The 67,747-nt window shown below is 60.3% G+C and overlaps 3 protein-coding genes across 10 annotated transcripts; 2 read left to right on the top strand and 1 right to left on the bottom strand.

The window, feature by feature from the left end:
- The first annotated feature begins 11,225 nt into the window (after positions 1–11,225).
- On the top strand, positions 11,226–21,553 carry ARFGAP1 (ADP ribosylation factor GTPase activating protein 1). Of its 8 annotated transcripts, none has more exons than XM_055544480.1 (13): positions 11,226–11,384; positions 14,107–14,170; positions 14,372–14,481; positions 14,593–14,764; positions 15,225–15,325; positions 15,714–15,800; positions 16,104–16,200; positions 16,903–16,959; positions 17,437–17,469; positions 18,835–18,891; positions 19,372–19,431; positions 19,969–20,039; positions 20,940–21,553. In XM_055544480.1, exons 2-13 carry the CDS (start codon positions 14,111–14,113, stop codon positions 21,280–21,282), a joined length of 1,248 nt encoding a protein of 415 aa, XP_055400455.1. In that variant the 5' UTR covers positions 11,226–11,384; positions 14,107–14,110; the 3' UTR covers positions 21,283–21,553. The 8 variants fall into 8 exon arrangements, with proteins under 8 accessions (XP_055400455.1, XP_055400454.1, XP_055400458.1 ...); XM_055544479.1 differs by having other exon boundaries at positions 19,963–20,039; XM_055544483.1 differs by lacking the exon at positions 19,372–19,431.
- Positions 21,554–25,340: 3,787 nt separating this feature from the next.
- COL20A1 (collagen type XX alpha 1 chain) lies at positions 25,341–47,804 on the top strand. The gene is made up of 37 exons (XM_055543317.1): positions 25,341–25,396; positions 25,616–25,707; positions 27,690–27,800; positions 29,069–29,212; positions 29,366–29,509; positions 30,858–31,016; positions 31,340–31,459; positions 32,042–32,206; positions 32,905–33,057; positions 33,265–33,419; positions 33,695–33,824; positions 34,620–34,765; positions 34,875–34,998; positions 35,154–35,293; positions 35,746–35,875; positions 36,100–36,242; positions 36,345–36,477; positions 36,813–36,955; positions 37,143–37,272; positions 38,224–38,262; positions 38,911–39,049; positions 39,800–39,942; positions 40,041–40,150; positions 40,568–40,726; positions 40,819–40,896; positions 41,396–41,482; positions 42,089–42,142; positions 43,828–43,923; positions 44,001–44,054; positions 44,160–44,213; positions 44,501–44,554; positions 45,341–45,412; positions 45,792–45,827; positions 45,935–46,001; positions 46,180–46,326; positions 47,396–47,549; positions 47,723–47,804. Exons 1-37 carry the CDS (start codon positions 25,341–25,343, stop codon positions 47,802–47,804), a joined length of 4,143 nt encoding a protein of 1,380 aa, XP_055399292.1.
- A 5,206-nt stretch (positions 47,805–53,010) lies between these two features.
- On the bottom strand, positions 53,011–65,856 carry CHRNA4 (cholinergic receptor nicotinic alpha 4 subunit). The gene is made up of 6 exons (XM_055543176.1): positions 65,781–65,856; positions 64,175–64,326; positions 60,330–60,374; positions 60,134–60,243; positions 55,742–57,077; positions 53,011–53,136 (listed from the first exon to the last, which is right to left on the bottom strand). The coding sequence occupies exons 1-6, from the start codon at positions 65,854–65,856 to the stop codon at positions 53,011–53,013; spliced, it is 1,845 nt and encodes a 614-aa protein (XP_055399151.1).
- Between the last annotated feature and the right edge of the window lie 1,891 nt (positions 65,857–67,747).

The following is a 67,747-nucleotide window of genomic DNA, read 5'->3' as shown; positions in this document are numbered from 1 at the left end:
TTGGAGGCGGCCTCCTCCAGCCTACCAGGGGTAGGTCCCACACTGTGCTGATGGGGTGACAGGGCTCCTGCTCCCCTGTGGGTAGGGGGTGCACCCAGGAGATGGGAAGAGCTGGTTGGGGAAGCCAGCACAGAGCACAGTTTCTGAGCTCAGTGTCCTGGCCCAGGGGTGCCTGTGGCCCATGCCACGTAGACCAATAATCAGCGAGAGTATGTGTGGCTTGAACTCCAGAGCACCCCCAAAATTCACCCCAAAGATCACCACAAAGAGCTGCCTGCAGGAGGAGGGCTGCCAGTTGGCACCCAGTTTTACTGAGACTCAGCCCTGGCCCTCTCTGCTGTACTGCTCAGGCTGGTCTGTGCCACGGCGCCAAGCTGAGTACCTGCCACAAGGACTGTGGTAACAAAGCCTGGGAGCTCGCACCTGGGCCTTTAGAGCAGTGTTTGCTGCACATCCTGGCCCAGACCAACAATTCTGATCTACACTGAAGGAAAATGCTGCTCTGCTTGCAGCAAAATCTCCTGCACATCCTTTGAGCTTCTTCCACAACAGGGAGGTGGGGGGAGGTGGGTACAGGATGGTGGCAGGGCAGGGGAAGTGGTGCTGGAACATTCTGGGTTTCAATCCCACCCTGGTGCCCTGCAGCTCGGTTTCCCAGAAGCTTTCCTGAAGCTACAATTTCCATGTCAGAACTCAGAAGTCCAGGCTTCTGGAAGGTTTGAGCCTGCAGGTCTGTGCAGCTGAAATCCTGGCCTTTCAAGGTTTTCTAGTGGCTTCTAGGACAATACTGTCACTGAAGTCCCCCATGCTGGTCATCCCAGGCCACCTACCTGCAGGAGAAGGGCTGGACCAGAGCCGACTCACCACCACAATGTAGCAAGGCCGGTACTGGATGGTGCTGAAGAGCCCCAGGATAACCACGACAATGCAGGCGAAGGTGGCCAAGATCAGGGCCCACTGGTAGCCCAGGAGGTTGAACACCTGCAGCTCCTGGGTAGTGACCTAGGAGCAGGGCGGTTGCATGAGGGGCAGCAAACCCCTGGGGGCCCCGGAACCCCCTCCTGCCTGATCACCATCATCCAGCGCCCAGTGTGGTCTCGGCTCCTCAACAAAAATCTCCCGATGAGTCAAATGCACCCAGAAGCATCACCACTGGGGTGTTCCTGCTTGAGCAAGTCCCAGGCCTCAGTTTCCTCACCTGCATAATGAGAACACAGGGGCTGCTCTAACTCAGGAGGCTGTCAGGCCAAACAGTGAACACGGGGCAGAAAGGTCAAGTTCAAGTGGGACACTGCGCTCCCCAGATCAGCACCCTCCATGTCTGCAGGGTTCTCTCACAGCTTGGGGGTGCCCTCCCCTTCCAGGGTGTTCCCACACCCCAGCATTGTGGATGCCAGCCTTGCAGGCTCGGCCGATGGAGGACCAACACCAGGGAATCAGAGACGCCTAAGAAACCTGCCCTTTTATATGCAGGGGAGACGGACCAGCTCCAAGTCTGGAAATGACTTCAGAAAGCATTTCCTCACTCATTCATTCCTTCATTCACTCATCTAGTCTGTAGGCTGAGTTCTTTGCCAGGAGAAAGTATGACTGAATGCACTGCACCCCTCAATTTCCCTATGTGCCCACTGTGCACCCAGCACTCACTGCCACCAGGAGAGCTGCGGAGACGAGTTTGCCATCCCCACCCAGAGTGAGTGGGGCGGGGGCTGCCGGCTGGAGCCCTGGCACGGGGCCGCCTCTGAAGGGTGGAGGAGGGAGAGGAGCCCTTCCCAGCAGCCTCAGGTGTTAGAGGGAGAAGTCAGTCCTCTCACAGCTGGGATGGACTGGACCTGGATGGGTTGAGGTAAGAGCAGCAGAGCTGGGACAGAGGGAAGTGAGGGGGAGAGGGTGGCAAGGGGCGATCTCCCTCACACATGGCCCCAGCACTAATGGATGGAGCCCAGTCAGGTAGGCCTGTGTGGATTGGCTCTGTGGTCACCAGGCCTGCTGGTCACAGAAGCTCCTACTGCAGCCAGGATGCTTGGCCCTCTCCCAACACCCCCGCTCTTCTCTGCTGCTCTCAGCCTGTGTCCTGGAGCCCTCATGGAACCCCAGCCAGCCCCCAGGACACAGCTGCTATGGGTGCATCCTGAGCACTGGCTGGAGAGGTGACAGCTATTTCCAAGGGGTCTCAGAGAGGGGGTATTCCAAGTGTGTCCTCTGGGAAGCTGGGTTCTGCCCTAGGAAACAGCTGGAGTGGGGAGCGGGGAGGTGGAAGCAGGCCACAAGCAGGGAATCACATCAGGCAATTTCCGGGGGGATGGAGTCCCCCAGCAGAGTGGCTGGGCAGGACTTCCAGGGAGAGGCTCCAGAATGTTCTTCCCCAGCAGGAGGAAGTAGGCAGTAGGGCCATGAACCATGGCAGAGTGGAGACCTTGGCAGTGAACTGGGCCAGTTTCAGGGTACGTTTCAGGGTCTGATTGAGCAGATGTTAAGCCTTCTCCTCAGTCTGCTGGGTGCTGTCCAGGGAAGCCTGTTCTCTGCAAGGTGAGCACAGCAGCCCCCAGGCCTTTGGGGCACCCAGCTGCAAGAACACTCATGCCCTTAAGACAAAGTCTTAGCCCCTCATGTAGTTGGGGCAGTCCGGTCCTGCCATCCAGCCCCACCCTCACTTCACTGGTGCATCCTGAGACCCTGCATCTCTCAACTCTTAGAGCCATGGTCATGTCTCACCACCCAGTTCTCTCAGCATATGCACAGAGCTGACCTGGGCAGCAAGAGGTCTGTCTGTCCATCTGTCTGCAGTTGCTGCCTGGAGCTAGGCCGCTGCCAGGCCCTAAATGAGCCTCATTGGTACCATCAGGGCTCAGCTGCCCCCAGTATGGCCCCCACTACCAGAGGAGGCCCACACATAGAAGCTACCCAGTTACACAGATTTGGGGAAAAGAGAGATGAGGATTTAAGGGAAGAGGTCCTGCCTCCCTGACCCAGCCTGACTGGACAGCTGTGAGCAGGTGGACTTGAACCCCAAGCTGGCAGCCTCCAAGGGGGATGGCCACATGGACTATTCGCCACAGATGAGGGCAGGGAAGGGTGGGTGGAAGGACTGCCATGAGGGGGCAAATATCAGAGGTGGTGAAAAAGGAGCAGGGAGAAGAGGGAGCCCAAGCAAGAAGAGCCTACACTGGTGGGAAGTTCCTTCGGGCAGGAAAAAGAAACACACACCCACATGCACACACGAGCACACATGTGCACACATGAGTACACACACACAAGCACGCACAAGCACACATGAGCACACACAGGGCAGAGCTGGCCAACGGCACCTGTTCTAGACACAGAATGAGCCCCCATCTGGGCACAGGCCTCCCCTTGGTGTCCAGAAGCCCTGACCAATGGGCGGAACACCCGCCCTGCTTGAGCTCCAACAGGTACCATGCACGGAGGTGGGAGGCAAAGTGAGGATGCCCCAGATCCCCCCTCCATCCCACTCCCGACCCAGGCCCAAGGCTGGACTGGCTGTGCAGCCCTGCTGAGGGCTCTCTAAGTCTGAGGGGTAGTCCCCAGGGTCTGCTCACCAAAGAGAGACCCCACAGCTGGCAGGGTGGCCAGCACAGGCGGGGCTGGTGGGGCTGTCCTTTGTTTCCAAGCCAAGGTACTGGAAGGTTCTGCATTCTGCGGTGCCCCAGCAGCCTGCTCGCCTGTCCCAAAACCTTCCCAGGGCCCTGGCTCCCACAAAGCCTGGAGCACAGCCTGGGAAAAGGCCCCAGGGTGCTCCGTGGGCTCAGAGCCCGCAAAGATCACACTATTCTCCAGGGAGAAGGTTCTGAGATGCTCAGGCCTTTGTCCTGAAGTTGGGTAACAAGAAAACTCTCACACTTGTCAAAAAGAGAAAAGAAAAAGAGAGAAAAGAAAGCCAAGGACTCAGTCCACGGCTTCCCCCTCTGCTCCCCCTCCCACCACACACAGTTACCTGAGTGGTGGACTATGTCAAACCTCTTCCTACTCCGCTGCCCCCTCCACCCAGCAGAGCAGGGACAGGGGCATGGCCAGGACAAAAGGCCTTCTGCAGGCATCCACTGCTCTTAGCTGTGGCCACTGGCCAGGTGGGGACGCAGCTCTGTCCTGGCACTAGGACCTTCCTGGCTGAGGCTAAAGAATCTGCAGGAAGCCCTGTCCAGGGAAACCCTGTTGCCCTCAAGCCTAGACAGCCTTCCCCCACACCCTACCCAGCTGCAGCCACATCTCCAGAGGCCTGTGGGTTGCCCATCTGTGCCATGGTTGCTCCAAGGCTTGAGGTGGCTCCCTGCTGCTGGCGGAACAGTCCCTGGGCCTCATAACTTCTGCAGGCCTGAGTTCTCCGCAGATTGCCCACCTACTTCCTCTCCCCCAACCGCCCCAGCACAGAGCCTGCCCTGGAGGAAGCTCCAGGAATCCCTTCCTTCCCCCAGGCGGACCTGTGTATTTTGCCTCCTGCCAGCCATGCCCCCAGGCAAAGGACTGGACCCCCATCTCCAAACTGTGATGGGTCTTCCCAGCTCTGCAAGGTGGGGAGGACTTCCTACCCACAGCCTCTTTGAAGCAAATCCCTTCCTTCTCCGCAGCCCTCCAGCTCGAGAGAGCACACCCAAAGACTCCACAAAGCAGCATTTCCCAAGACCAGAGGCCCACCTTCATCTCCTCCCCAGCCCAGTGGCCTCCACCTTCCTTTAGGCCCCTCCTCCTGGGCAGCAGGAGCTCCTGGAAGCTCCAAAGGCAGAACTGAAGGAGGAGAAACTTGGAAGGAGGACTGCCCAAGTCCTCTGACAAAGCTTGGAATTCAAAGGGCCCCGCTAATCCCAGACACAAAAGACAGGGAAGCACAGCCCTGCAAGGGGGCTCCAACCCTCTTCTCCACTCCCCGACTCTTCAGGCCAGGATAAAGGGCAGGGGTGCCCTCCTCCAGCTTGGGGGTGCCAAGGGTGGGCAGAGTGGGGCTCACACACACTTTCCACAGACAGGCCAACACACGGATAGATACACACTCCCAAACTCACCTGAACCCTGGCCCCCAGGGGCTGTCAGATCTCAGAACAGGGACTCCGCAGGTCACTCATTGCCTAGTGCTGGCTTCACACACACACACACCCTTGCATACACTCCTTGTGCGGCGCCTCTTCCCAGCTCAGGACTCGGAGATCTTGGGCCGGGCGCTCCGACCTGGAGGCTTGTTCTGCTCCAGCAACTTTCAGAAGCTCCCCCAGCACCTGTGAGGCAGCTTGGGACCCCTCTCCGCACCCCACGGCCGTCCCGCACCGCGCCCCCAGCTCGGCCCCGGAGCACACACACTGCGCGCCGGGTCTCAAGGAGAGGCCTTCGGTGTCGCGCACAGGGCTCTGGCTCTCCACTCCCCGCTCCCAGGCGGCGGAGAACTAAGGCAGCAGAAGCGCGTAGGTCCGAGCTGTGCCCAGCCAGGAGCCCGCAAAGACTGCTGAGGACCCAGTGGGCAGAGCTGAGAGCCGGGGGCGGAGTCCGGATCCCCTGTGCTCTGGGACTGCCGGGCCCGAGGACGGGTCACCACTCACCAGCTGGAAAGTACAGAGAAAGATGAGAGTGCAGCGGCCGGAGCAGCGGCCCAAGGTACCGGCCCTGCCTTTGGGCGCCGCCTCTGAAAGTCTGCACCAGAGACCACCCGGCGCGCCGGACTACTGACCCTCTGTCAGCCGCCCACGCCCTGCAGCTCCTCACATTCCCACCTCAGCCCCGCCCATGGACCCTCCCCCGACCCCTCCCTCCAATCCCCGCAGACTGGAGACCTTCGCAGGCCAGGTCCCGCCCCGAAGCCCCCACCAGTCCTCTGCCCAGCTCCGCCAGGCAGCCAGGGAACCCCAGCCCAGCCCCGTCTCTCCGAATAACAGCTGTGCCAAGTCTCTCTCCTTCTCTAACTCGGACTCTGGGGGTTTCTCGCCAGCTAGGGACTGGGCGCGGAATCCCCTTCTTAAAGGGGCGATGGCGCGGCTTCTCAGGAGGCCTGGAGTTGGAGGCGCCCTGCGGTGGCTCCAGGGCAGACCCGGCACTACTGCCAACCCACCCCATTGTGTCCAGGATATCCCGCCCCCACCCCATACCTCCTGCACTTGCCCCCAGGTCCTCACGGGACCCAACCAACCAGCCTCCTTCCTAATGGGACCCCAGGCACACTCAATCACTGAGGCTTCCTGGGCCAGGTCAAGTGCTCAGAGGTCCCCCTCCTGGGGCTGAGGGCCCAGGAGGAAGAGGAGGGGGTGGACAGCCTATCGGAGTTCACCTTCCCAGGCACCGTGGGGGGCCTGCAGGCCAGGCCAGGATCAGGCTGGAGATGGAGGGAGACCCTGGGTTGCAGGCAGGTTCCTGTGCTAACTGGATGGAGGACTACATGAGGAACCCCAGGTCACAGGTGTGGAGGTGGGACTGAACAAGAGAGATGGAGGCAGTTAAGGTGGGGGCCAGAGGTGTGGGCACAGCTGGGTTGGGCCTTCCCCCCTGGTCATAGAGAGCCTCTGGGTTCTCTGTCAGTGTGAGGCCATGGTCAAGTGTGCCTCATGCTGGGAGGGGGCACAAGGCCCTGGTTAGACCCCAGGGAGGAGCAGGACCGGAACAGAGTGGCCGTATGGGTGGGAGAGGGAAGGGACACACTAGGTGAGGAGCAGCTCAGCAGGTGGCACTTCGGTCCACCTGAAACCCTTCTTCCCTCCCACCCTCAGGCTGAGTTCCTGCCTCTCCAGACAGACAAGTTGCCCTTCACCCTACACTGGTTTCCTCCTTTCTTCCAGCAGCAGTTCCCCACCCCATCCCTCCTACCCTGCCCCAGAGAGAAGAGGAGATGGAAAGAGCCCCACCCATGCATCTCCAGCATTCATGCCAAGCTGGCTGGGCTCAGGCTGGGCCCCGGGGACACAGAAGGGAGCCACGAAATCCCCACTTCAACTTTGGCCACAGGGAGAGCTCACCTGACCCCCAGGGAACATGGTGGGCTGTGAGACAGGTGTAGACTGCTTGCTCCCCCACCCCTCAGACTTCTGTTGAGTCCTTGCAGTCCTGGGAACCTGCCTCCCTCTGGGACTTCAGGGCTGAAGCTTGGGTCTTAGATGCCACTGGTCAGCACATTCCATCCCTTTGGCCTGTTGTTGGTTCAGAAGTGGACACGTGACCCAAGCGACTGAATCTTGGGCTTTTGGCTGGGATGTGAACCACAGAGCTTACAGCATTAGGAGCTGCATATTGGGGACCTTCAGATGAAAATGGGACAGCAGAGCAAACATACAGAGAGAAACCTGGTTCTTAGTGATGCTGTTGAGCTGCTGGATTAAACCTTATCCAAAAGCCAGATTACCACTGGGCTTTTCACCACATGAGCCAATAGCATCCTTTTGTTGTTTAAGCCATATGGGGTTGGGTTTTCTGTATCTAACTAGAATTTGGAGAGATTTTTGACTAAGATAGGCATGGGAGGGGCTAAGGCAGGGGGTATATGGGTCTTCCTGTCATAGCCCTGGGATCTAAGCCTTCAGGTCTGCAATCTGAGAAGCTGTCCCTGTCTTAACACATTCTTGGCTATGACTCCTTAGCCTGAGTAACCAGGTGTCCTCTGGCACAACTGCAAGTTCCTGGGTGTTTTAGGATGAAGACAACTCAGGTTCAGAGACAGCTGTGCTCTGCAGTGATGCATGGTCTTGAGAATCAGCATGGCCACATTCCGACTTCCTTCCACCTCCTTTATCCAAGGGCACAGTTCTTCCCTGTGCATCTTCAGAGCCAGTGGCAGGGGTCAGATAGGCCAGGTCGACCAGGCCTTTCTTCATGTGGGGCCAAGTCCATCCATGCAGCAGGCCAGAGGCCAGAGGCCAGGAGTGTGACAGCCCCAGTCTGAGCCAGCCCTATGCCTGTCTCTCAGATGAAGGATGGAGCCACTTCAGGGAGGCACTGGCTGTGGAAGGTGGTCAATGGAGGATAGACAGACAAAGCGCAGAAACCAGGCAGGTGTCCACTGGCCAGTGAGCATGTGCCCAGCTCCACCACCATTATGAAACTGGAAATCAAAGCAGCAGTGACAACACATATGTTCACAGTGTGGCAAAGATGAGCTACCGATGACACTCAGCCAGGAGGTGTTGTACCTAAGAAACGGGTGCACCGGCATCAGGGCATTTGGTACAACGGCTCTGTGAACAATCTGGTCGAATCCACCAGAGCTGACCCAGCACTCACACAGTGAGAGTCGACACCACGTGGGCATTGCAAAATACATCCACAGGCCCACACCCGAGGGGGCCTGTGGTGACTTTGCAGGTGGACTGTGTGGCTTGGGCTGGCCCTTGCCTCGCGGAGCCATTTACTCTGCGGTTTTCATTTTGCTGCTCTTGTGTTCCCTTCAATTTACTCACATCGAGAACTTCAGGAGCCCTGGGGAGGAAACCACTAAGATGTTCATGTTACTCTGACTGGAAGTTAATGGAATGCTGGTGGTTCCGAAAGAAAAACAAATTACCTATGTGTTTTAGATGGGGCAATAAAACACCTTCAATTTGCAGTTCCATGTTCTGCACCATTCACCATGTCATACCCAGATTTCTCCTCTGTCACTTGGTCATTGTGCCAGATTTGAGACGGCAGAGAGAGGCAAGGGCGCGACAGCTGCTGCAAGGTGGCAGGCTTCCCTGTCCCTGGAGGGCCCTCCCTCTGCTTTTGGCTCTGGGGAAGACCGTGGCCCTAGGCTCCCCAATGGTGGAGTGGGGATTGACTTTTAGCTTTATGGTCAGAAAACTAAACATCTAGCCTCTGCTCGGTGTTTACTCTTGTTGCTGTTGTTCAGTTGCTCAGTTGGGTCCAACTCTTGCGACCCCATGGACTGCAGCATGCCAGACTTCCCTGTCTTTCACTGTCTCTTAGAGTTTGCTCAAACTCATGTCCATTGAGTCAGTGATGCCATCCAACCATCTCATCCTTTGTTGCCCGCTTCTCCTCCTGCCCTCAATCTTTCCCAGCATTGGGATCTTTTCCACTCAGTTGGGTCTTCACGTCAGGTGGCCAAAGGATTGGAACTTCAGCATCAGTCCTTCCAATGAATATTCAGGGCTGATTCCCTTAGAATTGACTGGTTTGATCTCCTGGCTGCCCAAGGGACTCTCGAGAGTCTTCTCCAACACTCAATTCGAAAGCATCAATTCTTCGGCTGTGCCCTTTCCAGGACCACTTTCCCTTCTCCTCTCCTACCTTTCAACATCCTTCACACCTCCTCCTCCAGGAAGCTCATGTAAGGAATCCAGCACAGGGCTCTTGCTCTCTGAAGCCCAGGGTCTTGTGCTGAAATCTACACTGCCTCACAGTGCCCCTATGTAGACTCTATGGGTGCTCTGTCCACATCACCTCAGCCCTCTTGTTTCTGTGCATGCCAGCGGCTTCTCCCTGTGAGACATGCTGGCTCCTTCCTGAGGGCTTCCCCTGACTGCAAGATGTGCTCATGCTAAGCTGGGCACAGGGCAGGCTAGACTGGCCAGGAAGCCAAGGTAAACCTCCAGGGCAACTTTCAACCAGCAGTGGAGGGAATTACAAATGAGATATAATTCAGAGTACCTGCAAACACTGGCGCCCTCACACTGCTGCTGGGGCATGAGATGGTGCCCCCATTTTGGAAGACTGATTCACAATTTCTTATGAAATTCAATACACAGTTCCCCCATCACCCAACAACTTTACGTCTAGGTAATTGTGCAAACAAAATGTTAAGATACACCCACCGAAAGGCTTGTGTGTGAATTTCAGGGTAGCTTTATCCACAATAGTCAAGACTCAGAAATGACTCCATTGTTCAATATGTGAATGGATAAGTGAGATATGTTCATTGAATGGAATAGTATTCAGCAATAAAAGGAATGGAGAGCTGAAATAGTAAGTGAAAGAAACCATTTGAAAGAGTACTTATTGAATGATTCTGTTTATGTAAAGTTCTAGGACAGGCAAACTAAGAAATGGGGATAAAAATAAGAACAGTAGTTGCCTGTAATGGAAATGTTCTATGGTGGAGGTTACACTGGGGTATGCATTTCTCAAAACCTATTGAGTGTAAATCACTGAATGTAAATTATACCTCAGTAAAAATGTTCATACTGTGCTTAGGCACTCGGTCTTATCAGACTCTGCAAGTCTGTAGCCTGGCAGGCTCCTCTGTCTATGGGGATTCTCCAGGCAAGAATACTGGAGTGGGTTGCCGTGCCCTATTCCAGGGGATCTTCCCCACCCAGGATGGAACCCAGGTCTCTTGCATTGCAGGCAGATTCTTTACCATCTGAGCCACCAGGGAAGCTCAAGAATACTGGAGTGGGTAGCCTGTCCCTTCTCCAGGGGATCTTCCTGACCCAGGAATCTAAACGGGGTCTCCTGCATTGCAGGTGGATTCTTTACCAGCTGAGCTACCAGGCAACTGGATCACTCCAAAAATTACACAGATCAATGCAGAGTGTGTGGATATACAAAAAAGCACAAAGTAAAAACAAAACCAAACATCACTTGCAGTTACACTACCCAGAGAGAGATCACCAGTCTGGACAGTTACTCTTCCTACAGTCATAGTTCCCATACTTGGGACCCTACTATTCACACTGCTTTGCAGCCTGCTTGCAACATCTCCAGCTGCTCTCCACATCCACCCCCATCCTTCTCTACCTCAGATTACACCTGTGAGCTTGGCCAGTGGGAGGCAAAATCAGGAGACCAGAGGGCAAGAGACCATAGAAGCCGGTATTCACTCCTGTATCTTTTCCTACTGGATCACCTTGGGCTCGCCATGCCCATAACCAGAGATGACAGCGCCTCTGGGGCCGCGGCGCCGAGGACACTGTCCTTCCAGAGTCGGAACTTCTCCCATCCCCTTGGAGCCTGTTGACGTCACAGCTCTGCTGCTCCAGCACTGGGTTCCCGCAGAATTCCTGTGGTGCCCTAAACCTGCTCACACTCTCCTAATCAGCCCCCTTGTAAGTAAACGCCCATGAGTCATCCTAATTTGAGCAGGCCATCTTTATCCCGTCTGAATCCTGACGGGGCAGCGCCGGTGAGAGTGACTGTCGGTCCCCAGGACACCGCGGTCCCTGCTGGACCAACAGCTCTGGCACAGCAGCCCGGAGGTGGACGCGTCCCTATAGCGACGGAGGAGGGTCGCGCTTCCGGCCCAGCTGGCAGGGCGGAAGTCCCGCCCCCGCCGGCCCGCCCCCGGCTTCCCGTGAGACCCTGCGAAGCGCGACGTAGCCGGAAGCGGGTGGCGACCGGGTGGGCGGCCGGCGCGCGTCCTCTGTGCAGTTCGCGGCGCGGCAGACCCTGGCCCGACCCCCGCCGAGACCCCCGCCCTAACCCCAGCGCGACCAGGCGCAAAGGATCTAGCGCCCTGCCCGGTAAGCGCGCGACCGAGACCTAGAGGTCCTGGTTCCCCCTGGGGCTGGTCCACGGCCCCTCCCGGTGGCCACCCCCGCCAGACCCCCACCTATCTCGAGGCAGCCATCCACAGGATTTGGAAGCGCCGACCTCGCCCTCCCCCAGTCCTTCTGGGGCTGGTCCACGGCCCCCCTTCAAGTCCCCACCCCCCAACGCAGCACCCCTCCTCCGGCCGTCCCCGCCCAGACCCCCACCCACCCTGCAGGGCGCCCCAGATCCCCAACCTTCTTTCCTCTGAGACTGTCACGGGCCCTTGTTCACCTGCACCCCTTCCGTAGGGCCAGCCGGCCCTGCCCCATCCCCTCCTTCGGATCCAAGACGTGGTCCGGACTTAGGGTCCCGTCAGGCCTCTTTCTGAGTTCTGAAAGGTCTTCCACTCTTCAGAGGGAAGGATCCTCCTCTCGGTGTTGAAGAGGCCTGTCTCATCGGGAGCGGCATTCACCCCTTGGCCGTGGGTGACGGTGTTGCTGGAGGGAGAGGAAACCGAGAGAGGACTTTGGAATCCTCCCTCAGTTTATGTACCTCTAGTAGAAGGACTGTGTTTCTCATCTGCCCTGTTAAACAGCTTCTCGCCTGCCACAGATGTGAGAGTTAATTGTGCTCATTTGGTGCAAGCTTAAGGGTCCAGCCACCATGGGTTTCTGTGCCAAATGGGGCTGTCATAATGGTCCAGGGGATAAGTAGTGTTGAAGTTGGCCTTGGCATCCCTTCCCCACCCTGCAGAAGTGCACAAGTAACAGTGCTTTAGAATGAGAAACGGTGGTCCTTCCATGTAGGTGCTTTGAGTGCTCAGGTGGTTTCAGAGAAAGATCAGCATGATTTGTCCCTGTCGCTGGTGACAGCCCCAACAGTGTGCTTAAGTCATCCCTTTTAATCTCAGGTCTTGAAGAAGTTCCCACTTAGGGAGTAGTGTTCTAGGGTCTGACAAGTGGCTTCTCTCATGAGCTGAGAAAAAGTGTCTTGGTTCACCATTTACTGAAGCCTCGTCCTCTTGCAGAGAGCTGTGTGTTACCATCTTGATTTCAAGTATTAAAGCAGGAGTTCTTGGATCCTTTTTCAAGATAAACTTTGGCCACCTCATGCGAAGAGTTGACTCATTGGAAAAGACTCTGATGCTGCGGGGGATTGGGGGCAGGAGGAGAAGGGGACGACAGAGGATGAGATGGCTGGATGGCATCACTGACTCGATGGACTTGAGTCTGAGTGAACTCCGGGAGTTGGTGATGGACAGGGAGGCCTGGCGTGCTGCGATTCATGGGGTCGCAAAGAGTCGGACACGACTGAGCGACTGATCTGATCTGATGGTTTTGAAAGATGGTATTTGTTTCTCATGTATTAAAGTTAGGATTTCACAGAATTAAAGGGTCTTCTTATGCAAAAAACAGTTGCTCTTAAATCCAGCCCACCTCATTCACTTTCATGTGAGTTCACTTTTACATGTTTCCCCCGCTGTCATTCTGCCAGTCCTCACTCTGCCTTCTTTTACACAATTACACATTCAGGGCAGGCTCATCCTAGTTCTGACTTCTGTTTGCCTGTGTCCTGTGAGTGTTTGGCATTCTAGATTCAGGAAGCATGGTTGTGGGGACAAGCCGGGTCCCCTTGAGGAGTAACTGAAGGTAACAGGCAGATGCGGACCAAGATGCTCCTGGGTTTTCATGCTGTTGCATTGGCAGGGAAGCTGGCAGGAACAGGCCCCTCTCAGACAGTGGGCGCGAGGTCAGAGGTTGCAAACACTGCTAGCGACCCAGGCGTGTGGCTCTGTCTCTGACAGTGGCCTATGTGTCCTCGACGAGACACGTCCTGCCGGGGAAGCTGGAGGGACAGTGTGCACACTCTGGTCCCAGGACCCCGGCCAGGTTAGGGTTAGTTTACATCCAGCACTGTGCTGGGCACCCTTTCCCTCCCTGGCTTGATTCTTACTGTATCAACTTTCCTGGTCATGAATTAAACAGGCCACCATTGAACTTGAACTTGGCCGAAGCTAGGAGATCTGTGAAGAGATGGCTTTTCTCTTCAGCCCAGGCTGTGTGGCTGCTATTTCCCACAGCGTCCCCATGAGGCATTGTGACAGATCTGTAGGTCCATAGGCCCCTGCCCATGCCCTGCTGTGGCCATGCTCTCTGTCATCTCAGTCCTTCAGATGGCCCCTGGGAGGCCAGCCTCGTCCCATGTCAGTCAAGACCACCGCTTCTGCCCCAGGCCTGGAGCCTCCCTGTGCCGGCTTGAGGCAGGTGGGGCGTTGCCGGGACCGAAAATGTGGGGCTCCCTGACTTCAGGTACCATCAGCCTGAGTCCAGTATGTTGCCCTGAAGGCAGGAAAAGAGATTTAGCAGCCAGTTCTGAGCACATTTTATAAAGCCCAGCCCTTTGCTAGGAGCTTCACCGGAAACCGACATTCCATAAATTACACAGTCTTGATGCAACGTGGTAAGTGGCCTCTAGTAACTGCACATTGCTCCTCATGATCACTTTATTGGCCTGGCAGCATCCACACTGCTTTGGGCTTTTCCTTGCTCTTGGAGAGCAGGTTCCTGCAGTGAGGGGCCCCCGCGCTGCCTGCAGTGAGTTGTCCTGTTCCCTAACAGCTTCCGAGCAGCTTCTTGGGGTTCCTTGAGGTTATATCTTGTAGCGTGTTTGCACTGGCGGTTGATTTTCTTGTGAAAATCTTGTTTTTCTCAGCACCATGGCCAGCCCAAGAACCAGGAAAGTTCTTAAGGAAGTTCGGGCGCAAGATGAAAACAATGTAAGCATCTGCTTTTCCTTGACACCCAGTTCAGGTTTCAGGAACCTCTTGGGGTAGTGTGTGGTCTCGGGGTCCTCACTCCCTGTCACCATTGGCCTCATAACCAGCCTCCCTGTTCTTGCTCTTGGGGCTACCATTGGGTCTTGGGGGTCCCTGGGTCCTGCCTCAGCCTCTGGACAAGCCCCTGGACACCCTCCACAGGTGTGTTTTGAGTGTGGCGCCTTCAACCCACAGTGGGTGAGCGTGACCTATGGCATCTGGATCTGCCTGGAGTGCTCGGGGAAGCACCGTGGGCTTGGGGTTCACCTCAGGTCAGTGCGCAGGGGTGGGGAGGAGTGGGCCCCCATGTAGGTCGGCCCCTTTCACCCCCGGGCTCTGAATCGGGGCGATATTGGTGACGAGGCCAGCCCTCTGCTGTGCAGCTTCGTCCGCTCTGTCACGATGGACAAGTGGAAGGACGTGGAGCTGGAGAAAATGAAGGCGGGCGGGAACGCTCGGTTCCGGGAGTTCCTGGAGTCTCAGGAGGACTACGACCCCTGCTGGTCGCTGCAGGAGAAGTACAACAGCAGGGCTGCTGCCCTCTTCAGGGACCGGGTGAGGCAGGCCGCCCGCCACGTGGAGGCTGCTCCGGCCGCGGGCACTGAGATCCCCTGTGGTTCTGACCACAACATGGAGGCCGCGTGCCATCCGCATGGAGACAGCATGCATGGCCTTGGCTCTTCCCACCTGGAGGACTTGGGGGGCCTGTGGTTTACTGGGCTGAGGATGGGCTTCCTCCCAGACTCCAGGAAGCACTGTGTCCAGACACCTCTGTGCATGCAGCTAAAGCTCCCCTGAGAACTTCAATGCCTGCCGGGGAGGCCCATCGTTTGGGGTGTAGAAAGGGGGCCTCAGAGACCAAGAGCTTGCCCGTTTGGCATCCACGCCCAGCAGAGCCCCCAGCCAGTGGTGTTAAGCCGAAGGGGCTGTGTGGGGGGCAGGGAGTGCACTGCAGTCAAGGGCATTTAGGCCACCTTGATGGGCCCCTGCTCTCTGACCCAGGTTCCCTTGGCAGGTGGCTGCTCTGGCCGAAGGCAAAGAATGGTCTCTGGAGTCATCGCCCGCCCAGAGCTGGACTCCGCCTCAGCCCAGGACACTGCTGTCCTCTGCCCACCGGTAGCTCCTCATCCAGCCTTCTGGCCAGCTCCGTGCTGGGTTCAGCCCAGCCCCTTCCTCCTCCCTCTTCAGTAGTGAGATTCTGGTCAGAAGGGCTCCAGATTGTGGCCCAGTGCTTGCTGTGGCCTTGGTCCCCCTGGTTTCCCTGCGGCCCCCCTGCAGGCTCAGGCCAGCAGGGAGCCCCTGTATCCCCGTCCCCCCAGAGCCACGCCTCCCCTTCTTCTCACCAGTTTCAGCCACTGAGCCTAAGTTTGAGCTGCCTTCTGTTCAGAGCTTAGTGTTCAGAGGAGCCAGGCATGAGCAGGTGGGCGTGACTGCACCTCCCAGAGACCCCTGCGGGCATGTACCCACTCTCTGTTGGCCTCTTACTTTTGACCCACCATTGCAGAGCCTCCGGCCAGGTGCAGAACTCCACTGCCTCTGGGGACAAGGCTTTCGAAGACTGGCTGAATGATGACCTTGGCTCCTATCAAGGGTAGGGTTTCAGGAGGGCTCAGGGGAGGCTGGGGGCAGGGGGCACTGTGAGAGTGGCTGGGGCTGTTGCGTATGTGTGCGGTGGGTGCAAGATTGGCAGGCCCTGTGGAGTCCTGAGTGGCAGCTTCAGGAGGGTGCTTGAGTGAGAGAAAACCACTGAGAGAAAGGACATGATTCCTCCCTGGAACCTGCCTGGCCTGTGGACGAGTGTGCCAACTTCCGGCAGTGACCCGGTATCTGGGTCTGGATGCCTCTGCACCCTGTGGCTGTCAGGAGCAGCAAGCCTGTTGCCTGTGTCCCCCAGGGCCCAGGAGAACCGTTACGTGGGGTTTGGGAACACGGTGCCGCCTCCAAAGAGGGAAGACGACTTCCTCAACAGCGCCATGTCGTCCCTCTACTCGGTGAGGATGCCGTCCCAGTGCCCCCCGCCCCGACGCCCCAGGGCCTCCTGGAGACTAGCCACCCTAGGATTGCAGTGGCCTACTCCCCTTTCCTTCACTGACCTCACACCTTAAAGCTGGGCTTACGGGGTTTAATCCCACTTGTGTTTTGTCTTTCATTTACTTTGGCTACAACATATAAGACATGTGCCCCAGGTTTAACAAGGCATGTTTTCCCTGGAGACCTCGGGCTCTGAGTGGAGCCTGCCTGGCTGCCCCTCCTGGCAGGGCCGCCCTGTTGCATGGGTTCTGGGCTGAGTCTGCTCCAGGGAAGAAGGGGCCGTCAGCCTGGCCTGTTTTTCAGAAGCGCCTCCCAGGGTGTGAAGTTTGTGGCCCCGTGTCCCTTTCATCCTATCCCCAGCTGAGCGTCTTTTGTCAGCTCCTCATGAGGGTCCCTCCGCATCTCCCCAGGAGGCACAGGCTCAGTGGGGGTTTAATCCAAATGACTGGCTTCTGTTGTGGAGGCTCAGGGGAAATGACCTTGGACTCAGAACAAGTTTCATGACCCCTGCGGCCTGGTGGGAAGGCCTGTCTCTGGGGAGTGGACCTGAGCTGCTTCTGGGGCCCCTGGCTGTGTCTTTCCCATGGAGCATGGGTGCGAAAGATGCTGTCCTGTGTCTGCATGTGGAGCTGCCACATGGCTTGTGTGTGGCTTCCTTGCAGGGCTGGAGCAGCTTTGCTACCGGAGCCAGCAGGTTCGCCTCAGCGGCCAAGGAGGGTGTAAGTACCAGGCTGTGCTGCAACACCACAGGCCAGGCAGCCAGGGGTCCTGACGGGGCTCCAGCCACAAGTTTGTCTGCCCCACGGGGGTTTCTGTGAGTGGCCCCTCTGCCAGGGACTCTGAGAGCACCCAGGGTGCTGGGGAGAGGTGAGAAGTATGGCCAGTTGTGCTCAGCAGTGAACAGCAGAGCCCGCTGGACAAGGCCCCACCCCAGCTGGGGGCCCTGTGTCCAGAGCACAAAGGTCGGCGTCGGGCCTGCTCCCTTGCCCTGGGCGCCCCTACCCTACCCTGATGGTTTAGCTCCTGGGGGAGCAGGAGTAGAGGGCAGCTTTGTGGGGCCTGAGAGCCACTGTGGCGTGAGTGCCAGTCCTCGTGGCCATCAGGAAATGGGCCTGGGCACCCAGGCCCTGCAGATGCACAGCTCCAGCAGCCAGTGTCGGGCAGCTCACCAGAAAACCCTCTGTGCTTCCTTCCAGGCGACAAAGTTCGGGTCCCAAGCAAGTCAGAAGGTACCAGAGGAAGCCTTTGCGTTGGCACTGTGGGGCTTCTAGGCTGGGTGACCTCCGTGTGCCCTGTGTCAGACGCCCACAGGCCTGCACAGAATTGTCTCTCAGGCTCCCGCGTCTGCGTGTCACTTCAGGCGCCTGTGGGTTTGGGAGGTGGAGGCCACTCCACCTTGGCCTTGTGGGGAAGGAGGCCCTGCGCTGGATCTGGGCAGCTGCAGGCGGGAGACCCAGCACCCCCTGGGCATGGGGGTTTTGTCCCAAGGATACAGCGTTCCTTGTCTCTGTTAGTGTCCTCTCTTCCTGTGGTCATGTCAGGGCCCGGTGTGTCTTGTTTTCAAACCTTGGCTCGCAGTCCTGGTGGTCTCCGCGTGGTGTCTGGCCCTGGGCTGGGTTCAGAACTTGGGGTAATGGCTTTGGGGGCCGGCGGAGGAGCCTCCGAGCCATGTGGGCCCCTCCCACCCTGAGGGCTGAGCTCCCCCAGCCCCACTCAGGGACGTCTCTAAGCCCCCCTTTCACTTGACTTCCACCCCGCCTGCTCCTGTCATCCTGGGAGGGTCAGGTAGGAGGGGCTGGGTCTAGAGAGGGTGCGGTGCCCGTGGGACCCTGTCCTGGTTGTCGCGACTGTGGCGCCTACCGCCTTGCTCTCTCTCTTCCCCCACCCCTGTCTCCCCACGCTGTCTGGGTAAAGTTCTGGGGTTCCAAGCAGCAGCCAGAGCTGGTAAGGCCCCATCTGTGCTTGTGCATGCCCCCTTACCCCCCATGTATCCGGCACGCGCCTGCACTACAGCCTGCATGTTGGTGCTTCCATGCGCTCACACTCAGAGCTGCTCCCCAACTTGATGGGCTCCCATTTGAGCATCCGTGTCACAGGCAGGAGGCATGGGATCCAGAGCTCAGGGCTGCCATAGGGTACCAATAGGCCGGGGTACCCTGTGGTCTACAGGGAGTTTTTCGTGGTGTGGTTTAATTATCTTCAGCCAAATAATCTGAAAGAGTCCAGTCCTACTGGCGAGGGCCCCACACTGTGGTCGTCTCCCCATTGTCCTGCCTGCTCCCGACCTGAGCCGCTGGCCTGGCCTGGCCTCCCCCCACCCCCAGCTCCATCCCTTCTGTCTGAGCTCCCTTGGGGGTCCCTGGGGGGCAGATGGGACTGGGGGTACACTTGTCTGTATGAGGGACGACAGGGGCTCTTCAGGAGCCCAAAGGCCAGGACAGCAGTGCCCAGCCTCCACGACAGCCAGGAGCGTCGTGTGCTGGTGGCTAGGCATTGCCAGCCACCTTCCCTCCACGGGCAGAGTTCGCCATCCTGAAGAGAACATGCCACAACACGCACACAACTTTTCTTCATCGTGTCTTTCCTTCTAACAGGCTTCGGAGTTGGGCCACAGTCTGAATGAGAGTGTCCTCAAACCCGCCCAGGAGAAGGTAACGTGGGGAGAACTCCTGGTGTTCAGCTGGGTTCAGTTCCATGGGCCCTCGTTCGAGGGGCAGTTGCTCCTGGGAGCTGTTTGGGTCCTCAGACTCCCTGGTGTCCCTGGGGGCCTGGTGCCTGTGGGCCCTCGTCCTGGGCTCAGCACAGCCTGGCCTTGCACCCTGCTCCTGCGTGGCTGGGCGTGCATCCTGCCACTTGCCCTGGAGGCCCAGACAGGCAAGAGGAACATGGGGTGGGCAGGGCAGGGCAGTGCCAGCCTGTGTGGGAGGTAGGGGGCGACGCAGAGAACACCAGGGGTGGGGGTCCAGTGAGACTGGCCTGGGCTGCAGGGTGGTCAGCTGGCCCTCCCTTTTGCTTCTGGGGAGGGGACAGCGCAGAGACAGAGCCCCTGGAGCCGGTGCTGGTGGGCGGCAGCCTTTAGTGCAGGCAGTGGGCGTCTGCTGGGCTGTGACGACGCTGTTCCCATCTGCCAGGTGAAGGAGGGGAAGATTTTTGATGATGTGTCCAGTGGGTTCTCTGAGTTGGCGTCCAAGGTAGGGCAGCCCCGCCTAACATGCGGGCTCGGCTGGAAGCGTCTCCATGTTCCAAGGCACCCGGAACCGAGAGCAGGGAGGGCCAGCGCTTCATGCGCATCTCTTCTTGGCCCAAAGGGCCTGTAGGACCAAGGAGGGTCAGGCAGACGCTCCGGTGCCGACAGCCTGAAGAACATGGAAACTTCTGGACGAGCGCCGGTCCCAGCCACTAACCTGTTGCTATTTTCTTTCATTCTTTTCTTGCTGCGGCCAACCTTCCTGGTGAGTGTGCTGTGGGTGGCCTGCCTCTCCGCCTGGCGCTGTGGGTGGGGGCGCATTCGTCCTGCTTCCTGGCCCAGAGCCTCTCCTCAGGCTCTCCCAGCCGTAGCTTCTCGTGCCCACACGGCAGGCATCCTGCCGTCCCCATCCGATCCTGTCCAGTAAACTGGCCTGAGTTTGGCGGTGTCACTGCATTTCTAACCTTCACCCTGGTCTTTGGACACTGCATGCTCCCAGCAGAGCCCGGCTGAGCTGTCTTCCGCTCTCTTCCAGGTCCAGGGAGTTGGCAGCCGGGGCTGGCGGGACGTCACTACTTTTTTTTCTGGGAGAGCAGAGGGTTCATCAGACAGGTATGCTGTGTCCATTCCTGAAGTGGGCTTCCTTCTGAGATCTCCCCCAGATATCAGAGGCAGGGCATCTCCCCCAGGGTCTTGGGTGACGATCAGAAACCCCTGGAGCCCTGGAGGTGCAAAGAGGCATGTCGGTCCCTCAGCCTCTTACTCTGAAGCCCTGCCTTCTACCTCGGGAGCTACTGATGCCCAGGTGATGGGGGTGGTCTCAGCCTTGCCCTTGTGGGACAGGCTGAGGGAGAGGAAGGGCCGCTGGACTTTAACCCACCTCCTTGGGGTCTCCAGTGCTCAGGGCTCTGCCCAGGCCTTCCTGCTGGGAGCCAAGTGGGCCAGCTTTCTCCTCCTCTGACTCAGACGGGACCCTGGGGCTCTGATGGATGAGCTTATGCCCGGCCCAGAGTGGCAGCCACTCTGCCAAGGCAGGTGCTGTTGGTCTGCCTGCTCATGGACCAGTTGCTTCCTCCCAGTGCTGCTGGACATGTTCAGTGGTGAGGTTGCGGTTGGGTGAGGAATTCTCATCCTGAGCTGGTTCCACAGTACAGAAAAGGGTCAAGTCTCTGAGTTTCCTTCCCGTTATTTGTTGCAGGAAAGTAGTATTTTACATTTTCCTCTGAAACATCCTCCATGTGGGTGGGACTGACGGAGGGTGGGCTCTGGTGGCAAGTGGCCTGAGTCCTTCCATTAGATTCCACGGCCTCAACTCCATGATGGAGCCCCCCGAGGCTGGGCGTCCTCTGCCCTCGAGGAGAACAATGGCTCCAGGACCCTGAGGGGTGTGGACCAGGACTCTGGGTTGGAGCTTGGACTTAGCTAGGGAGAGGCTGAGGGGAGGCCAGGTGGCTTGGGGCTTCCCTGGTGACCTTCCGGTTCTGGGAGCTCAGAGAGCCCTGTCTGTCCCAGACCCCCAGAGGGCCCAAGCTACCAGAACAGCGGTGGGGACAACTCCCAGAACACCCTCGACCAGAGCTTCTGGGAGTCCTTTGGGAGCACCGACCCTGCCAGGGCCCACCGGTCCCCAAGCAGCGACAGCTGGACATGTGCGGACGCCTCAGCCGACAAGAGGAGCTCGGACAGCTGGGATGTGTGGGGCTCGGGCTCTGCGTCCGCGTCCAACAATAGGATCAGCGACAACAGCGACGGTGGGGAGGCCTGGGGGGGTGGCGGGGAGGGCCGGGCCAAGGTCGCCAAGAAGGCCACGCCACCACCCACGGTGGACGACGGCTGGGACAACCAGGACTGGTAGGGGCCCGAGGCCAGGTGCAGTGGCCACTCCGCCTCCTCCCTCTTTCCATTCCACCCAAGAAACGCCGGACGTGCAAGAAGACGGCCTCAGCCGAGACCCAAGAGCCACGTGCCTGTGGGAGTGGGGGCATTTCTGTGCCCCTGAGCTCGCTTTCCGGGGGACCCAAGCCAGGTGCTGTCGCAGGCAGGGCTCCCTGCTACTGCAGGGCCAGCACACCCAGCCCCTCCCCAGAGAGCTCGGTAATAAATGCTCTCCCAGTGTTGCACGCGGCCACACGTGCTCGAGGCCTGATTTTCCTTGAAGCGACTTTAACTTTGTTTGCTCTTTTTTTTTCTTTGCAAGAAATTGCCTGAGGTTTGAGCGCTGCCTCCACCTCCCCTTCCCATTCCTGTCTGCACTAACGCTCACCTGCGGCAGCTTGCCTGGCCTCAATCCAAACCACTGGGCTCCCATGGGAGCCCTGGGCCCAGGTGGTTGCCAGCCCTGTCGTCCTGGCTGGCTTTGCAGCAAGGGCTGGAGTATCCAGCTCCCCTGCCCCGTGGGGCTTTGATGTCACAGCAAAGCACCTGGAGACACAGGGTGGTCTGGGCAATCGCCCTCACCAGCGAAGGGGAGAAAGGTCCCCAGTGGGTGTCTGCCTGGGACAGCAGCTTTGTAAGGACAGACTGGCAGTGCCCCCTCCTCTCCTGGTTAGACATGGGGCAGCCAGCACGTGGCCAGCTGGGCCTTCGTCTTCCTGAAACCTCCTGACCCTGGGCACCTGGGGCCACTGGAGGTTCTGGACCTCCAGAGCTGTGCCTTCCGGGTGGTTCCGTGTCCTGTCCTGGGGCAGCACTTTGGGGCAGGTGTGGTCCCTGGTGGGATGGTCTTAGAGCCTGTTCTCAGCTGAGTCCCAGTTGTGACAGCCAGGTGGGCCTCTGCCTCTCTGGACGGCACACCTGTCAGCTGTGCAGCTACCCTCGGCACCCTGGCTGCTGTGTGCTGTTCCACCCAGGCTCTGTCTCCAGGAGGCCAGGCCAACCGCCAACTGGAGCCTGGCCAGCCCTGCCACCTGTCTGCCCCAGGCTTCCTGGCCAAGGCTCCAGGGTTGACCAGGAGACACTTCAAGGCTAGTCTGCCCAGCTTAGCTTCCTTTTTGGGAACTTTCCCCAATGACCTGTTCATCTTTCTGACCCCTGCTTTATACACAAACCCCTCTGCTGCCACTGTGTCCAGTAATCACTCTCAGATGGTGGCCCTGCCTAGCAGGCCCAGGCCTGCAAGCCAGATGATGGCTCTCCTGGGTCCCCATATCCTGAGCTGGGCCTGATAGGAAGACAGGGAGCAGGGCTTCCTGGGGACTGTCTGAGCGTGGAGGCCCTGCCCCCTGCACCTGCTCCCCAAGGGGCTGGGGAAGCTCTGCTCAGCCCTGAGGGCCCCTTCCTGAACATCAGGACTGGGGTTCTTGGGGCCATCTCCCCACTGCGGAGGTGCCACCTGTACAGGAGTGAGGGTCACAATGGCTGTACAGCTTCCAGAAGGTTGACAGGACTCACCCAGCAGGGGCCAGCCTGGCCCCATTCCTCCCTTTCAGCTGCTGCTGCTAAGTTGCATCAGTCATGTCCGACTCTGTGACCCCATAGATGGCAGCCCACCAGGCTCTGCCATCCCTGGGATTCTCCAGGCAAGAACACTGGAGTGGGTTGCCAATTCCTTCTCCAATTTTCCCTTTCTGAGGCCAACTCAAACCCTGGCTGAGCTCTGACCCTGCCAGGTGGACTGTGAGGCTCAGGTGCGTGGAACACTTGCCGGATGCAGGGACTCCTGGGTGGATGCACAGGTGTGGGCCTGGATGGGGTCCGGTCGGGAGTGCTGAGGACCTGACTGGCTTGAGAACACCTTGGTGGGCTGTGTGGTTGTGTACACGCGTGTCCTGAGCACCTGTGAGCCACGGGTGTGCAACGTCATGTGTGTCAGTGCTATCTGAGGCTGCTGGGCCAGGCGCCCTCCGCTGGCCTCCACTTGGGTCTGCAGGGCCCACCTGCATCCCAGCGCCCAGTGCAGGGCATCCACCAGCTCTGCAGTGTCTGGTGTCCAGCCATGAGTCCAAAGCCATAGGTGGCTCTCAGGCCACAGCAGGTCTCGGGACTGCCTTTGCCTCAGGTCCTCAGACCCCTCCTGGCTGCAGGAGCACCAACCACAGGGCAGGACGGAGGCCAGAGGGGTCTCAGGCTACCTAGAGCAAGGCTGGAGAGCTAGCTGGATCCAGCAGTGCCTGCCCAGTGGCTGTGGGTCCAGGGAGGAGGACAGGAGCCTCACTGTCCAGCAGCATCCAGCCCCTGATACTTGCCCACCAGCCCCTCCTAGTCTCCAGCGAGTATCACAGCCCTCCCTGGGTGGTGGCCTCTGCTGGCCAGCAGCCCGAGGGCCCTGTGCTGTGCCTGCCTCCCCAGAGCACCTCTGCCTCCAGAAGCTGAACCCAGAGGGGCCCTGGCACCCTTGGAGCATTTGGGAGGAGGGGCTGGTCCAGGTTGGGGTTGGGCGGTTCTGGGGGGTATGTCCTGGGGTCCAGCAGGGGAGTGCTTGGGGCCTAGACTGGGTACCTTTCCCCGCCCCCACCACAAGCCTTGGTTGGGTCAGGCCCTGAGGCTGTTGGGTGGGCTGAGACGGCTCTGGAGGGGCTGTGCTTGGCTGGCCCTCACAGACCAGGGAGGGTTGTGGAGAAGGGGTAGGTGCAGAGGAGGCTGGGCAGGGCAGAGTGGGGGTGCCCTGGGCACTGGAGAGTCCCACAAATGGCTCGGGTTTGGGGTCACAGGTCCTGGGAGGCGATGCTGGACGAGAGAGGAGGCTGTGGCTGCTGGTGTGACACTGGGGTGCAGCTGCTGCTCCAGGCTGCCACTCACCGAGGCTGCCAGAAAGCCCCTGCCCATTACTCATAGCTTGGCCCCCTGGGGTGACATGTGGTGACCTTGGTCCCTGAGGGGCCTCCCCATGGGCTTTTCTGGGACAGGCCCTGTGAAGTGAGGGGTATAGGTGTTTGTCCATTGGTGCTTTGGGCCCCGCCCTGCAGGGTGATGGGTCCTTCATGCTGCGGCCTGTGTTCCCTGGCTCTTGGGAGAGACACTCTGGGCAGCAGATGGAAGAGCTGGTGGGGGGGTGGGGGAAGGGGCGGAGGCTCCGGGTGGGTGGGGCTAGGCCAGAGCAGTGACGCTGGAGAAAGGGGCCTCATAAGTCACGGCCGTCCTGTGACTGCAGTGGGGCGGGAGCACACGGGACCAGGGGACGCTGCCCGGGGACAGGAGCAGGTTGGTGACTCGCCTGGAGGCTGGGTGGGCAGGGGCTGCTCCCATTAGGGGCTGCTCCAGGTATGTGATTTGAAGATGAGCTTGACCTTCTAGAGAGGTTTCAGGGTGGGGGGAGCTGAGTTCCTGGGGGTGCGGCAGGACTGGATGCATGGGGTCTGGTGGGAGTGGGGCCTGGACCCCTAGCGTCACGGGTGGAGGAGGGCAGACACTGTCGAGGGATCCCGATCACAGCCTTGACCTCTGTGCCCCTGGAAGGGTCCCACGGAGGTTCCAGGGAGGGCAGCCTGGTTTCAGAGTGTGGAGGAGGGTCAGAAAGTGAGGTCACCAGGTAAACTGTGCCTCGTCCTCCAGCCCCTCCACAGCCCAAGGACATTGTGAGCCCCACCGCCAGGGGTGTGGCTGGGCTAGGGGTCCCAGGAGCCTGAGATCCTGCCCTGCGTTCCTCTCTTTTCTGTCAGCAGAGGCCTGGAGGGAGCCCCCCAGGATCCAATCCCCCTTCAGGGCTTCCCCCGACTCACTGAGAGGCCGGCTCTGGGGTTGAGAGGCTGGTGTCCTGGGGGGCGGATTCTCAGCCAGGACACCTCATCCTGGGCTGGCAAGTGAGCAGCACACCTAGGGTCCTGCTCCAACTGGGGTCCCACCTTGATGCTGCTCAGGGCTGCAGGCAGGACCCCCCACCTGCCCCCACTTCCTCCCCAGACCTCTTGGCCCTGATGCTGGCCACCCCAGGCTGGTCTAATGACAAGTAAGTGGGCAGAGCAGCAACCAGGCCCCATGTGGGGCTGTCGAGAACATCACAAGGATGGGATGCAGAAGCTGGTGGTGGGCAGGTGAAGGGCAACTGACCTGTGGACCCAGGAAGCCCCCCAGGCCTGTTGGACATCAGCTCCTGTAGACAGGAGGGTGGGCGTCCGGAGGTGTCTGGGTGGGGCTCAGTCCCCGGCCCACAAGGGCAAAGATGAACAAACTCTGGCTTAGACATCAGGAAGGGATGGACTGACAAACGGACAGTCAGACAGGTGGCTGAGTGGCCTCTTCTCCTCCTGCAGGCTGAGCACCATGAGCGTCCGCGTGCGCCCTCACCTCGGAGTCGGCCTCTGTCTGTATCTTAGTGTCACCCTGGGGCTCAGCCAGGGACAAGGTGAGGACACGGGTGAGGGTTCCTGGAACTGTGGCTCCCCAGGCCATACCTGCCCAGGGCACAGGCCCCCCTGTGGGACCAATCTCCCTCTGGCCCTGAGCAGCTGCTGCTCCCAGGGGCTCAGGTGCTCAGGGGACAGAGATGGGAAGACAGAACAGCTCTGCCCCCAGCGTCACCCTCAACTGTGTGGCTTGACCTTTGGTACTGCGGTTTTTCCTTTTAGTTGGGCTTTTTTTGTCTTATCCATTTGTTAACACAAATGTGTATTAATGCACTGTGCATTTGATTCCCTCTTGCATTAGTGATTTTTTTTTCATCATTCTCTGGACACGTTTTTAATTGTGAAATTTTCAAACAACAGAATCTAGAGTGAAAAGTGACGCCCCCGCAACACCCCCGAGGAGAGCCCAAGACACCGCCTCCAGCAGGTCCCTGATCCTTTCAGCTCATGTATGGCCATGGGCAGCACCTTGGTCAGCTGTCCCCCATCCAACGAGGGGATGCTCAGCTCCCTATGGGGAGTATCCCTTTCAGGGTGATGCTCAAACCCGTCAGGGAAGGCTGGGGAGACCAACCCTGGGAGGTAGTGTTTGAGTCATGCAGCGAGCCTCCTCCACACTGCCCCCCAGCCGCATCCCTGGCATGTGTCCAGCTCCCACACGAGTGCTGAGAGGGTAGGAGACCTCTGAGCTAGTCCTCACGGGGGCGCGGCAGGGACCTGTCACACAGCCACCCAGCCTGGAGTTCTGGCTTCTCTAACTACCTTCTTACCAGCGGCACATCCTCCTGGCTATGATTTTGCTCACAGATGGTTGGGCCCTCCATCCCTGGGGCTCTGACAAGATCCCCTCAAGGAGACCAAGTCAGTAAGGAACCCCAGACACTCAAGGTAGACAGCATGAGGCACCTGCAGACTCTGGGTGGACTGCGGCAGGGGGGTGGTTGGAAGATGGGGGTGGGACCCATACGTCCAGGCTGCCCTTTCCCGAGAATGGCCCTGTGTGGGGGTGCCCCTGGTTGGGTGCTGTCTCCCCGACGCCTGCCAAGGCTCCGACCTGCAGACCCAGAAGGCAGCTCGGGATGCCCCCCCAACAACATGTCAGGGGTGCAGGGAGACAGAGGCTCTTCATGAGCTGGGCCCCCCACTCACAAGCGTCTTTTCAAGGCCCCCACTGCTGAGACATTCCTGCCTTTCAGCTCATGCTCCAGGGAGCAGGGGGCCCATCCGGAGGCCCAGCTCATCTGCTACCCGCTCTGAAACGGCCATTGTGTCTGCCACGGGCTCCCCCCAGCCCTGCCCTTCCCCTGTGCCCCTGCTCTGAGGGGGGCAGCCAGAAGAAGTCCATCTCTGTCCCCACTTTCCAAAAATAGTCACCCACACCAAGGAGCTGCCGGAAGCTTGGAAGTCAGGCTGTGCTGGAGGGCTCAGGCCTCCATGGCCCCTTCCTCCTCCCAGGACGGCCAGGACACCCGCCCCAGGGAGCCCCCGCCCCCAGGCACCCCCACCTCCTGGGCTGTGTGACCATGGCAGCAGGGAGTCTGCAGCTGTGTCTCCACTGCACTTCGGGGACTCAGGCGGGGAATCGGGAGGGGTGGCCGGCCACAGCTGGCTCAGAGCCTGTTTCCACTGGGTGAGTGGGCAGTTAGGGCCACTCTGGGATGCTGGCCTGAGCCTAAATCCACAGTGCAGGGCACCCCTAATAGAGCCAGGAGGGCCTCTCTGGACAGAAGTCTCCCCCACCCAGATCTGCCTGGCAGCCTTGGACTGCAAGGGGGACCAGTCCTCCTCCAACCCTGGCTGGGGGAAGGTGGGCTCCTCTTCTCAAAGTTCCCCCCAGTGGCACTGGAGTCCCCTCTGAACCTCGGAGGGTCTGAGCCCCAGAGGGGCCACAGCCTCCTCGGAACCTCAGGATGGGGTCCCACAGCTGGTTGGGGAGGTCACCAAGGAGGATCAGTCCTGACTGCCTGTCCTGCTTCCTCAGCGAGTGGCCGCCTGAGGCTGGTGGTGCTGCCTGAGGACCGGCTGCAGATGAAGTGGAGAGAGTCAGAGGGGAGCAGCCTCGGCTACCTGGTGCAGGTGAAGCCCAGGGCAGGTAGGGGCCCACGCCTTGCCTCTGTGCAGACCGACGGTGAACACATTCAGCACGGCGGTCGCAGTGCTGGCTCCCCTGGGCTCTGCCCTACCTCCTCGCTGTCTCCCCACTAGCACAGGGAGGTTGTGGCGGGAGAACAGGGCCCTTAATGTCCCCGCCGTGTGTTCCCACACCTGCCACGTGCAGAAGGCAGTCAATGACTTTGCAGAAACAGGGGCCCTCCCCCAGCTTAGAGTTCTCAGGGCCCTGACAGTGCCAAGCCCGAGTGGCAGACTCGCTCCATTTTAGGAGTTAAGATTGTTTGACGTTGGGTTTCAGCTGTTTCAAGAGCTGACCTGTCCTCAGAAACCCTTACACCTGGGTGGAGCTCTTCAGGGTCTCAACCCCAAAGAATTAGGTGGGGGGGATGTGCCAAGGATGCACTCCTCAGAGGGCCTGCCTGTCCATCCCTCCCTGGAAGGCAGCAGGAACCCAACAGACCTGGGCTTAAATCCTGATTCCGAGCAACTGTGTGACTCGATTTCCCATCTACAAAACGGGTGGGGGCTTGTGAAAATTATGCAGCTTGAGTCACGTGAAGCACCTGGGACCTCACCCTCCTGGCCTGTCCCACCTCCCCATGCAGGGCTGGGCCCAGGCTGGGGGCTGTCCACCTTGCAGGATGTTGGACAATGGGCAGGCTTGTGAGTCCTTCCTCTCTGAGTCCCCTTTCTAGCACCTGAGGTCCAAGAATTGCCAGGTATTCCTGACCTCTGATCAGTTGCTCCTATTGTCTCCGTGGCCGCCTCCCCTGAGAGCATGGCAGTATGCCCTTGGACTTGTTTCTTTGTTTTTAGCATAGACTCACAGTCACACTGGGACGTGCTTACAGGTTCACTGCCATGTGCTATCCAGCCCTTTTGCACAGGTGGCAGGCCCCTCCCCACGTGCAGCCCTGTCTGCACAGACACCTCCATGGTGTCCCCAGCGCTACTCTGATGGCACCTGGAGAACTTACGGATCCCCCGGTGGACCCTGAGATGAGCCCCTCTGGGGAGGAGCACAGGCCACTCCCATCAGGTCCTAGAGAGAGACACACAGACCTCTCCCCCTACTTCCTCCCCTGGCCCAAAGGGAGGAACTAGGGGAGGGGAAAAGGGGGTGCCAGGCAGATTTCACCACTCCCAACACACATGCACACACATGCACACCTCAGGCATAAGTGCACACATGCATGCAGATACCACCCACCTCAGCTGCCTTGATCCCTCTCCCCAACCCCACCCTAGGGGACCCAGAGCAGGAGGTGATGCTGACCACCAAGACCCCCAAGGCCACTGTGGGGGGCCTGAGCCCCTCCAAGGGGTACACCTTGCAGATCTTCGAGCTCACTGGCTCAGGGAACATCCTGCTGGCTCGCAGGGAGTTTGTGAGTAAGTGCCCTGGGCGTGCATGTGTGCAGAAGAGGCTGGGAGCCCATGGAGCCTGGATGGGCCTTTGTGGGAAGGGTTGCATGGGCAGCCCCCAGGCCTCTATCCCCTCTGCCAGGCGGTGGGGTTCTGATATCCCATCACATCTCTCTGCAGTCGAGGATCTGAAGAGTAACTCCGTGAGCAGGAGCAGCCAGAGGCCACTGGGGGCAACCCTGGAGCCCACCCCCTCCCTTGTCGGGAGCCCAGACCTTGAGCCCCCAGGGGCCCTGGCCCCAAGCCAAGATCCACCCACGCTTGGTGGAGCCAAGTCAGGGGACGGTACGTGCCTGGGAACAGGGGGCAGTCTTCAGTGCCTCACAGTTTCCACGTGGCCAGGAAGTCCTCCTGTCTGCCCTCACACTCCTGCACTTAAGCTTGGCTGCCCACTCCTGACTCTACTAACCCCCTGGGACAGGTCATCTGCTGGGAATGTCCTTGGGCCCCAGTGCCTGGTCACACTACCTCGACTTCCCTCAGGTGCCCCCCAGCCTGAGTGTGGCTGGTGAGGGGTAACACAGCTGTGATCCCCCCAGGAGTACCTGGTGAGGAGCAGCACCCACCCAGGGGCCCCACAGGGGAGGGCCCTGCTCAGCCCACCCCAGACCTGGAGGGGCCGAACCACGCCAGGACCTCAGCTGGAGGGAGAGGGGAGCCAGGTGAGATGGCTGGGGTGCCAGCATCTGCAGGCTTGAGGGCGGGACCACAGCACAGCATTGCCCATGAGGCCCTGCAGGGGCCTCCCCCTGCAGGAGATGTGCCTCCCCCACCAGACCTGGGATGTTTCTGATTTTGTCTCCCCCATCAGACTTGGAATGGAAAAAGACACCTCCTTCCTTAGACCTCACGTGGGGTCCTGGGGTCCAGGCCCTCTACAGTCTCCCAGTGGACTTGGGGTCTTACAGGGTGGTCTCCCCCACAGTGCAGGGCCTTGAGGCCAGAGGGTGCCTCCCGCATTCGGTGAGGGTCTCACCACACCTACCCAGCCAGGAGCCTCCAAGAGGGGGTCTGGCCCTGGCTCTGGGTCTTGGCCTGGAGACACTGTGCAAAGCTCTGGGAGCCCCAGGTCAAGGGGCATGGCTTTGTCTCCAAAGAGCTCCTGGTCCTTAGGACAACCCTCCTCACACACGGCGAGGACTCAGCCTAGAGCTGGTGGAATGAGCAGCCACCTGGCGCTGTCCATGGTTCTGACTCACCCCAGTCGATCCTCTTTGGACAGCCTCTGCCAGCTGTGCCTGGGAGCTGGTGGGTAAGGAAGGTGCAATCTCCCCTTGGACAATTGCTCAGTGACCAGCACTGGCCAGGCCAATAGAGGGTGGAGGTTCCAGAGCAACTAAATGTCCTATGAACCCCCTTTTGGGGGACTCAGGGAGGCTGGGACAGTGGGCTGAGCTTCAAGTGCAGTTTTCTAAGTCTGGTGACACCCTGGTACCTGTCCCTCAACACTTTGCTGCCCATATCATTTGAAGCCAGAGCCCTGCAGCCCCTCCCCCTCTACCAACCTCAGGGAAGGAGATCCTGGGGACTGGAGCCCAGCCACAGGCAGTTCAGGGTCCTGTAGCAGTGATGACATTGCCCAACACCTCACCTCCCTCCCCTCCCACCCCAGGAAGACCCCAGTTCCGCTGCACACCCCCCATGCCTGCGGACATGATCTTTCTGGTGGATGGGTCCTGGAGTATAGGCCGCAGTCACTTCCAGCAGGTCAAAGACTTCCTGGCCAGCGTCATTGAGCCCTTTGAAATTGGTCCGGGCAAAGTCCAAGTAGGTGGGTCCCAGCCCTGCCCTGTGCCCCACTGGGGTGGTCCTCACAATTCCACTCCCTACCCCTAGCTTTGAGACGGGAGTGCAAAGTGAGGGAGGAACCAAGGCTAAGTTCTCACCCGATCAGGCAAAACTGAGGTCCCCACCTGCACTGGGAAGACAGCTAGCTCCCAGGGAGACCTTGTGTGGAAAGTGGAGCTTTGCAAACATGCCTTCCCGGTGACCTGTGTGCCCACTCCCCCCACCCCCCGCCAGCCTGATTCAATATAGAGGAGACCCCTCCCCTCCCAGTCTGACTCGGTAGAGTGAGGACTTCTCCCCTTCCAGGTCTGACTCAGTACAGTGGAGCCCCCCAGACCGAGTGGGACCTGAATGACTTTGGCACCAAGGAGGAGGTGTTGAATGCTGTGCACAACCTCCGCTACAGAGGAGGAAACACATTCACAGGTCTGCCTGGCCCCAGCCCCAGCCCCAGCCTCAGCCCCACCCTCGAGGTCCATTCAGGTCTTGTCCCATGATTAGTCTCCCTTGCACCCACAGATAAGGAGAGGCATGCATGAACCACGCCCGAGTCCTGTGTTTTCATGCCTTTGCAGAGGGCCAGTCTGCCTCGTTCATCCATGGTGAACGTGGCAAGTCGGGTAGTCCTGCTGAAAACAAGTTGCTCCTCTGGTCAGTAGAGGCTCCTGGGAAGGCCCACCAACAGCTCGGGGGAGCCCTGTTTTCAGCAGTCCTCCTCAGGGGAGAGGACTGCTGACCCAGGCAGACCACATCCCCATGGCACAATTCCCTCCCTGATCCCCATTCACCCTGTGCACCCTGCAGCAGCAAGGTGTGGGGCGCTGGCCCCTGGGTCTCAGGTGCCTGTGAGGGAAGGAAGGGGGAATCCTTGCCCTCCAGGCACCTGCAGTCTGAAGGGGCCAGGACTGCCCTGGTGGGCAGAGCAGATGGCCAGTGGCTGGTGGAGCCATCGCAGGTGGGCAGGAGAGTGTGTGGGGGCATGAGCACTCTGCTCTCACTGTGCCCAAGGCCTGGCCCTGACCCACGTGCTGGAGCAGAACCTGAAGCCCAGAGCAGGTCTCCGTCCAGAGGCGGCCAAGTTGGTGATTCTGGTGACAGATGGCAAGTCCCAGGATGATGCCCACGCTGCTGGCCACGTGCTCAAGGGTCTGGGTGTCGACATCTTTGCTGTGGGTGAGCAGCTCCCCCTCCCCGGGCTCTCAGTGGGCATTCTCACAGAACACAGCAGGGTGGCTCCCGGCTCCCCAGGCTGCAGGTCTTGTGACCGCTGAGCCTCAGCACCTGCTCCCGCCCCCCAACCCCATCTATGAATGGGAGGAAGAGTCCCTGCTCTGAAGACCTGAGTTCCCACCTGGACAATTGGAGGTGGCCACACAAGTTGGCGTGGGCAGCCTGGCCACTCCCTGGTGAAGTGGCCAGTTGGCAGTGTCATCTGTGGACATGTTTGTGGCCCCTCCCTGTTCCCCACACCATATGCCCTGGGGACCTCTCTCTGCTACTGTAGCCAGCCAGTCACTAACTCCATCCCTTGGGAGGGAACTCCAGACCTGGGGGCAGGGTTTCTGGAAGCAGAGACCCTGCTCTGTGCCTGACCTCAGCCCCTGGGTGAACAGGACCCCAAGGAAAGCACACTGACCTCTCTCCTGGCTGCAAACTCCATAGAGACCTGGGCAGGCATGCCACAGGCACCTTCACACCAACCTGTCTCTCACGGGCACCAGGCCAGGTGACCCCATTCCGGGGCCTGTGGGGTCTGGGGTCCTTGGGAAGGGCCCTCTGCCAACTGGGTGACCAGCAGGGGCCCAGTGGTCCTGACTGCACAACAAACATGGGTGCTGGGTGGGCTAACCCTCCTCTCAACCCTGCGGCAGGCGTGAAGAATGCTGACGAAACCGAGTTGAGGCTCCTGGCATCCCAGCCGCTGGACATCACCGTCCACAATGTGCAGGACTTCCCCCAGCTCGGCACACTCTCCGGCCTACTCAGCCGGCTCATCTGCCAGAAGGTCCAGGGCAGGAGCCCTCGTGGGGGCCCAGGTGAGCGACGCGGCTGGAGCAGGGGCAGGGTCGCCACACCAGGTGCAGCCCCACCAGGTCCCCTCCCACTGGGCTCTCAGGGCTCCCAGGACAACTGGGGAGCCCCTGTCCTTCCTGGAAGTGGCCACCAGGGGGCGCAGGCAGAGCCACTGACACCAGCCTCCCCCTGGGCCTGGGCTCCTCTCCCTCCCACAGCTACACCGGCCCTGGATCCCCCTCCTGCTCCCACAAGGCTGGTCCTGACCCAAGTGACCTCCTCCAGCGTCCTCTTGTCCTGGAGCCCGGCCCCACAGCCGCCCCTCAAGTACCTGATTGTGTGGAGGCCTTCCAAGGGCGGCACCCCCAGGGAGGTGAGCACCGGCCCCCCAGCCCCGCCACCGCAGGCAGGGCTGGAGTAACGCCCACGGGTGACAAAATCAAGGTGAATGAGGAGCAGGTACGGGAAGTTTATGGAACCACGGCCCCACGCACCTGTGGATGGCAGGGTTGTGCTCACGCCTGTGTGACAGGCTGATGGCCCAGACCTGCCCTGGGGACACAGCTGTGCAGGGAGTGAAGGCTGACCCAGCACCCCTTCCTGCTCCCCTGCACCCCACCGACCTGCTCCTCGCGGCTCCTATTCCAGGTGGTGGTGGAAGGGCCCACCTCATCAGCGCAGCTGAACAACCTGACCTCCAGCACCGAGTACCTGGTCTCTGTGTTCCCCCTCTACAAGGCTGGCGTCGGCGAGGGCCTGCAGGGCCTGGTGACCACAGGTGTGTGCGTGAGCTGAGGGTTGTAGGGGCTCCCCCCATCTGCAGCCTCCCCTTGGAGCCCGGCACGCTCAGGTGGTCTGAACCCAGGCAGGGTACCACACCGAACAAAGGCCAAGTCACTGGGCCGCTCTGACCCTCAGTGTCCTCTTCTGAGCACAAGTGACATCCTTTGTATCACAACCCTAACACACAGGGACCCATCACTGTTGCTGCCACACTGTGGAGCTCCCACCCTGCCTGGCCTGCAGTTCCCCCAGGACTGCGTGAGACCCGCCACCTGGCAGCTTTATTGAGATACAGCCCACAGTCACCTGTTCACAGCGGGTGATACTATTGTTTTCCATATAGTCCCAGCATTGTGCACCCGTCACCCTGAAGAAGGGGGCCCCACACCTTAGTGGTCACCCCAACCCTCCCCTCCCCCGCAGTCCCTGCCGACCCCTGATCTGCTCTCTGTCTCTAGGGTTTGTGGATCCTGGACCCTCCATCTAAATGGGACCACACAGGCTGTGGCCTCTTAACCCCAGACCACGGCCCTCCCACCCTCAGGGCAGGTGGCCTTAACAGAAACCTGTGGGTGGTCCAGGGTGAAATAAGTTCCGGGACTTACAGTCAGCTGTCTGTCCTCCCCTACCCCTGCTGGTCTTCCCCTCTCTGTGTCTCCATCTGGACACACCTAGCCCGTGCCTACCAAGGGACTGACAGGTGTCTGTCCTCCCCCGACTCCTGCTGGTTGATAGGTCTGATTTCTGCCTGCTGCCGCATTTTTAAACTTTCTGCCCCCGTCTCCCCCAGCACCCCTCCCCCCACCCCAGGCGCTGACCCTGGCTGCAGTGACACCCAAAACTGTCCGCCTCACCTGGCAGCCCTCGGCAGAAGCCACCCAGTACCTGGTGCGGTGGTCATCTGCCTCCCCCAAGGGCGAGGAGGAGAGGAGAGAGGTGCGGGGCACATAGGAGAAGGGGGGCGGGCACAGGGGGGAGGAGCATAGGGAAGGGGGGCTGGGGGAAGGGGGCAGGTAGGGTGGGGCCAGCATGAGTGTCCCTGCAGGTGCGGGTGGGGCGGCCGGAGGTGCTGCTGGATGGCCTGGCCCCGGGCAGGGACTATGAGGTGTGGGTGCAGAGCCTTCAAGGGGCAGAGATCAGCGAGGCCCAGGGCATCCGTGCCAGGACCCGTGAGTGGATCCCGCAGGTTGCTGCCTACTCTGGTTCCCCCCAACTTTCCACGGTGGGGGACCCCAACCCTATCCAATAGTCCTCCAACCCTGGCTGTCGCCTGCCCTCCCCTGGTACCCATGAGGCTGTCCTAAGGCCTCGGTGTGCCCTACAGCCGCCCTGGCCACCCCCAGACACCTGAGCTTCTCAGACGTGAGTCATGATTCAGCCCGCGTGTCCTGGGAGGGCACCACAAGACCTGTGCGCCTGTTCAGGGTCACCTACATCTCGGGCAAGGGAGGCCACTCGGGACAGGTGAGAGCAGGCCTGCATGTCCGGGGAGGGGGGCAATTTGTTCACGGGGACCAGCGCTCTCAGCCTCCCCGACCAGGCCCCTGAATTCAGGGTCAGTGGATGTGACCGCGTCCCCCGAGGCTCAGCCTCAGCAGTGCAGGGGGAGTGGAAGGCAGCTGACCCCACCCCAGCCCTTGTGGGCCCCAGTCCTAGTCAGGGGGGATGAGGCAGAAGTGAAGCAAAGAATTGTAAGAATCCTTACACGTGACAGGCTGGACGGGGTGTGCTGGGGGAGCAGGCCCTGAGAGGTGAAAACACCAGTGTGTTGGGGGAATGGGCAAGACCCCACCCAGGGGCACAGATTCCGCTCCCGGTCCCCTCTCTCCAGTCTGGGAGTGGTCGTGGGGGAGGCCTGGGTCTCCTTCTGGCAGGAGCTGCCCCCCTCAAGCTGCTTGTGTTCCCCCCCACCACAGACGGAGGTTCCTGGGAACGCCACCTCGGCCATCCTGGGGCCCCTCTCCTCCTCCACCACCTACATGGTCCGCGTCACCTGTCTCTACCCTGGGGGCAGCTCCTCTACCCTGACTGGCCGCCTGACCACACGTGAGTGGCAGTCGGGGTGGGGTCCCCAGGCCACCTCCCTCTGCTCCCCTCGGTGATTCAGACCAACACGAGTCAGGTTGAGGGCGAGTACCTGGACAGGTTGTGGTGGTGGGACCCGGGACCAGTGACCAGCCTGCAGCCCGCCCTGGGAAAGGGGACCGCAGGCACCGTGAGTGGGGACTGGGGGCCCCTCTGCCACCCCAGCCTCAGTCTCCCTCTTCCAGGGAAAGTCCCCAGCCCAAGCCAGCTGTCGGTGACAGAACTGCCTGGGGACAAAGTCCGGCTCGAGTGGGCGGCCGCGGCGGTGTCCGGCGTGCTTGTCTACCAGATCACGTGGATGCCCCTGGGAGAGGGGAAGGCCCGTGAGGTGTGGGGGGAGCGGACCCTCCCCACCCCAGCTCCTCCCATGAGCCCAGACCCCAGGGAAGGACACCTCCCCCAGGTGGACACCAGTCCCTCTTCTCCACAGATTTCTGTCCCGGGGAACCTGGGCACGGCCATCCTGCCTGGCCTGGGGAGGCACTCAGAGTATGAGATCACCATCCTGGCCTACTACCGGGACGGGGCCCGCAGTGACCCTGTGTCCCTCCGTTACACCCCCGGTAGGTGGCCCTGCTCTGCCCCAGAACCCCCTACTCCGTGGGCCTGACAGGCAGCCCCTCCAATCCTGACCCTGCGAGTGGGCCACTGGGTCCACAGAGCCTCCCTGAGCCCTCCAGGCAGGCTTCCCTGGGGTGGCCAAGGGTCCAGGTCACTTGCTGTGACACCGCACCCGAGGTGGTTCCACAGCTGGCCTGGTGGCCCTGTCTGGGCCATGGCCACTGGGCTGCGTGGTGATCATGGTGGGGGCCGTGGAGTGGGAGGGTGGCGGGCATGGTGCAGAGTGGAGGGGAAGCGATGCCATCTGAGATGCCCCACGCCTCATGCTCCCCCGCAGTCAGCCGGAGCCCACCCTCCAACCTGGCCTTGGCCTCAGAGTCGCCTGACAGCCTGCGGGTCAGCTGGACGCCCCCGAGCAGTCACGTGCTCCACTACCGGCTCTCCTACGCGCCGGCCTCAGGCTCCGGACCTGAGAAGTTGGTGAGCCTCCCCAGAGCCGGGGAGGCCATTGCCCCTCACGGGCCACCACATCCTGGGCTTGGGGAGACATGTCCCATCCTGCCTGTCGAGGGGCCACTCTTCTGCGATGGGACCCACAGACAGGGAACCAAGATGCCCAAACTAGCGGAGATGCTCAAGTGACCATCTTCACCCCACCCCCGCCCAGATTTCCATTCCAGGACCCGGGAGCCACGTGACGATCCCTGACCTGCTGGCGGCTACCAAGTACCGGGTCCTGGTCTCAGCCATCTATGGAGCAGGGGAGAGCGTGGCGGTGTCTGCCACAGGCCGGACGGGTGAATGGGCGCCAAGATCCCAGATCCCAGCAGACCCTGGCCAGGCCCAGGACCCTGGCAGCCTGGACGTGTGGGCCCTGTGACTCCCAGATGTACCCCGCGTTGCAGAGCTTAGCGAGAGACCCTCTGGTGCAGGATTAAGGCCACTGCAGTCCAGCTGAGCATGTGCAGGCTGGCATAGAGGGAATCGTGACTGTGGCTGGCCTGCAGAGGCCCGGGGCTGGGGGACGGGCGGTGTTCTTCTGGGTCTGTGTCCAGGAGGTTCAGGGCAGATGTGCAGCTTGTAGGAGTGGGAAGCCGGACACATGCCACAGACGGGGTGGCTGCAGCGTAGCCCAGGGCCCACTCTGGGCTGGCCCCGCCTCTGGGGTCTCAGTGGTCCCTGAGGTCCCACCACCCCCAGGCCAGGACCCAGCTGAGAGGAGCCTCAGTATCTGTTTGCTGTTCCTGCTGCTCCTCTTGACAATCAGACAATCAGAACAGAAGGCCCTTAGTCAACCACCCCAGCTTCCCCCCGTGTCCCCTCCATGGTGTTGCCCAGTTTTGACTTGAATACCTCTGGGGACAGGGGCCTCACTACCCAGGACTCAGCACCTTTCGTCTTTTGGGTGGCAGGGAGCCACTTCCTGCCCTGAGAGTCTCAGTTCCCATCCACACTCATACGTGAACACTCAGAGTGTCCACACAGTGCCTGGAAGTGGAGCAGGCTGGCTCAGCCTGGCCCCAGGATGGTGTGGACCCGGGCACATCCACATACCCAGGTCTCTCCCAGCCTGCACCTAGGGCATCTCACCTCTTGACGCAGACCCTGTGGGAGCACCCGGCCAGGTGCTGTCTTCCTGGGGGTTGGACACTGTCCCTGTCCTATCCCTGAACTGTGGGGACCACAGGGCAGGGCATCCAGCCACAAAGGGCCCCTCCCCGCTGACCCTTACCCCTGTCCCCTCTCAGCAGCATGCCCGGCCCTCCACCTGGATGGCGCCCTCCCAGGTAGGTCCCACTCTGGTGTGGCAGCTGCTCCCCAGCAGCCCCCACCCACTCTTCCTCCTCTGGGTCCTTGTTGGGGGAGGGTGGCCTGGGTTTGGGGTCAGGCAATCCTGGGGCCCGTGGGTCCTGCGTGGCCTTTGTGAACCTGTGCTGACCAGGAGGTGGGCGGGCGAGGGGCTGAGCCTGGGTCCGCAGCATCACATCTTTACTGCTTGGGTCTGAGACCCTCCCCGGAGAGAAGGCTGACACGTGGGCCCCGCGTGGTCAGGGAGATCTGCCAGGTGGGGGCAGAGGGGGTACTGAGGGCGGGGGAGCTATCTTGGTAGCTGGGTCTCCTGAAGGATGTCCAGAGCTGCTCAGACCAAGCTGCAGGGCTGGCCGAGTTGGGGTGGGAGTGGGATGGGTGAGGGTCTGGGCACTGAGACTTGTGGGGAGGTGATGGCTGTGGGCATGGAAGGGCCAGGTTGGTGCTCCCTGCATGTCCTTCCTGAGTCCAGGATAGAGGGAAGGGGGGACCAGACCCCTGAGGGCCGACGTCCCTGCACTGTCTCTGTGGCTCCCACACTCCCCTCTCACCAGAAACGTGGTTTTCTACTCTGCCTCCTACTCACCCCCACCTCCCCTCCTGTCTGATGGCACCCCCCTCCCAAGGCTTTGACCTGATGGCGGCCTTCGGGCTGGTGGAGAAGGAATATGCCTCCATCCGCGGCGTGGCCATGGAGCCCTCGGCATTTGGCCCCACCAGGACGTTCACGCTCTTCAAGGACTCTCAACTGACCCGGCGGGCCAGGTGGGAGCTGGGGCGGGCCAGAGAGCAGGAGGGCACCCTGGGGGAGTCAATTGGGCAGACTCCTGGGGGCACATGGACTCCGGGAATCTGAGTTCCACAAATTAATAAATCTCCTGGAGGTGGGGTGGGAGGGCTTTTCCCCAGGTGGCACTTCTGGGCAGGGGCCACCACCTTTGTCTCCCTGAGAACTCCAGCTTCCTGTGTGCTCTAATTTGATCCTGCAAATCTGCACATATCCGGGGTTTGTGAGAAGCCACCGCTTTGTGACTCACCATGACCATGGCTTGTATGGTCCCCAATGTCTGATAATCACCCCACTTCATACACAGAGGTGTCTTTAACCACACGTTGGAACTTCCACATGCACAGCATATTTCTTAAGTTAAAATGTTTTAAATTGCAAAGGTAAATCACGTGCTTTATAATATTGATAGGAATTTGAAAAATACAAATTGCAACTCTGGGGTTGCAAAGAGTGCAGGGCTCCCAGGAGCTGGCAGAGAGTAGGAGCTATGAGGAGAGAATGTGGGGGAAGGGCACTGGAGAAGAACCAGCAGGTGCCAAGGGGACGGCCTCCTGTCCCTGTGGGGCCGTCCTGGGGGTCCCAAGCTGCTCCTGTTGAGACCCAATAGGCCAGGAGGAGGGGAGTTCCACTGCTGACACTCCCCAGCCTGGCCTCGAGGACCCCACTCTCGGTCCCCAGGGTCCGACCTCCTCTCGGGCCTGCGGTGCCCCTCCTGTTCCCTACAGCGACATCCACCTGGCCACCCTGCCCCCGGAGCACACAGTCGTCTTCCTCCTGCGCCTGCTCCCCGAGACGCCCCGAGAGGCCTTTGCATTGTGGCAGGTGGCAAGCGAGGACTTCCAGCCCATCCTCGGGGTTCTGCTGGACGGTCAGTTGGAGGGGCAGCAGTGGGCCAGGTGATGCTCTGGGGGGTCCTCTCCCGCCTTCCGCGCAGGAGTCTCATGTGATTCTTGTCCCGTCCCCCAGCCGGCAGGAAGTCGCTGACCTACTTCAACCGTGACCCCAGGGCCACCTTGCAGGAGGTCACCTTCGACCTGCCTGAAGTGAGGAGGATATTCTTTGGGAGTTTCCACAAGGTACTGGAAAGTCCTGGAAGGACCACAGCTTGTGCCTTCCTGCCTGATACCCTCAGTGCTCCCAGGTTCTGGGACAGACCCCCATTGGGCTCTGCAGGACACAGGCTGCCCTGTCACCATGGCACCCCCCAGAATGCAGGAACTTTCCTCTGCCCTGGATGCCCCCACCCTAATCTGGGTCAAAGAGCATCCAGCCCTTGCTCCTGGTCCCGCAGCCCCTGGGAGGGGCCGTGGTGGGTATCATTGTACAGAACAAAACTGAGGCCCTGTGAGGGGGTTCAGGAGATGTGGGGTGGTCAGGATCCAGACGCCAGCCCCGGAAATGGTCCCTGCCCCTCCCTGCTCTGGGCCTGGCCCTTGGACATGGAGGGAGCCCATCCTGGCTGGGGCCCCGGGGAACCTCCTGCTGTCTCCCAGGTGCATGTGGCCGTGGGCCGCGCCAGGGTCAGGCTCTACGTGGACTGCCGGAAGGTGGCCGAGAGGCCCATCGGAGAGGCCGGCGGCCTGCCTGCTACCGGCTTCGTCATGCTGGGCAGGTTGGCCAAAGCCCGGGGCCCCCGGAGCAGCTCAGCCTCGGTGAGCCAGACCATCTGGGGCTGGTGGGCCCCTCCCACCCCCTGTGACAGCCACACCTGACCAACCCCACCCCTCTCTCTTCCTCTCCCAAGTTCCAGCTCCAGGTGCTACAGATTGTGTGCAATGACTCGTGGGCAGAGGAGGACAGGTGCTGCGAGCTCCCAGCATCGGTACGTGGCCAAGTGCCCACTGAAGGCAAGAGTCTGGGGGTAGACAGGCCATCCAGGTCATCCGGAAGAAGTCCGGACAGGCTTCCTGGAGGAGGTGACCCACAGGGCTGGAGCTGAAGCTCAGGGATGGGTGTCCTGGAGGCCCTGGGGCAAGGAAAGCTAGAGCAGGCCAGGCAGCCCCCAGCTCCAGGGTGGCTGCTGCCACATACTCAGGGCCACTGCCCTTTTCTGTGGGCTCAGGCACAGGAAGGGGTCCTCACTGACTCCCCTGTGTGCCCACACTGGGCTTGGCCCTGCCGAGGGCTTGCAAGGGAATGAGAGATGGCATCCTGTCAGCAGGCTTGTACCAGGCAGCCAGGAAGGTGGCAGCCAGGACCAGGTCCCCACCCTTTACCCCTCACCTCCCTGGACCCTGGAGTCAGTGCAGATACTGAGCTCTGGGGTTAAACAAGAGCCGAAGAGGGGGTGCATTTAATGGCGGGGGTCTCCTTTCTCCCAGAAGGAGGGAAAGTCCTGTCCTGCCTTCCAATCTGCCTGTGCATGTTCCTCACAGACCCCTGGGCCCCCAGGCCCCCAAGGACCTCCGGTGAGTCCCGCAGTTCCTCCCTGGGGTAACCAGGGACTCTGGCAACATTTCACTGCCAGTGGTGATGGATATGGTCCCCTCCCCAAGCCCCAGCAGATGTCCCTGGGCCTACCTCACTGATGGCCAGAGTTCATGAGTGTCCTGGCTGCCTCGTCCACCCCCGGCCCTTGAGTTCCCTCCTGGAAGCCCCTTCCTTCCCACTGCAGCCTTCTCCTGACCAGCCCCTCCCTGGTGTTGGAGCCCATATGTTCCCCCCGGGGGTGGGAGCCCAGCCCATTGGGCTGCAGCATGGTGCTGGTCATGGCCTGGCCATGAGTCACAGCTCCAGGTCTGGGCCCCACTGTGGGGCAGGCCCAGACCCTCTGGCTGCCTGGAGGGTGCAGGACCCATTTCGCCTGGTGATCCACAGACCTCTCCAGGGAGGGGCCAGGGCTGGAAGCCATGAGCCCGTGTGTGAGGTAACCAGTGACTGTGAGGAGGCGGGCCAGGAGGCACCGGCCCCCGGAGTCCCTCCCTCTTCTACCATGAAGGTGGGGACTGGAGTCCAGGGCACTGCCAGGGGGGCCAATGTGCAGCCCGGCCTTAGCCTTGCTTGTGCCTCTTCAGGGCCTCCCCGGGAGGAATGGAGCCCCAGGAGAGCAAGGCTTCCCAGGGCCCAGGGTGAGTCATGGGGCATCCTGGGGGTGGGTGCAGGAGTGAGTGCCCCGCAGTCCAACCCTAGGCAGGAGGGGGACCGCAGCCTGGGCACCGTGTGACAGGCAGTCTTGGACGCCGGCCGGGCCGCGTGTGCTCTGCCCTCCCCTGTGTTTCTCCTGTTAGCCGCTTCACCCCCTTGGAAGTTGCTGGCATTTTGTTGTTGGATGCATGTCCTCTGGCCCCGTTCGACTGGCTTTTCTCCTTCATTCGAGGAGCTCTAGGTTTTCTGGGAACCCTGTGCCCTGAGCTGTGACTAGTGTACCGAGTCATGGTCTCCTGACCTGGCTGATGGTATGTGTGGCAGGCAGATTTAGGATCCCCTTTGTCTCGTCGGCTGTGTCGGCTGTGTGGGTCTGTCTCCACGGCTCCTGACTCGCTTTGTATTTAAAGGCCTTCCTTAGTCTGTGAGGACCACCTCCTCATGGGCCTCGAAGTGCTTCTAGCACCTTCCAGCCTGGAACTGTGGTTCCTCCTTCCTCCCCAGACCACTGCCCCTCGTTCCTCTATTTATTGAGTAGCCACTCCCCCACCCCCGCCACCTCAAATGCGGTCTAATCACATCACCAGCTTTGCACGGAGTCCAGAATCCAAATAGCTCTTCAGACACAGGAGCAGCCATCATCCAGGCAGGGATGGGTCCAGCTCTACATCCTCTCCCCTAAGCCCCCTGTCCTCTCTGTGTATTGTTTTTGGGTCCCATTTCTTACTCAATTATCTTATTTGCAATTGTTTTTTAATTTCATATGGTTTCCTTGGACTTTCCTGGTTTTTATTTACGCACCTGTGAAAAATCATATCACTGTCTCCTTTTCAATTTTCTCTTTCTTTTTAAAAATTTTTTCTTGCTTATTTCTCTGGTGTGGGTGACACTCGAGTTTGTTAAGGAAGCCCGGTGATAGCAGACATGTCCATGTTAGCTTCACAGAAATGCTTCTGGGGTTTGCCTGTTGAGTGTGGGGCCGGCCTGGGAGCTGAGACAGATGGATTTTGTCATGTGATAGTCAAATCCTAACCTTATTTTATTAGGAGACTTTAAAAATCAAGAATGGGTGTTAAATAAGATTTAGTGCCTCATCAGCTGCTCTGAACACAAGCAAATCATTTTCCTTTTTGGAGCTATTAGTTTGGTGAATGATTTAATCTCTCTCGAATGCGGAACTCTTCCTGCTCCCGCTAGAAGCCGGCATGGTCACTGAGCCCTCACCACTCATTTAACAGGCTGCAGGCTTCTGTGTGCTCATGTTTTATTTAGGATTTTCACATTGATATTTGCAAATGGGAATGCCTGTGGTTTTCTTTATAGAATTTGGTGCATTGATATGCTTTAACTCTCAATTATTTGAAAGCATTCTTTAAAAAAAAAAACTGCAAATCAAACCATTTAAATGGTGTTAGTGGCCTCTGTCCCTTAGAGGTTTGGTAGGATGTTCCGGTGTCTGGGGTTCGGAGCTCTGTGACTGGACTGTCAGAGCTGGCCCAGCTCCTATCTATAGAGTGGGGTTGCAGCAGGACCCTCTCAGGGTGGGCCGTGAGGGTGAAGATGCCTGTGTGCGGGCGGGTCTGCCCCTCCCACGACCCAGGGTGGGATCAAAGGAGGGGCTGCAGGAGGAGCCATGTGCCTCCTCAGCCCCCCACTCCCATGTCTCCAGGGAGAGCCCGGGCCACCTGGACAGATGGGACCCGAGGGTCCTGGGGGTCAGCAGGGGTCACCGGGCACCCAGGGCCGCACCATCCAGGGACCCGTGGTAGGTGCTGCCTCCCCCCGCCCTGTCCCCCCACCCCCTCCCCTCGCCTTCCCGCCCAGTCCATCTTCTCCCTCCAGGGTCCGCCAGGGGTCAAAGGAGAGAAGGGGGACCATGGACACCCCGGCTTGCAGGTCAGACCATACTGGGGACGCGAGGGCTGTGTGCTCGGGACAGAGCTTCCTCCTATGGGTTGGACCTCAGCCCCAGCCTGGCCGATCACCTCTGTTCTATTTCAGGGCCACCCCGGCCTCCAGGGCACCCCCGGGAAGATTGGCATCCAGGGACCAAAGGTGGGAGAGAAGCCTGGCTGAAGGGTCTTGAGATGGAGGCAGTGGGGGCTTCCTTCTCTGCCCCACCCTGCCCTCTGCATGGCCTGGCTAGTGGGGAGGGGAGTATCAGTCCATACTGACCGGGGGCAGGTGCGGTCACTGCCCAGGGCAGGGCCAGGCCTTGAGATGGGCCAGCTTCAGCCAGGCATAGGCATATACCCCCCACAGCTGTGGGTCTTGGTGATCATCATGGGAGGGGCTTGCAGGGGTACCAGCCCTGCCCCCGCCCACCCTTCCTTTGCCCTCAGGGAATGAGAGGCCTGGAGGGGACTGCTGGACTGCCTGGCCCCCCAGGCCCTAGGGTAAGCACTGCCTCCTCTGTGAGCCCGCCAGCCCTGCACATCCCACTGGCATCCCTCAAGTTTCCTTGAGGCTGAGCTGAACATGGTGACCCAGGGAGGGCCTCTTTCTCCTGGGCTGGGGCAGGGACTTAGACTGCGGTGGGGTGTGTGTCCTGTGCTCAGGAGCACAGAGGTAGCCCCCTCTTCCCACCCCACCAGAGAGGTTGGTAGGAAATGCTGCATTTGTGCAGCCCCCAGCCTCGCCTGCACCCTGACGGCACACAGCAGGAAGGTGCCTGAGCCCCTAGTTGGGCCTGGGAAGGGTGGACAGGTGGGTCTGGCTCCCTTCCCACTAGAGAGTGGGGGCAACCCCCTCACTCGGAAGTAGCTTCCTCCCAGCCCAGTGTTCCCAGAGGTCCTAGCTGAACTCAGAGCCGGGGAGCTGCTCTGGGTTGGGGACTAGGGCCAGCAGCCCAGACCTGGCCAGGGTCTCCTGGGCTCAGCCTCACTGGGTACCAGGGAGGCCAAGCTGCCCCTCCTGCAAGAGGCCACCCCTGTGAGGCCTGGCCTGCAGTCACACCTGGACAACTGGGACATATTCCTCTAGAACCAGTGCCAGTGGTCAGGGTGGGCCGGGACTGCCCTGGGTAGGTGAGGAAAGCAGGGCCTGCTGGGTGGGTGTGGGGCTCAGCTGGTGTGAGGCTGGGGACAAACTGAGGAGTCTGATCTTGGTTCAGGGTGGGGGGACTCAGAGGGAGAGGCCACCCCTGGGGGACAGCCACCAAACCCAACCTCCCACTTTCATAGGGCTTCCAAGGTACTGCGGGGGCTAGGGGCAGCAACGGCGAGCGAGGACCCCCAGGGGCCGTGGGGCCCACAGTAAGTCCCCTCCCCACCCAGCCCAACAGCCAGGGGGGCTAGTCGTGTGCACTGATGCCCAGGGGTGCCCAGCAGCTGGTACATTTGTAAAGCTAGGCTGACACAAAGCTTAGAGCAGAGGGAGCCCTGGACTGCCCCCTGCCAAGCCCAAGACAGAGGAGGGGGACAGGTTGGGGTGGGGCTCCCCAACTTGGGCTCAAGGGGTCAGGGTGGCAGCAGACCTGGCCTGCAGGCTGGGTGGGGCCTGGGTACAGGGAAGCCTGAGTTGGCCGGCTGTCTCCCTCTTGCAGCAGCAGAGGTGGGTCCTCTGCTCTCTGGGGACTCCTGGGTCTCTGGGCAGCTGCGGGGTCCAGGCACTTCTCCTTTTCCTCCCACTCAGGGACTGCCGGGGCCCAAGGGGGAGCGAGGAGAGAAGGTGAGTGTGCAGAGTCTGGGGCCCGGGCCGACTCTGGGGGAGCACGGGGAGGCACTGACCCCCACACTGCCTGAGCCGTCAGCCACTTGGCCTGTCCTCCCTTGCAGGGAGAGCCACAGTCCCTGGCCACCATCTACCAGCTTGTGGGCCAGGCCTGCGAGTCCGCCATCCAGAGTGAGTGGCCCCGCCTCCTGTGGTGCCCAGTGCCTCTGTCTTCACACTGGAGGGAAGGGAGCCCCGTGCCGGGTCATTGGTGCCCCAGCCTCAAGCAGTTCTCCTGGGCCGCTGCGGGCAAGGCAGGGAGCAAGGGAGGGTCTCCCCACCCCCACTGACATCTTCCCCCGCCCCCCAGCGCACGTGTTGAAGCTCCATGCCTGCACCCACGAGAGCACCCGGCCCCCCATGCCCATCTTGGAAGCCCCCAGGGCCCTTGGCACGAGCAGCAAGGCCCGGCTCCCTGGAGAAGGGGGGCATGGTGGCCCCCGCCCTGGGGACAGAGGTACTGGGGGAGGGGTCTTCTCCAGTCCTGGGGCTGTGTGCTCTGAGTGGAGTGGCCACGGGTGAGGGGACAGGTCCTCTCAGCCCACACAGACCTGGGGCTGCCTGGCTGCCTAGGGTCTCCCAAATTCCCCTTCCCCAACCTCCCAGGATCCCTGAGCTTAGGGCCCCTTTCCCCTCCCCCACCCTTCCCCGCCCTTCCCTCTCTCCTTGCTGGGACACAGTGGGAGGCTTGGTCCAGTGACCTTGTCATGATCCGTCAGGGCTGCGGCTGCTCACAGCTCAGATGCTGAGATGAATGGACAGGCTGATGAGGGGAGAGGAGCTCACAGTCTTACTGGTGGGGGTGGGGCTGAGGCTGGCTGGGGGACAGTTCTGCACCCAGGTGGGTGAGAGAGGACGGGGGAGGGGCAAGGGACCCACCCATAGCGCCTTGCCCAGACCCACGCATTTGTGGAAAGAGAGGGATCCCTGCCCCCCAGAACCCACCACAGTCCCCCAGACACGGCCTTTGCCGTAAGCGCCCCGCTAGTTTGTACCTGCTGTCCAGACAAGGCTGGCAGGTGCTGTCATGACGCCCTCCCCAGCCCCCTCCCTCACCCCCCACCACGCTAAACCTCAGCCTTTGAGATGAAACAAGGATCAGAGCCTGTCTGAGGTCAGGGACCGCCAGCCCTAAACTTTCAGCCTCAACTTGAGGGCTGGACCTGCTGCCCCCAGGCCCCAGGGGGTTCAGGACCCACCTTTCCTGGGTCAGAGCAGGGCCCCCGAGAAAGGAAGGCAGTGCCCTCTGCACCCCTCACTCAGGCACATCCTCCTTCCCCTTGGGGAAGCCTGGAGCCCTCAATAAGACAGAGCAGGCAGAGGCGTGGGCAGCCTGGCGTGTGGGGGCCCGTGGGCCCTGGGGGAGCCCAGCAGGACTGCAGGAGGTCCTCATGGGGCTCAGCACCCCGGGGACACCTGGCCAGGCTGGCGAATCGGGGCTGGGGGCCCAAGGGTCAGTGCCCGGAGGAGTACGTTCAGATAGAGGGCTCACTGTCCTACCGGTACCCAGGGCCTGGTGCACATAGCATCATGTCTGATGGTGTCAGCTGTCCACCAGACCTGTCAGCCTCTGCTTCTGCAGGACGGTCCCCCTGCTGCCTCGAGTGAGCCCGCATGTGCCCCTGGATCCTGGACACCCGACATCCGACCCCTGGAGCAGCTGGAGAAGAAGGTCCAGAGGTGCAGGGAGAGGAGGCAGAGGCCGGCCTGGAAACCTTCCCTCTGTGCGTTTCCTGTTCAGATAAACATGCATGCTTGTCAAGGGAGGTGGCTGCTCATTGCCAGGGACTCCCCCATCTGCCCCATCCCCCACTGAGTGGAGTCCCACATTCCCTCCCTGACCCGCTTCTCAGAGACAAGCTGCCATTCGTCCTTGGTTGTGAGGATCCCCCCACCATGGTCTCCCTCACTGCCTTCTTCCTGTGTGGCCACTGAAGCCTCCAGGCCCTGGTACCCACAGCCCCACCCCTCCAGGGATCAGGCCCCACTCAGGGCTCTCAGCCTTGGGCACACTGTGAATCAGCAGGGTGGGGTGGGTTTGGAGAACGTGTCCAGCCCACCCCCAGATGCTGAGGTGACCATCCTGGGCCCAGCCAGGGACTCCCTACCTCCCTCGTAGTGGCCTCTCTAGTAACATCTTCATGGAACCCCGACCTCCTGGCCCCTTACCTTGCCACTGCCCAGTGCCTCTCCCCTCGACCAACCTGGGCACCACAGCCTGTTCAGTGACCGCGTCCCTTGGCTCCCCCTCTGCCAGGGAAACCCGCCAGCCATGGGCCCTGGGGCGGCACCTGCTGTGGCCCATTCAGTAGCTCTCTGAACACTAGGAAGAGTTTGGAGTGGGGCCAGTGAGGGCTCCAAGGTGACACGGGGGCAGAAGCAGGACAGGCTGGGAGGGGGAGACCGTGGAACATTCTGGGCAGGGACCAACCTGGGCAGGCTGGGTCTGGGCCTGGCCAGGCCCAGCCCAGAAATGGCAGGAGGAGAGAGTGAACTGAGGACAGGCTGGGCCAGGGGTCAACCCCTGACCTGTACAGGTCAACCCCCTGTAGCAGGGGTGCTGCAGGGGGGGGGTCTGAGTTTTGTCCTTGGAGTGTCTGGAAGCCCCTGGGGTTCAAGCACAGGCTGTCGTGACCTGCTGTCTTTGTGAACGGCCTGTAGATGAGAGTGTGGGTGGCCACCAGCATCACCTCTTGCTGGGTTCAGGGGGCTGGAGAGAGACCAGCCAGGCCCTGGCCCTTCACAGTTTGACCTGACCAAGGGCTGACATGAAGCCTCACAGGACAGTTAAAGTCCCTCCCAAATCTCCCCTCTGCACACACACTCTTGCACCTCCCTGTGTGGGCATACACTCACTCTCACACATCCACACTCGCAGCACTATTTCCAGGTTTGGGAGCCAAGGTAACCCGGGGAAAAATGACATGTGAGCCGAGCAGGACTCGGGAGAAGAAGGGGAATATGAGTCCCCGTTTAGTCCTTTAATTTAAAATCACAGTATCTTCAAAGAGTTGGAAGGATGGGTAGTAATAACACAGAGCCAAAATTAACAGGCTTGAGGAAATACAGCATGGAAACATAAAAGGAGAAATAAAGTCAGTGAGGCAGGCTTGGTAATTACAGCCTGACCACAGACAGGCTGAGAGATCACTAGAGAGGCTACCCAGGAGGCTCTGGAAAGGATAAAATAGCAAAAGCAAGTGTTGCCTCCACACGAGGGGCTCCCAGAGGAAGCAGTGAGTCTATGAGGGGTCGGAATGTTGAAATAGGTGCTTTTTAAAGATTTGAGAATTAAAAAAAAAAAAACACACAACGATTTGAGAATTAGAAAAAGACTTAAAATCCCAGACTGAAGGGTTCAAAGGGCCAAATGGGACCAGACTTTAAAACATGCCTTTAGATTCACTGATGCAAAAACACAGAGATGGTGGGGAAAGTCTTTAAACCCTTTTCTACAAGAGGACAAGAGCCGCTTGACATCAGAACACGGGAGAAAATGACCTCAGAGTGTTGAAGGGAAAGGCTTGACCCTTAAACCTGGCAGAACTATTACTGAAACGAATAGGATGAAAATACATCCTGAGACACAAGCCTAAGAAGGCAGGTCACACATCACAAGGATCCCTTTGAACCCGGCTGGGGGCAGTTTCAGCAGAAAGGGAAAATCATCAGCACTCAGATTCACTACAGCAGAAATCCCTGGTGAGTGGGCTTCCCAGGTGGTGTTAGTGGTAAAGAGTCTGCATACCAATGCAGGAGATGTAAGAGACACAGGTTCAATCCCTGGGTCAGGAAGATTCCCCCTGGAGGAGGGCATGGCAACCCACTCCAGTATTCTTATCTGGAGAATCCCATGGACAGAGGAGGCTGGCGAGCTACAGTCCATAAGGTTGCAAAGAGTCAACACGACTGAAGCAACCTAGCATGCATGTGACTTAACATGCACACACACCTGGGTGAGTAAAAACCTAGTGATGTTTGCCGTTCATGGAACCATCAAGCCCTCCCTAGACCCTTGCGTCCACAGTGACCTAGAACTAGATTCCAGGTTGCTCCAGAATCCCCACGGGGCAGCGAGATGCTTGCTTTGTCTGGAGGTGGGAGGCCTGATGGAGACAGTTTTCATACCAACTTATCAAGCTCTTAAAGAATATATATGTGCGTGCATCCGTGCTAAGTCGCTTCAGTCATGTCCAACTCTTTGTGACCCCATGGACTGTAGCCCACCAGTCTCCTCTGTCCATGGGATTCTCCAGGCAAGAATACTGGAGTAGGTTGCTGTGCCCTCCTCCAAAGGGTCTTCCCAGCCCAGGGATCAGGTCCACTTTTCTTACATTGCATGGGTAGGTGGGTTCTTTACCACTAGCACCGCCTGGGAAGAACTCGAAGACTACAAACAAACACTGTTATATTAGGGGCAGCCACCAGGAGGGAAAAGACTGAACGTATGACCTTCAAGATTAGCCAACTAGATCAAGTTTTCTTCTGTGGGAGGGGACAGAACACATGCAAACAGGAAGATGAGGGAGACAGCCTAACCAGATACGGGAGGAGCAGAAATTACAAGTGGTGGGGGTTTAGCTCTTCAAAAGATTGCATTAAAAGGCAAGATACAGCTTCCTGCTTCTAGCCCTGATGGAGTAGCTCACCCCAGACCAAAACCTATTAAAGAGCAGGGAAAATATACAAGGAAACTTTTTAGGCCTTTTACTGTGGGATGGTCAGTGCTTCAAGAAATGGTGCTGAAACAACCCTCCCAGGTGGGTCTGGGAGGCACCCAGGTGTCAAGTTATCACAAGACACAGAAAAGGAGACACAGTCAACACTAACAGGAAATGGACGCCCAGAGAGACCTGCCTGCAGGCCGGTGGAGGTGATGGAGACACAGACACGCTTTAGTTTATTGGGACAGAAGAACGTGACTCAGCACAACAAACTGCTTACGGATGGGGACACGGTCACGCGGGCGCTGACCGCACCACACCCAGTGGAAGAGCAGAAAGGCCGTGAACTGGGGGCTCCGCTCAGACCAAGGTCACGGTGGGGGAAGCCCCTCTCTGGGGAGGAAACCAGGCATAGGCTGGAGGGGCTGGAGGGGTCTGGGGTCAAATCTAGTTAAAACTCACTGATCTGAGGGCTTAGGACCAGGCATTTTTGTCGTAGGTAAATTTTATGTCAAAAAAATACAAAAAACCCTGGAGGCAAGTAGCCCAAAATAGTGGTCGTGGTTAATTTGGTGGGAATGTGGGTGATCTATTCTGCATGTGGATTTTCTGACTTGTTTTTGAGTCTCAAAAAAAAGGAAAACACAGGAACCAGAAAGTGGGGGCTGTCCTCCCTGGGGCTCCTGGTCTCTCCCAACCCAGGAAAGAGCATCTGCACACGGGCCCCAAGGCCCCCACTGCTTCCCCATTTCTGGCGCCAGATCTGCTTACGTAAGGAAGATTGGGGTGATGACGTCTGAAATCTGCGTCCGGGCTGCGACCTTGGGGCCTGTCCTGTGTCCTGGTGAGCTGCCAGTCTGGCCTCTCCCCTAGCATCCCGAGATGACTGGTGCCCCAATAGCCTCCAGGGGGCAGGTGCCAGTCAGATGGTGTCCTGAATGTCCAGGGGGCTGGTCTGCGGTTCACCGGCGGCCCGGTGGAGGCTGTGAATTCCAGTCTCCTCTGCCTGGGCAGTGCCCTCCAGCGGAACCTCTGCAGAAATGTCTTTGAACTTCACTAAATTATTCATTCAGTTCTCCCAAGTTCCTCGTGACCCAGGCACAGCCTCGGGGGAGACCCAGGGCTCCAACCTGCCAGCTACACCCCTGACACACAGGTTCTGGAGAGGCATAGCTTGACCATCACTGGAGAAGGGATTCCTTGGGCCTGGGGAGGCTCCCTCCACCCAGATGTGGCTCCTGGGGGAGGGGCCACATTGTCCAGACCCTACCTGGCATCTGGAGCCTAAGGGCTTGCAAGAATCCACAGAGCAGGGGCAGCCCACCCCCACATTACCACAAGGCCAGTGTTTCCCCGGGGTCTCAGGGGACACTGTGGTGGTCCCTGGTGCTCAGCCTTCTTGAGGAGGGGACACTAGGCCCCTGGGGCCATTGCCCTCCAACCTCCCCTGGCCCCCTCGGGCAGGGCAACCTCCACATGGTGTGAGGCAGAGGCTTTTGGGCTGTGGAGGGTCCCCTCCACCCCCGTTTCTCAGCCGCTCCCCTGCAAGGCACCACACTCCAGAGGGCCCCAGAGCTAGCCAGACAAGCGGTCCTCAGGGCCTGCGAAGTCACCACAGCTGCCATGCCAGGGAGGTCTTACCTGTCACTATGCCCCAGAGGGGTCCCCTGACTGTGAGCAGAGGGGAAATCAAGGGAGGTGTTGGGTTGGGAGCCCAGATCTGGGTCCCTCACAAAGTCTCAAGTCCATGGGAGACCTGGGGGCATCACCAGGCCAGCAAAGTGTCTGCCCAAGACCCAAGCACCCCTGCTGGGGAGACATCTGGGCTGCCTGGGGCTGAATGTCCCTTACCCGAGGGGTACCTGCACCTGATTCTCCTCCATGGGGACCATGTCTAACCACTCCAACCCCAAGGCTCCTTGGGTGCAAAATCTGGGCTTTGACTAATGTGCCCAGAAGAGACCAAACTCAGCCCCTGCTCAGAACCCCCACTCCCCGGCTTGGGACCCCTCCCAACCACTCAGATACCCCCTGCTTGGACCCTGCCCCGGCAGGTGAGGGTCATGTGTTTGCTGACTCACCTCTGGGGTCAGAGAGAGCAAGCCTGAGGACCCAGGGGTGCCCCAGGCCAGGATCTGTGCCTGGGTCTCGGGGATCCCACAGGGATCAAGGGCTCTGGGGGCTAAGAGGGGCTGAGGGTGGCTAAGTGGCATGGCCTGGGGATATGCTGGGACGTTTGCTGAGAGCCATCAGCTGCACGTCCTTGTGGGCAGCCATCGTGTCGCCATGCTCTGGTTAAACTTTAATAAGACAGGCAGTGACACTGCCCTGCAGACAAACGGGCATTCACCAGTCCCCCGGGGGTCCCCAGCGGTCAGCGGCTCCTTCCAAGGCCGTCTCATAGCAGACAGAGGATGGGGGGCAATCTGGTAAGTGGCATGACCCCATCGAGTTCAGGGAGTCCCGAATCCGGGCCCCTAGATCATGCCGGCCAGCCAGGGCGGCAGGAAGAGGCCAGCAGTCCCCAGCAGGCAGACGATGATGAACACCCAGAGAAAGATGCGGTCGATGACCATGGCCACATACTTCCAGTCCTCTTTCACCTGCAGACAGACACACACGGTCACTCCCAGCTGCCTCCCTCAGGCCTCGCCACAGCAAGAAACTTCTAGAACCTCTGTTCCTATTCTTGCCACCAGGGTCACCAAGGTTGCAGGCATAGCTGTACTGGGTAAGGGGTGTGGAGGGGATGCAGCGAAAGGGCTTTGTCTGAAGTCTGGGCTCAGAAACTCTGGGCTGCAGGTGTCAACGCTGTCTATGGGGGTGGCAGCAAAGTCACTGAGGGAAATGGGGTCCAGCATGGTGGCCCTACCAATTCCACCAGCCGGGCAGGTGCCTGAGCTCCCAGGAGGTAGTGGGGGGGACGCCTCTGAAGGAAGGCTAGGGTCCAGGCTATGACATGGTGAAGTGTGCTCTGGGTTTTTGATAGTTGGTGGCACCATGGGGACCACCCAGCCCCCTCATTTACAGATGGAGCCAGTGAGGCTGGAGTCAGCAGGCACCCACAGCCCCTCGCAGTGCAAGGCAAGGGCCAGAGCATCCTGGATAGTGGTGGGGGGGGAGCTGACCTCCAGCAAGAAGCCCAGGGCAGTGCTCACAGCTGGCCATCCTTCACTCCTGCCTCTGCCCAGGGCAGGGCTCACAGCTGGCTGCCCAGGTGGCCTGAGCCCCTCATGGTCAGTGGGATGCTCAGGTCTGTCCCCAAAGCCCCTGAGGGTGAGGATCAGACATGATGCAGGCACAGCCCTGTGCTGCCAGCAGGCTCTGAGCATGCAGCTGCTGGGTGGAGGGCTCCCCGGGGGCAAGGGAGGGGACCCCAGGCTCAAGGTGGGGAACGAACTGAACCCACCACCTGCGGCCACTCCCTGGACCCGACAAGGAAGGTGGCTGCACCATCTGGGCTGCAGGGGGGTACACAGAGGCCCAGAGGCAGGACAGGTCATGTTACATGTCCACGCTGGGGGAGTGGGTCCCGACCCCACCTGGGGTGCCCCCAGACAAAGCCTTAGGGAGGCCACAGGCGGGTCCTGGGTGGGTGGTTGTCGGCACCTGAGTGACCAGAAAGGAGGGGCACCTGGGCTCAGGCCCGCTAGACCCTAGCAGGGCCCACAGGCCTGGCCAAGGGCAGGCTCAGCCTCCCATTTTGGGGGCCTTGAGAGAAAGAGAACTTTTCCCTGTGGTTTTCTGCTCTGATGTTTAAAGTAATCAGCAGCATGGTGACGGTTTTAAGCCAAAGCTGACAGGGCCGAGTTTATTCTCGGGTAACCAGAGCAAACGGGGTCACTTGTAAGCGAGGGAGCGACAGGACCCTCTGTTCTATGAAGCAGCCAGTGGTGCTGCCTCATCCGAGCAGGAGCAGTCTTTCCAGCCGCCCCCTCGGAGGTTGAAACGCTGCTCACAAAGCCGCCCAGCCCCCATCCCAGGTTGGTTCCTCTGAAGTTGCTTTGCTTCCTAGAACCTGGGCACAATGCCGGAACCAGAACCAGGTTGTGACAGCTGGGCCTGTGATGCGGAGGGAGGGGTCTGGGGACAAGGGGCTGGCCCTGCACTAAGAACCACTGGGCGCCTCCAAGATCCTGGTGACACTTCAAAGGCATCGATCTCTTCTCAGCAGCCCCTCAGACCCGCACGTCAGAGCTCCTCAAGAACTGGGGAACACAACAGGCCCAGAGCCAGCGTCTCCCGGTGGAACCTTCCAGAAACCCTCGGATGACTTCACAACCCCTTGGGATTCAGAGGGCAGCTAGGAGACTGACTCGCTGTTGGGTGGGGTGGCCCAGCCACAGGACAGACAGTCCCCAGGGATCATGTGTGTCTGGGAAACGATCACGGGCTGTTCCCGAGGAGGCAGAGGGATGAAAAGGTCGGGGAGGGAACTGCAGTGTCTTGCCTGCCCACAGGCCTACATTCCTGCAGGAGGAAGCTGATGTGGGGCAAGATCACAGCCCAGGTTGAGCGGCCAGTAATGACCAAGCAGACTGAGCGGTGCCCTCCCCCACCCGCCTATGTGCTCCCCTGCCCCACCCCACCCAGGATCTGACCTGGGGCTTGGCCCTCAGCCTGGACTCACCCTTGCAGTCCTCGACTCCACAGGGCCCTGAATATGACCCGTGTCTGAGCACCTGCCCTGCCCGTCCAGACCCCAGGTGCCCTCTCTCTGGCCAGGCATGAGGGTGCTGGCCAGAGGGTCCTGTATCCCAGGCCTGATTTCTCCTCTCCCCGTGCTAGGCCATAGAGGCCACTCAATCTGATCCCATCTCCTCTCAGCACCTCTCACCGCAGACCCTGCCCGGGGGGTCCACAGCAGGGTGGGGGGCACTTGAGGTTGAGGGAGGTGCTCACCAGGCGCAGATGGTGCTGGGGGCTGCCTAACACCCCACTTGCAGGCAGGCTCCTTGTGCCCTGAAGCCCAGAGGAGACACAAGAGGTCCACTCTGCTCCAACAGCCACTGGGCCACCACTGGGGGTACCTCCTGCCCCCAAGCTGATGGAGGCTTGGGGCACAGGGAACAGCTGGGTTGGGGTCCTGGTTTCTCTGTCTTTCACCAGTCACCTCCTCCTTTAAAGTGGATGGGGTGGTAGGGCCCCATGACATGGACAGGGCAGCGGGTCCCCCCCTCCGCCCAGGTGGCTGTGGTGGAGACTTACCGAGAAGTCTGTGTCTTCCGCCTTCAGGTGGTCTGCGATGTACTGGACGCCCTCCACCGCCCGTGCCAGGGCTGGCGACAGGGGCAGGGGTGGTGCTCTGGTGCTGGAGGTCTTGAGCATAGCATTTGGGGCCCCCGGCTTCTTCCTGCACTGGCATTTGCAGGGGGAGGCCTGGTCTGGGGGCGGGAGCTCGGCTGAGGGGGCCTTGGTCGGAGAGGAGGGGGAGCTATCCACCAGGCGGGCAGCCGGTGAGGCAGCCTCCTCTCGCGGCCCGCAGTACTGGATGCTCCGGGACCGGCACCGCACACCGTCCTCCGCCGCTTTGCTGGGGCTGGACATGTGCTGGACACTTAGGGACCGGCTTTTGGTGAGCCCTGGGGCCTGGGTGCCAGTGAGTGGACGGCAGGGCCCAGGAGATAGGCAGGGGCTGGCCTTCTCGGTCTCTGAAGGCTGCAGAGTCGGCACCTGGTCAGAGGGTGTTGTACGGGCTGGCTGGGGCTTGCTGGGCTGGTCCACCCCACAGGTCAGGGACGGAGACCGGGCAGGCTCCCCCTGGGGCTCCGGCCAGAAGTGCGGAGCGCTGGCCGCCTTGTGCATGGACTCGATGAGCCGCCGGCAGTGGTCCTTGACCACAGACGGCCGCTTCATGAAGAGCAGGCGCGGCACGATGTCCAGGAAGACACGGCGGACCCAGGCAGGCATGGTGTGTGTGCGCGGGGAGCGGTGGTGCACGTTGAGCACGAAGACGGTGATGATGATGGAGAGCGTGACGAAGATCATGGTAAAGAGCAGGTATTCGCCAATGAGTGGGATGACCAGTGAGGTGGATGGGATGATCTCAGTGATGAGCAGCAGGAAGACGGTGAGCGACAGCAACACGGAGATGCAGAGGGTGATCTTCTCGCCGCACTCGGAGGGCAGGTAGAAGACAAGCACGGTGAGGCAGGAGATGAGCAGGCAGGGGATGATGAGGTTGATGGTGTAGAAGAGTGGCAGGCGCCGGATGATGAAGGCGTAGGTGATGTCCGAGTAGACCTCCGCGCAGCACTCGTATTTGCGTGTGTTGTAGGTGCCCACGGCGTCCACGATGACCCACTCACCGCTGTCCCAGAAGTCCAGCTGGTCCACGCGGCTGTGCATGCTCACCAGGTCGATCTTGGCCTTGTCGTAGGTCCAGGACCCGAACTTCATGGTGCAGTTCTGCTGGTCGAAGGGGAAGAAGGTGACGTCGATGCTGCAGGAGCTCTTGTAGATGGCCGGGGGTGTCCACTGCACCCGGCCGTTGTGGAAGAGGTGGGCCTTGGTCAGGTGGGTGACGGCAAAGTCCCCGTCCGCACTGGGCAGGAGAGAGAGGTGGTGGGTGAGGCGCCCGACACCTGAGGTCCAGAGCTCTCATGCCTCTGCCCACTACACCCACCCTCACTTCACAGTGAGGCCTCGCCTGGGACCAGACAGCTCTGGGCACATTGCTCATGGTGCCCATGTCCAGCTCATTGCTCACCTGCCCACCTTGCTGTTTCCCCTGCCCTTGGGGGTGACATGCCATGGAGACTGTCTCAACAGCCCACACCACACTTGACATCCAAGCCTTACCATGGTGATGACCACGAATATTTGGGGGCTAGAAGGGCCATCCAGGCCACATATGGAGACCTTGATGCACTAGTGGCCCCAGGGCAGCACTCAGAGTGCCTCGTCCCTGCAGTCACCCTGGAGCTGCACGGAAATCTGACCTGTCTCACCACCTGCTCTTGCTCCAGGCCAGCATTTTCTCCCCCCCAGATCCCCCCAAACCTAGAGGCGAGAAGCCCCTTCTTGCACAGGTGAACACTCGGGCCCAACAAGGCAAAGACCAGGCCTCCCAGAGGGGGACATGGACTCCAGCCATCACATCCCAGGTCCTCAGCCCTCCTGCCAGTTCCTTGGCCTCAGGGCTCCCTGTCCACAGACCTGGCAGGCAACAGAGCTAGGGGCTGCTGTCCTGGCCCAGGCCTGGGTCTCCCAGGGACAGCCACCTAAGATGCCCATGGTGAGGAGAGGGGCATATTGATGCCACGGGCGAGCTGGGGACGCCTGCCTGCAGTCTGCTGAGAACACTGCCTGCCCCCAGGGTCAGCCACTCTCTCCTCTGCTGCTGGAAGTGCCCAGTCCCCAGTCTGAGTCCCAAGCTGTTATTGCCTGGGTCAGGAGGGCCCTCTCTCAGCCTGTTTCCCTGCAAGGCCTGAGCTGCCCACACTGACCACACGGGGCACCCACAGGCAGGTGAGGGAGCAACTGTCCTGGGCTTCGACTCTGAAATGCTGACAGGAGACCTCCCCTCCTCCCACCGGGGACAGCCCCACAGACACTAGTCTCCGAGCCTGTGTCTTCACACTCCTGTGCCAAGGGCACTTCCACCCTGGGCTGGTCCCTTACTCTGCATGTGGGACTCTGGGACCCAGCCACCCAGGGCAACCCCAGGAAGAAGGAGCTTTCCCAAGGGAAGTTGTCACCACCCCCACCTCCCTGCCACCCCACTCCGCCCCTACCACCGCTCTAGGAGGTCCTACCCCTCCCCCACAGTGGGCTTCCCATGCCAGGGGACAAAGCACCCCCCAGAAGCTGGCCCAGCAAGCCCAGGGGGAGTGGTCACTGGGACAGCTTGTGGGGAAGAGGTCAACCCGGCCAGTCAGATTCCTGCTCTAGGCCGAAGACGCCATCCACCTGAGGCCCTCTGCCTGGCAGGCCAGTGGAGGGAAGCCCCTGTGGACAGCACGGCCTCACGTGCACTCCCTCCAGCCTCGAAGGGGTACCCCAAAGCTCTCAGAAAAGCCACCCTCAACCCTTTCCCTTGCCCAGCAGCCTGCGCTGACCACTGGGCCACACGCAAGTGCACATGGGCCTGATTCCTGGAAACAGGCCTCCCCAGTGGCCAACTGGCCAACATCACCACCAGCCCTGGGGTCCATCCGTGCCCACGCCCAACCCCCTCCAAAGAGGGCCTTGGTGCCAACCTCCATCCGCAAGGGAAGCTAGGGGTCCAACCTGCTACCTCTGGGTCTAGGTAGGGAGTCTAGAGAGGGAAGGGGCTGGGCTGCCATCCTGGGGACTGTATGCCTCCCAGACCTGCTTATTGGTCTTGGTTGAGCAGTCACAGAGCATGATACTCCCCTCGGTCCCAGAGTCCTGACCCTGGTCCCTGTGTTCTGGGTCAGAGAGGTTCAGGCAGATTCAGTGTTGGGTCCCCTGGGGCAGGGGGCTGGGGGAGCTGAGCGGGGACTCTGGGGGGCCTTAGGGGGCCTGGAGGACTCCAGGGCTCAGGGTCTGACCGGGCAGCTTGCAGAGGGAAAACAGAGAGTCTGCCCCGCCTCCCACTCTCCAAGCGGCCCCCCTTAATGCATCCCTAAAACCCTCTCCTCCACGTGCGGCCGCTCTCCCTGCTGCCATTATTGGAATCAATTAAGCTGCAAGTGGAGCCCAGTCATTCTTAATCAAATAGCATTTGTAGGTCAGGCCCAACCCCGGGGCCCGGGAAGGCTTTTGTGCAGAAGCACCGGGGTCTGGGTGGGAGGGCAGGGGGCTGTGGGCAGGGGGACCAAGTGCTGCCATTGGCTGTGTTCATCAGTGCTGTGGGGCCGCAGCCACCCAGAGCCTGGGTCTTCCAGCATGGATTCAGCTCTGGGTGAGCTGGCCTGGCAATGACACAGCAGACTAGGGACACGGTAGGCTGTCAGGCTGCCCCGAGGTCAAGGACCCAACCAAGGTCCCGGGAAAGGACAAGTTCAAGGAGGCCAGCCCTCTGGAGCCCATGTCTGCCATGGCAGTGCCCATAGCCTCCTGGCCCCCCAGCACAGAAACACCCTCCAGAGATGAGATTTCAGCTCAGCTTCCACAGCTGGGACACACAGCCCTGACAGAGGCTTTGTTTGAGGAGTGTGATGAGCTGGGGTTTGGGGACTTTCTGTGATGTCTGTGCCGGGAGCACAGATGGAGGGGCAGGGGAGGGCGGGGACAGCAGGCTGTTCTGGGGGCTCCCTCTCCACTCCTCGTACCCTGCTCTCTGCTCCAGGACTGGGTGACCAATGTGCAGGGGCCCAGCATCCCCAGACAGGGACTGATTTTGGAACCAACTCCAGCCCGAGGGGGAACTGGGAGGGGCCCTGATCCCTTCCTTGCCCTCCAAGAGACTGAGGCCCCAGGGCTGGCACGGGCAGGGAAGGAGCCCTCAGGTACCTGCAGGCCCCCAGAACCCCCATCTCCTTGCCTCTTTGCCCGTCAATGGGCCTCAGCACCCTCTATCTCTGCCTGGGCCTGAGGGCTGAGCTGTCTGCCTCTTGCTCACTCTGGCTTTGGCAGAGATTCCTGGCGGGGACGCGGCTGGATGTGGCCCCACCCACTAAGGCCCCAGCTTACTTGTTGTACAGGACGATGTCTGGCCGCCAGATGAGCTCGGAGGGGATTCGGATGGAAGTCACGTTCTCATAGTCGGCAGGGTCCCAGTGCAGCTTATAGTCATGCCACTCCTGTGGGAGGAAAGGAAAGAGGGGAGTCAGAAGAAATGGGTAGGGAGAGGGTGGGGAGGGGGCAATGAGGGCTCTTTCCCACTCACCTGCTTCACCCACACATTCGTCGTCATCATCTGGTTCTTCTCATCCTAGGGCACAAACAAGAAGAAGGCAGGTTGTGATCCCCTTTGGTTCAGGACACATCTCTCTGGCCAAGCTTCCTTACCCACAAGGACGGGCCAGGGCCGAACATGGGGACTGGGTGACCTCAGGAGGGAGGGAGTGTCTCGCCCCTGGAGGCAACCAAGCCCAGGATGGCAGGCCCAGAGGGGACTGAGGGCCACAGGGTAAGTCCCCTTGACCCTTCTAAGAAGGAAAATGAGGACAGTGTCCCGCTGACTTTACAGGTGGCTGGGCCTGGCCCTCTCCAGCTACGTAAGTAAGGGTGTATGCGGAGCCCAGGGCTCCTAGCTGTTGGAGGAGCTACCCTCTTCCCAGCAGCCCATGCTGGTCCTGCCCACCTGCATCACTCCCTCCCAGCTAGCCAGCCTGCCCCCTCCACTACCCCTGAGCCACCCACTCACTGGCCAAACTGCCTCTCCAGGCCCAGAGCCTCAGGACCTGGAGGTAGACAGGTGAGGGTCAAGAACAGGTGAGGCGGGAGCAGAAGACCCGGCAGGCTCCTCTACAGGTCACTGAGAAGCCCCCTGCCAGGCGAGAAGGGTTGGAACACACACACCACTCACACACACTACACACACACTCACACTCACACTCACATACAACACTCACATGCACGCATACACACTGACACACTCACACAATACACACACACTCACACACACACTCACACAATACACACACACAACACACACACTCTCACATACAACACTCACATGCATGCATACACACTGACACACACACACAATACACACACACTCACACAATACACACACACTCACACACACACTCACACAATACACACACACAACACACACACTCTCACATACAACACTCACATGCACGCATACACACTGACACACTCACACAATACACACACACTCACACACACACTCACACAATACACACACACAACACACACACTCTCACATACAACACTCACATGCATGCATACACACTGACACACACACACAACACTCACACTCACATACAACACTCACATGCACGCATACACACTGACACACACTGACACACTCACACACACAACACACACACTCACACACATACTCACACACTCACACACACACACTCACACATACTCACACACACACTCACACATACTCACACACACACACTCCCTGCTCCCTCCTCCCCTCTTCCCAGCCCTCCTGTTCACTGGACACAGGCAGTCAGACACCAGCACAGGCTGGAGAAGAACGCCAGCCTCTGAGCATGGATGTAGGGGTCCTCTTACCCCACCCTGAACCTGCAGGGACCATGCAGCACCCAGCCCAGGCAGAGGGCAGCTGGGTTGGGGCTGGAGGGGGCTGGCTCCTTGCAAAAGGTTTGGGGCGGGACACTTGCTGCTGATGGAGGGTACTTCTCAGACAGCAGGGTGCCCACAGGGCCTGAGGGACAGGGACTGTTCCCCTGGGGAGAGTAGAGGGACTGGACACAGGCTCTGGGGGGCGGTGCTTGAACCAGCCTCTCCCCACTTTATGATGGCCCAACTTTTTCCCTTGTTGGCTCTAGACCAGGGACACGCAGGTCATCAGGATGACTGCTCAGCCCAAAGAAACCCGAGGATGGTCAAGAAGTGAAGCACCCAATGCCCAGACCAGGGCCGGGGGCAGATGGTTATTCAAAGGCAAGGCCAGGGAGCCTCCCCTCCTGTCCAGGGGACAAGCCCTGGGTCGGCTGGGTCACGGGAGGGGACCACATCTCCTGCCACCCCAGGCACTGCCTTGGTCCTGATCTCCCTCAGGGCCACCTGGGACATGCCGCCAGAGGACACTGAGGATAAGCATGACCTGAGCAGGGCCGGGACACCACTCCAACGACCTTGACCTTGGCAATGCAGTCTTGCAGTGGTGCCGCCCCCACCACCACATCCTTCCATTCCCCCAGGGGCAGCTGGCCCGGCTCTGCCCCATTCCCTGCCCCCAGATCAAGCTTCCAGGTGCCGGGCCTGGCCTCCTTCCCCTTGTGCCCACCCCTCACACACCCCCCTTGCAGCTGTCCACCCGTTCACCCAACCCGTATGAAGTGCCCTTCGTACACTCGGGCACCTGAAACGTTAGCCCAGGGTCCAGAGGCGCCCAGGGATTCCCAGCCTCCTCTGCAGGCGTGAACACACACAAACACACACACACCAGGGCACAAACCTGCAGCAAACACTGCAGCCCTTCAAAGAGTGGGCAGGGAGGCGGCCCCTTCCACAAAAGGCCAGCACCCAGGACAGGCAAGGACGTCTCATCAGCACACGTGTGCAGGAGTGTCCTTGGCCAACTCGGCTGCAGACAGTAGGGCTGGGAGCAGCTCCTGTCCAGCCCAGTGCTGCCATGGGGCCACTGGTGGGTCCTACACTGGGTTCTCAGGACTGGTGTGCTCCGGCTGTCTCTCCTGGGCAAACTAGGGAGATGGAGGGGAGGAGGATACTGCGATGTGGGAGTGGGGGGGGGGATGCTGCAACATGGTGGCTGGGGGACGAGAAAACCCCAGGAGCTCAGGCAGGAGGCCAGGCCACAGTGCAGCTGACCCAGAACATGAAGCCACAGCCATACTGGGAATAGCGTTTATGAACGCAGTGGGTCGGAACCCTCGCCATCCTGAGCTGCCTTCTGGCTTCATCCCAGCCAGGAGTACTTTACAAGAAGCATTTGAGGCTTGGTTCCAGGAGGCCTGAGAGCACAGGCCAGGATGGGGGACTGACCGGGTCTCTCTGCTAATGGGGCGCAAGCATGGCTCTTTCTGTCAGTGTGAACGTGGCCACAGCCCCCACCCTCCACCTCCCAAAGCCCCTCAGATGTTGCTGGCCCACTCATCCCATTCCACAGGTGAGAAGACCAGGGCCCCAGGGGCCACTCAATACACCTAGCACGAGCTGGAAACCAGGATCTCCAGGCTCCGAAACTGGTGGCTCCCTCCCTCACAGAGCCCACTTGGGGTTGGGGTCCTGTCAGGGACATGGGGTGGACATTTGGAGAGATTTACAGCCCCTGGCAGCTCCTCCTGGAACCTGAGCTGACTGGAAACCCCAGTCCAAACCCAGCTAGCCTCAGACCCTCTTGCAGCCAGCAAACGAGCTCCCGGAAGACTCCTCCAGGCCAGGCCGGAGCCCACACTCCAAGGCCCTTTGGCTGCTGCCCCAGGATGTGCAGCCAACACACAGTTAGACCCATAGGACAGGCCCCCACCCTGAATGGTCACCCCCACGCCTCCAGAGCTGCAGCCACTCGGAGGCTGGACCTCGGCCTCCTCCCAATAGCCTCCTTGGTCCCCATCCAGGGAAGTAAACTCACCTGACAGCCTGTCTGACTCGCCAGGTTGCCCCATTCCAGACAGGTTGGGGGGGCCTCTTGAGCAAGGTGAAGGTAAAGAGGGGCTGCCAGGGCATCACATGGCCCCACCCTGACCCACTCAGTACCAGGACTTACCCTAGACCCTGCACTAGCCTCACAGATGAGTCTCCTGCTCTCTGTCTCTGACAGTCACAGCCCTGATCCCCTGCTGCAAATCTGGCCCTTTAAGCTTTTCTACGTGGAGAGGGAGGAATGGGCAGGGCCTTGGAGGGCACTGCATGGAACAGTCCTTGCCCCCCGCATTGCTTAGGTGTATGTGCAGGACTCAGGCAGAGCTGGGACTCAAGTGCAGCCCTCCCAGCTCATCCAGCCCGCTGCCCCCAGCCCCGGGGCCATCTCCAGGCCTGTCCCTCCCTGACACAGGTCAGCCCTGGGTTGCTGACCCCCACCCCATCCCCAGAACCTACCACATCAATGAGCTGCGCGATGGACAGGCCGAAGTGGACAAGAACCGCATCCGAGATGTTAGCCACGGGCCGGGACCACTTATTATAGCCAGAGAAGAGCTTCTTCAGCAGCCGCTCCTCCGCATGAGCCCGGGTCTCTGCATGGCTGCTCACTGGGGGGACACGCGGGTGCGTGGCTCAGGGGAGGGGACGGTGGCCATCCAGGCTGCACCCTTGGGCCTCCTGCCAGGCCGCATTCAGCACTTGGGCTCCCTTCCAGCCCCTCAAAGCACATTCCTCCCTCCTATCTCAGGACCTTTGCACCTGCTGCCCTACTTCCGTTCACAGTTTCTCCTCTACCCCAGGGAAGGGAGGCCTTCTGAGCACTGGGTCCATCACTGTGAGAAGGTATCACTGATGTGACGAGTGCTGACTGGACGGCTCCCCATCAGACTGTGACTGCGGGAGAGAAGGGCTCTATCTTGAGCTACTAGCACGGTCCTGAGCACCTTGTCTCAAAGCATAAGGCGGGGGTAACCGCAGGACAAGACGGGGCAGGCCCAGGCAGGGAGAGAAGGACGGGGAGTGAGGGTTCGACCCCTGAGGGTTTCCTGTGGCTGCAGCAACCGCAAGAGATCATCCTGGAAGATTATCCTGGATGCATGAGTGACCTGGCACCCCCAGACTCTGGCATGCTGCATTCCTGGATGGTCTCTCCTCAATGACCAGGTCTGGAGTGAACCTGGGGAGGGGCGTCCTCATTCAGCCCAGCCCAGTGGCCAATCTGTGGTCTGAGGGCTTCCCTGCCACTCTTGGGCACCTGTGCTGCGACCACTGCGTCGTGGAGGGCATCTGAGGGCAGGACAGGAGACCCTTGCTTACCTGTTCCTCTCAGCTCAGTCCTGCTCACCTGGGAGTTACAGCTGGACCCATGAGGGCATTCACAAGTACGTCTGGGATCAGTCCTAGACCCGCAGGACCTTCACTCCCAGCCCAGAGCCCCAGCCTGGTCCCTCTGACAGTACAGTATCTCTCCTTCCCCACTGGAGAGGCCAGAGGATTAAATTCCCTCCATGCACCCCTGAAATAGCAAGGTGGCTTCCCAGGAAATGGGGAGGAGCAGGGGGCTGTCGACAATCCTAGTGAGCCTGGGGGAGCAGAAGGGGTTTGGGTGGGGCCCTGCCAAGGGCAGAGACCAGCCCTCTGATTCCCCAGCCCCCAGGGGCGGGGGTGGGGGTGGGGGGGTGGGGGGGGATGGTGGGCAGGCATGGTGCAGCATGCAAGGAAATTGGGCAGAATGGATAAACGGGGGTGGGCGGCACCTCTCTCCATTCAAGTTGGAGCTTCTGGGTCTAGCTCTTGAAACAGCATCTCCCCCACACCCACCCCAATCCTTTTCTTCGAATTGCTGAACAGGTTAACTCTTTCTTCGCCTGGCTCCGCCCGCGCCCGCAGGACAGTCTTTTGCGTCTGGGGGATGCGGGGTGGGGGGAGCCTCCGCAGCTGCCCCATTGCGCGCACCCGCGGCTTGGGACCGCAGCCAGGAGCCTCCCTTCCTCTGGCTCCGGAGGTCCGAGGCTGCCCTGAACCGGGCGAAAGGGGGTCCTTCCAGCGCCCCGAAACTTACCAGGCAGGAGGCCGGCTCCTAGAAGCAGCAGCAGCAGCGGCGGCAGCGGCGACGTCCCCGGGCCCCTGAGCTCCATGGCGCACAGAGCGGGCTCTAGATGCGGGCGGCTCCCGGCTCCGCCGCGCCCCTGCTCTGAGCTCCCCGCGCACCCAACTTCATGCCCCCCGCGCCGCGCGGGCCGCTCCGTCCGCAAAGCCTCGCTCGGTCGCTCCTCCCTGAGGGAGCGGCGGCGGCTACCGGACCGGGATCGCGGGCTGTGGGCTCCGCGGCGCTGCCCCGCCCGGACCTGCCCGCCTCCAGCCGGCGAGGAGGAGGGGGAGGAGGGACAGGAGGAGGGAGCAGGAGGGAGAGCGAGGACTGGGAGGAGAGGGGGAGGGGGATGCACCGCGAATCGAGAGGGGGCGCGGGGGCTGAGGTCGACCCGCGCGGGGGCAAAGTTTCCTTTGACCTCCCAGGGCCGGGCACGTGCCTGAGCCACTAGTGGGGGCCCGGCAATCGCTGCGTGCGTTTCGGGGATCCCGGCGCGGGCTGGTTTGCGGACCACGAGACATCAACCCTCACCCTGTCCCCAGCCCCGCGCCTCCACCGCCTGCCTGCAGGGAGGGACGCACCCCAGGTTCTCCGGGCGCCAGGAGGGGCGCCCGGGCGGATGTGGTTAACTTCACCACCCCGGCTCCGCTGTGCAGTTTGTAAATCACAGGTCCTTGATAGTCTTCCCCAACCAGGCGCTCAGGACAGAATCCTCCCCATCGGCCTGTCCCCCGCGGACCGGGAAGAGTTCAAAAGAGCTTATACCCGGCAGCAGGCCTTTCTGGGAAGAGGAGAACTCTAACGCCCCCTCCCCAGGCGAAGCCGCTTCTTGCCGCCTCCAGGTCGGGCCTGGGCCGGGGTCTGCTGACCCCGCCTCTGAACGGCCTGCGGCCGGGTGGACTGCGCCGGCGAGAGGGCAGCCCCCATTCCACTCGCGGTGGGCAGCGGCTGAAGGGCGGCTGTGGAGGGTCTCGGTGAGACCCCCGCAGAGCAGTCCGCGGCGCCCCTGGACTAGTCTTGAACTACATCGGCCGCAACCGAGATGACCTGGTGCCACGCTCGATGACCCCGCACGGGCTCCGCCCTTAGATGGGTCGAGGTGGCCGCCGGCCGAGCAGCAGGTTCTCGAAGGAGGGCCGGGAAGGGCCGCTTTGTGCGGCGGAGCCACAGTCTGCGGCGCGCACACCGCGCTGCTCGGCAAAAACGCGAACCCCGCAGCCATCCGTGTGCAGCTCCTGGGAATCTGCGGCCGGCGCTGGGTTGGGTGAATCCAGCTCCCAAACCGAGACTTCGGTTCCGGTCGAGGATGAGGGCAGAGAAGGAGGGGCTGGAGCTGCCCCCGCGCTCCTCCCCCGTTGGCGCCCGGGCCTTGGGGGGACTGAATGATGGTCCCGGAGGCCCCTGGTCCCCGCCCCTCACAGACGATGCTCTGCAAGTAACAGGCTTGGTCCCAAGGTAGCAGCTTCAATCAGGGGAGGCCCCTGCCGCTCCGCATCCCCCAACTCCTGCCCCCTTCCAGCTGGTTTCCCAGTATTCCCTCTTCTCCCTCCTCCCCATCTCCCCTCCCCACATTTCCCCTCCCCTCCCCCATCTTCCCTCTTCATCTGTCTTCCCCCTCCCCATTTCCCTCTCCCACCTTCCCTTCCCCTCCCAAAGCCCCCTTCCCCCACTCTGGCCAAATGCTCTGAGGCCTCCAAGGTTCCCCACCCGGAGCAATCTGTCGACTCTGGCTGGTGCCTACAGACCTTTTGAAATGCCTGCTCCCGGGCAACCGCCAACCTCAACAGCGACGGTTGCTCCCTTACCCTGTCCACGGGCTCCCTAGATGCTGGCCCAAGCCACTAAGACAGGTGGACGTGGCTCCCACAGCATCCCTATGAGGTGGGTTCTTTTGTTATCTCTGTGTCCCCATGAGGAAATGGATGGACAGAGGGGTT

The sequence above is a fragment of the Bubalus kerabau genome, chromosome 13, assembly GCF_029407905.1.
Source record: "Bubalus kerabau isolate K-KA32 ecotype Philippines breed swamp buffalo chromosome 13, PCC_UOA_SB_1v2, whole genome shotgun sequence".
In the NCBI taxonomy this organism is placed as follows: domain Eukaryota; kingdom Metazoa; phylum Chordata; class Mammalia; order Artiodactyla; family Bovidae; genus Bubalus; species Bubalus kerabau.
This window is presented reverse-complemented; position numbering and strand designations above follow the sequence as displayed.

Bases quoted from the DNA above. Each gene is read 5' to 3' on its own strand.
- COL20A1 (XM_055543317.1), top strand. From the start codon at position 25,341: ATGTGGGGCTGTCGAGAACATCACAAGGATGGGATGCAGAAGCTGGTG. The intron at 33,825-34,619 runs GTGTGTGCGTGA...CGTCTCCCCCAG, and splicing joins GCAGGGCCTGGTGACCACAG to CACCCCTCCCCCCACCCCAG. The intron at 36,243-36,344 runs GTGTGGGGGGAG...TCTTCTCCACAG, and splicing joins GAGAGGGGAAGGCCCGTGAG to ATTTCTGTCCCGGGGAACCT.
- CHRNA4 (XM_055543176.1), bottom strand. From the start codon at position 65,856: ATGGAGCTCAGGGGCCCGGGGACGTCGCCGCTGCCGCCGCTGCTGCTG. The intron at 60,375-64,174 runs GTAGGTTCTGGG...TTTGTGCCCTAG, and splicing joins TCGCGCAGCTCATTGATGTG to GATGAGAAGAACCAGATGAT. The intron at 57,078-60,133 runs GTAAGCTGGGGC...TCTCCTGCCCAG, and splicing joins GACATCGTCCTGTACAACAA to TGCGGACGGGGACTTTGCCG.
- ARFGAP1 (XM_055544479.1), top strand. From the start codon at position 14,111: ATGGCCAGCCCAAGAACCAGGAAAGTTCTTAAGGAAGTTCGGGCGCAA. The intron at 15,326-15,713 runs GTAGCTCCTCAT...CCACCATTGCAG, and splicing joins CTGCTGTCCTCTGCCCACCG to AGCCTCCGGCCAGGTGCAGA. The intron at 19,432-19,962 runs GTAGGGCAGCCC...GCTCTCTTCCAG, and splicing joins TCTCTGAGTTGGCGTCCAAG to GTCCAGGGAGTTGGCAGCCG.